We start from the raw sequence: 70,426 nt of genomic DNA, 5'->3' as shown, positions 1-70,426 counted from the left end.
TTTTTAATATAATATAAACAGATATTATCTCCGTCCGGCTCTAAGGGTCCTATTTACTTTTTACGTATTGATATTTGAATATTAATTATTATATCAAAACATAGAACAAATTAAAAAAAAATTGTAAAAATAGTGTCTTCTAATACTAATAGAAGGACATTTGTACAAAAAAAATTATACAAATATAAGAAGATTTTTAATGTTAAGTAGAATAATGCAAAAGGTAAGTGACCCTTAGAGGCGGATGGATTTGATACAATATTTTAAACTAAAAATATAGGAGTAATTTTTATACTATAATGTATTAAATAAAAATAAATATTTAATTTTAAGATTTTAAGAAAAATTCTTTCTTTTTAATGAATAATACAAAACAAAACACAAATTTTAAAGATATAGACTCTATGTGACTAAAAAATGACTTCAACATGAAGTGTGTTCGTTTTTTTTGGACAGGTGATCCCACGATGTTTTGGTTGTGTTTGAATATAGAGTTTGAATTTAAATAGTAATATTTTGCATATAAGTAAGTATCAATATGATATTTTAAATATAAAATTAATTTTAATATTATATAAAAAAATATTAAGTATTTGATTTGATATTTTTTTAATAAAAAAATTTATTAATAGTAAAAGTGCACCAAAATCTTTGAAACAACCACTGGTCGATAATTTCTTCTTTTTTTTTCCCAATACATGAAAAAGGAAATTAGCATTTGTATGGTTTTAAGTTTGGAAGTTGTGTATGAGATTTTGAATAATCAAATTGTGAATGTATATTGTTAATATAAATAAGTATTTATTTGATATTTTGATTGTAAAACTAATTTTTAGTATAATATAAAATAATATATATTTAATTTAATATGTTTTTTTAAAAATTAATAAATAGTAAATTTTAAGTTTAAAACTCACAAACAAACACAATAGAATTCGCTAAAAAACAATCCTAACAAATTCAAACTCCCTTACATAATTGTGTTAGCTTGAGCTTGAGATTAAAAACCTCGAGCCCAATTTGAAACATATATACTTGACTCGCTACACCTGTTATACTACCTTCGTCCACTATTTATTTATTTATCTTTTTATTTTGATATATCCATAATCAATCTATCAATTTCTTTTATTATACTTGTACTTTCCATTTAAATTTAAAATGGCTCGAGTTTACATAAAAATTACAAAAATGCTATATATATATATAAAAAAAAAATGGATTTAGGGGTAATTTTTTTTTTTTTTTAATCCTTCTATTATAATATTTACCTATAAAATATTTTAAAATCTACGGGTAAATAAACAGGTAGCGAATTGAAAAAATAATAACTATGCATGTATGCATGAAGTGATGCATATATTGTTTCTATGTATGTAATATTAATGTACCTTTGGCCACCAAGAACTCCAGCGTTAAGTGTGAGTTGGTCGATAAGGGCTGCCGGCCTTGCGTCAACACTTGTGGCTTTGGCGTATTGCATGCCAAGCCCCGCCCCCGACGGCACAAAGAATGCACCATTTACCATTAGGTCGCCATCCGTCCGCCAATTCCAATCCGACCACTCCCCCTCGTCGGTGTCTACGCGCTTCGTAACCTATGATGGAACCCTTAATCATATTATTAGCTCTTTATATATGAACTAATCCTATACATTACGATCTTCATTTATTAAATTTTAAGTTAATTACTCTCTCTGTCCACCTTTAAGAGTCACATTTACTTTTTGTGTCATTGTACTTAACATTAAAAATATCCTTATATTTGTATAAGTTTTTATACAAATTTTATTCTATTAGTATTATAAGATACTAAGTGAAGTATGTTTAGAATTTTTTCTTAATTTATATTACGTTTTGATATAATAATTAGTATTCAAATATCAATATGCAAAAAGTAAATGAAACCCCTTAGAGTCGTACAGAGGTAGTAAGAAATATTTGAATTTAGTATCGCACTGTTGATTATTCCTTGCAATCAAACCAGCAAATGAAAACCCTAAAATTCATATGATATGTTATACAAAAATATGTATATATATATCAAAATTTCATTCAATTAATTATATCAAATACTTATTTATATCATGTTAAATAACTTTAAAGAGATGGACAGTCTATTTTCATATGCATATTAATTAATATTGTTAGATGGTCGGAATGACCGTCTCACCTAAAACATGACCTAAGGCTATGATACCATTTAGATCATCTGAACGATTATCTCATCCAAAAGTTTAAGTTGTTAGAAATACATATTTTTAATTTATCTAAATATGGGAGTCAACCGACATGCCTCTCAGGTGCAAAGAGATATATGCGAGTCTTGCACGTGAATGTATCTTACACATGAGAGATGCATGCTAGTTGACTTCCCGTACGTAGATAAATTAATGATACGTATCCTTAACAGTTTAAACTTTTAGGTGAGACAATCTCCAATTCTCTACAAATATTAATTATTTTTCAATGTATACATACAAATTTAATATAATGAGTGGTGATAGAATATGAAAGCTATGTTTACATACCTATAAAAATTAATTTTTGATAATATTCATCTATGACATTATTTTTTAAGAATATCATATGAAATATATGTTTATCTCGCACTACATTATATACTAACTTTTTACTGTTAAAAAATTAAAACTCAAACTTTCAAAAGCCATATCTAAACAAAGTCGAAGTATTTTTCGGAATCTTGAGTACAAAGATCTTTCTTCTTTAATATTCTACTATTTATTTATTTTTCATAAAGCTACACATGCATGTTAGAGCAAAATCTAAAAACATTTATTGCATTTAGAAGAAGAGTTAAGTAAAAAACAAAAGGATATATATCAGCATCTAAAGAAATGGATCCATCGGGTCCACAATTTATACGTATACGACCATGGCTTCTATAATGTATTGCCTTGTACATACAAATATATACACATCACTCTCAACCAACAAATTAATTAATTAATTAATTAATTGACCCCTATTCCCTAGCTATTATTATTATTATTATTATTATTATTATTATTATTATTATTATTGTTGTTGTTGTTGTTGTTACAATAATGCTATATGATAATAATGTAGAGGCTACAAAAATCCATATTAATATAATACAACAAACTAGTTGCCTCTAATTTCACGTGCATTATATATGTATATATGTATATATACATATATGTATATATGTATAAAGTGCTTTCTATTCCATGACCTTCGATTTCACTTACAAAAATTTCATTAATTTATTATTATTATTATTACTTTGTCCTTCAAAACTTTTTAAATATAGAACCAAAATATAATTTATAAAAAATATATATATTATATATATAGTCACATAAAAACAAGATTAAAAATATTTTACATATAGGACCAAAATATAATTTATAAAAAATATATATTATATATATATATATAGCCACATAAAAACAAGATTAAATATACAAACTTGCATATAATATACATTAATTAGATTAATTTTGTTTTACCTCCTTAGCATTAGGATCCAGAGGAGCTATGTAGCGATTGCCCTGACTGTTAATGGTGGGGTTTGCACTTCCCCCAATTGCATACATTTCCCACTCTGTGAAATCATTGTTCACCACATGAATATATCCCCGCCGGCATCGGGGCATCCTCTGCACCAATCCCTTCCCAAAATGGTTGAATGCTATCGTCACCTATACATACACATATACATACAGATTTCATATTCATATATCTTAAATCTTCAATTTATAGATTAGATTCGATTTCTTTCATCGGACCTGCATGCCGGAGTCCGGCAAGTACTTGTCGTTGTGGCCAAGCAGCATCACCTCGTCGTGGTGGGTGAAGTAGCTGTTGGAAATGGTGATCGCCGTCGACCCCATGATGGCGTCGATCAGGCCGTCGGTGCAGTGGGAGAGGGCGCAGTGATCGATCCATATGTGGTGGGAGGAGTAGATCGATATCCCGTCGCCGTCGGACATTCCCCGCCGGCCGGCGTGGCTCGGACTCGACCGGACCATCGTGTTCCCCGACGGCAGGCAGTTGTAGATATGGACGTTGTGGATTATCACGTGACTCACGAATTGGAGCGTGATGCAGCCGTTTCCGGTGATCCGTACGTCGGCGCCGCGGCCGTCGACGGTTTTGTAGCTGTTGAATATCAGCTCGTGCTGGAGCTTGATCACCATGCTCGACTCGAATATTATCCAGAGCGGTTCGTCTTGGATCACGGCGTGCCGGAGAGTTCCCGGAACCGGGTTCGCCGCGTCCCGGTCCGACGAGTCGGTCACTACGTAGAACCGGCCGCCCTTCCCCCCGGCGGCGCCGCGGCCGAAGCCGATGGCGCAGTCGGCTAGGCGCTGGCGGCTCTCCGCCCAGTTTGGGTCGCAGCGCCAGCAGTCGTCGATGGGGTTTCCGGTCAGGCATTCAGGCTGGCCGATCACCGGCGCGGCGTAGAGGAGGTGGCGCCGCCGTGTCACTGAAGCATTGACGCTCCTGCCGTCGGAAAATTCAAAAAAAAAATTAGAAATTGGTTGCCTTAACGGGCCCAGGATGGGGAGAATTCAACGAATTAAATACAATCGACAAAAAACTCAATAGGTAGGTACAAAATAGGTCCACATTAGATATTTTTATTCAAAAAGCAAAACCGCCATGGGAGGAGCTGGAGCTGGAGCTGGAGAAGAAACCCAAATTGGAGGCAAATATATGAAATTCCGCCATTGATGAGGACCAAGGTCTGATTCCAAGCTCATTTAATTTCATTTACACACTTGACACAGTTGTCTCACCTCTGCACTTGTTGAACAACTTCTTCGGGGTAGGGGTGTTGATGCAGAAGGCTGAGATTGCCTAATAAATTGGCTGTAACAACAAAAGAAAAGATCGAGAAAAGGAAGAAGAAGAAGAAGAAGAAGGGAATGTTGGGGTAGGGAAGCATTATGGATAATGGGTGCAGGCAGAGAGACAAATAGGAAGGAATTAATTGTGTGTGGGAAGGAAGTAAAGAAGGGAAAAAGAGTATATGAAATTTTATTTTTTTAAAAATATTAAAAAAAATAAAAATTGTTTATGGTATTAATCATGTGTTTCTTGTAAGCTGGTGGTAAGCAAGGAAGCGATTTCTTCCTTGTGAGATGGAGATTAATATTGGGAACAAACAAATCACAATAAGAATATTTAGCAGCAGTAATTAAATTGTGAGGAAAGTGGGATTATTGGGAGGAGTATTGTTCTTTCTTTTCTTGGATTCAATTCAATTGACTTTCTCAGCATCAACAAGAAGAAGAAGAAGAAGATCAGGATGAAAAAGAAAGAAAGGATATGGTATATAGAGAGAGAGAGAGAAAGGAGAAAGAACAGAGAATTTTTTGCAGGGGGATCCCCTGGGGTGGGGTGGGGTGGGGTGGCTCCTCACATTCCAATCTTGCTACCTAAATATTCCATGGGGATAGGATAGCCATTTCTAGGAAGGATTAAAAATAATAATAATAATAAAGTAGGAAGTCGAAAAGGAAAAGGAAAAGGGGAAGAAGATTTGTCAAAAAGATTAAAAATAATAATAATGATTTTGTTTTTTAGTTTGGGGATAGGCTCCCTCCTTCTCTTCTCTTTCTTAATTTGTGCACAATTTCCAATAAGATTGCGCTGTGCTGCGGCGGTGGCAGCTCTGACAGTTGATTTGTACTCTTCCGTGCGGTCGAAATGGTCCATTTTATTTAGAAATACGGTATTTTATTTCAAGGTAATATAGATTAGTCGGGTAATATTCCCTCGCTCTCAAAACTATTGTCTGAATTGCGTCTGGCACGAGAGTAAAAAGTATGGATAAAAGATTTTTTTTGATTTTACGAGTGTATTAGTATAAAAAATAGTGGCAATTATATAATAATAATAAAAAAATAAGGATAATTTTATAGTGATATGATTATTTATGGAAATAAGACTATTATTTTGGAACGGATAAAATTATAAACATGACTATTGTATTAGGACGGAATGAGTAGTAGATTAAGATACTCCCTCCGTCCCGTTGGAAGGATAATGTTTGATTTTTACACGTAGATTTTTTAATATTAGTATTATATTATATTCTAGTAAAAAAGACAAAAAATATCCTTATTAATATGGTGTAATATAAGAGTAATGACATTTCTATAATATATTCTAAGTTGAAAGGGTATTTATTATGTTAAGTATGTAGTACAATTATTAAATTAAGAAATGATAACCTTGTTTTGGGACGGACGAAAATAGAAAATGGTAACCTTTCAATGGGACAGACGAAAATGAAAAATGGAAATCTTTCAATGGGACAGAAGAAAATGAAAAATGGTAACCTTTCAATGGGACGGAAGGAGTACTATTTTCATACAAGTTTAAGGTTTCATTTACTTTTTGTCTGTTAATATTTGAATATTAATTATTATATCAAAATATAGTACACATTTAAAAAATTGTAAAAAATATTTTTATTAGTTTCTTATAATACTAATGAACATTTGTAAAAAAAGAAAAGTATATAAATATTTTTAATATTAAATATAATGACGCAAAAGTTAAATGTGACCCATGCGGACGAACGAAATATTATTTTATTATTTTTTATATAAGTAATATCTTTTATATTTTAAATATTTTTAATTTTATATTTCAATAAAATATATACCGTATGAATATCAGTTTATAGAAAATAAAATTTTATACTGTCTCGGCTATTGTGTCTCATTTACCGTAGATACGATAAAGAGTAATATAATTAGTAAATGAAGTAACTAAGAATGTATTAATAAAAAATAATTATCATATAATAAAAATAATTTTAAATTAAGACTAAAATAACTAATTAGTCTAATTCAAATTAAAAAAGTTTAAATTAAAAAATTTAAAATAAGATTAAAAAGTATTTTTTTCAAAACAGAGAAAGTAGCAGAATAAGTGGGACAAACAAAAATATAAATATAAATACTGTAAGCAGGACGGAAGGAGTAATATACAAATATGAAAATTTATTTATTTATTTAAAATTAACTTAAAGCTAATTTTATATAATACAAAGATTTTTAAATATAAATAAAAAAAATATTTGTTTATTAAGAAGATAAATAGAACTAAAAAAGCTTTGAGTGAATATTATGTCTAATAGTTTAAAATTTTAATTAAATTGATTTATATTTATAAAATAAATTTAAAATAAATAAATTTACTATAAATAAAAAAAAAATCTTTTATATGATAGACAAAAAAGAAAGGAAATTGAATCATTCGGTCGAAACGGAGGAAGTAATATACTGTATTACAATAAAAATTTTACTTATTAATATCTGGTGCGATATGGATGCTGAAAAGTAGTCGCCATATTTGATTAACTCATTACCCAAATATTAAGATTGCATTAGCCATCACATCTCAAGCTTTAAATCCTTAATTTTGCAGTAATAGATTTGCATACTGCCCTGCCTCGACTCTCACTTATGTGCGTGTATATATATATATATATATATATAGTGATTTATTAGGGACGTCGACGGAGCGGGTTCGGGACGGATTCTACAGGCCTCGAGACCCGCTCCGTTAGAAAATATTAGGCTGCGAGATCCGCTCCGCTTCCACCCGGCCCCAGGATCCGCACCGCTCCGAACCCGGCAAATCCGTTTTTTTAAAAAATATATAATAATAAATATTTTTTAAAAAATTGAATACTAAAACAAATAACATTAAAAACACAAAAAAAAATCTAAAAACAATCAAATATTGATCCATAAAAATAAGATAAATAAATAAATAATATATTTTTATTATATAAATATACATATATTAGGTATAATAATTTTGAAAAATTATTTGGAGTAGACTACTAATTGAATTTTATATTTAAAATTATTTAAGTAAATAAATAATATATTTTTATTATATAAATATACATATATATTAGTTATAATAATTTGAAGAAATATCCGGGTTCGGGTCCGGGTCCGGATTGGGGCGGGTTTTTAGTAAAACCCGTAACCCGCCCCGAACCCGGCCGGGTTTAAAATTTTAAATCCACAACTCGCCCCGAAATATATTATTTAGACCCGAACCCGCCCCATTAAGAGCGGGTCTGAGGCGGGTTCGGGGCTAACCCGCCCCATTTGACATCCCTATCATTTATATACCTAATATGTATGTATATATAATACTATTACTTTTGTTCGAGTTTGCATATTGATTTTTAAATATTAATTATTATATCAAAACGGAGTAAAAATTAGAAAAAAATTGCAAAAATACTTTTATTGGTGTCTTATAATACTAATAGAAAAAAGTTTGTAAAAAAAAAATTATATAAATATAAAAATATTTTTAATGTTAAGTATAATGATGCAAAACATAGATATGATCCTTAAAGTGGACGAAAAACTATATATATTATGTATTTTATATTATATATATTGGGGAGGGCTGGACCAAACCGATGCTGTGAGAATCAGATGCCTATGTATACAGTGATTTTTACAATTAAGAAACCTTCATGGCAAATGTGATGATTCAATACATGATACAAATATTTGGGGAAAAAAAGAAAAAATAAAACTAGACAATAGTTTATTTATAATACGATGGATCAACGAACTAAATTTATCGGATTTTTTTGAATTATATATACAGGGTAAAACTGTTTTTTTTAGTTCCGTAACTGGACCCTTTATCATTTTAGTCCCGTAAGTGGAGCATATCGCAAACTAGTCCTATAAGTGAAAAATTTTCGCTGTTTTATTCCTCCGGCGCCGGAGATGCCCGCGTGGCTCGCCGGAGGTGACGTGTCACGTGGATTTTTTTATTTTGTTTTTCATTTAAAATTTTTTTTTTAAATAATTCATGTGTCTGCCAGGTGTCGCTGACCTGGCGGGACACCTGCCGGACACATCACCTCCGGCGAGCCACGCGGGCGTCTCCGGCGCCGGAGGACTAAAACAGCGAAAATTTTTCATTTATGGGACTAGTTTGCGACATGCTCCACTTACGGGACTAAAATGATAAAGGGATCCAGTTACGGAACTTAAAAAATAGTTTACCCATATATATATATATATATATATTGGATTTTGACTAAAAACTTGAATGAACTTAATAATTAAACAAACCTATTAAAGGAAATTAGTACGGAATTATTAATTAATTAGAAACTAATTTATCTCAAGTTGAAAATGCAGCACAATACACTCAAAGTATCATTGTAACCATTTTCGTCCGTCCCACTCCAAAGTATCAATTTAATACGATCAAAAGGTACCTTAACATCATGTTATATTACCGTATTTCTACAAAATTTTATTCCCTTTAAATTGCAATTTGTTAATATTCTACATAGATAGTTCCATGCAAGTTGTTGCAAACCATGTATACCCTTTACATTGCTGAATTTAGATGTAACATTTTATTTGTTTATGTCGTTCCTGAAGTGTGCGAAAAATTCTAGCAAGTATATTTATACAAATTATAAAATTTTGTGGAAAATATTTTATAACACAATCTGAAAGGCAAAAATTTAACGAAGAAAATATAATTTTCAGGTGCATTTTTCTATTATACAAGTAGACATGATTATTTTATTTCATATTCAACGTCACACATTAAACAACAATCACATATATAAGGTATTTTAGTCATTTCTTCGTATAATTAAGTAATGCAACTTTATAATCATATAACGTGTTCTAAATTTATTTTAATAAAAAAATAAGTATTAAATGTGATGGACGGAAGTAAATTTTGAAGGTGATGTTGTTTAGGATTATATAATATATTTCTTATTTTGGGACATGTTTTATATAAACAAATTTAGATGGAATTGCGCACAAATAATATTGAGTGACATGTTTATGCACAAATAAATATTTCACTGATTAACATATGTCGAATTAAATACTTTTTTTGACATGATTAGAAATTTTTTTTTTTTTTTTTCATCGTAGGAAACCTGTTTACTCAAGAAGAACTCTTCGAATTTATTGGGATATTGCAAATACCCACAAAATTTCTGTTGATGGAGTGTGGATGTACAAACTCCAGATATGGTGATACATCAGGAAAGCTGAAAATTTATTTTGATTGAAAGATAGAAATCAAAGTCATGTGTGTAACAAATTACTTGAGAGGTAATTTTCAACACAAATACATGCATTTATATAACATTTTCATATGAAATTGCGCACCAAGAGTGCACATCGACATGTTTATGACCAAACAAATATTCACTAATTAAATATATTCCGAATGAATTGTTTTTTGTTACATTATCCTGTATTTTAAAACTTTATTTTATCAAACGAAACATGTTTACTCAAGAACTCGTCGGCTTTATTGGAATATTGTAAATCGTCACAAAGTTTTGGTGATGGAGTGTGGATGTAAAAACTCTAAATATGGTGATACCTTAGTGCATCTCCAACCACACTTTAAAATTGACGTTTCAACTGCATTAATGCCGCCGCCATGCTCCAATCGAACGCCAATTTCAACACCATTTTTGGTGTTTGCTACAGTGCAACACCATTTTTGGTGTTGCACTGTAGCATACGTCATTTATGGTTTGCTTGTTTTATATATATATATATATATTAATTTTTAAAATTATAAATTTGATTTATAAATTTAATTTTTATTTTTTAGAATTTTAAAAAAATTATTTAAAATTATAAAAATAAAAAGTTGTTTAAAATTATAGGAAAAATTGAATATTTGAAAAATAATAGGGAAAAATGGAGTTATGGCTGGAGTAAAATTACCGTAGCAACTGCATATTTGGACATGGAATTGATGGGTTGGAGATAGGCTTAAGAAATCACAAAATTTACTTTGATGGAAGAATACAAAAAAAAAAAAAAAAATAAGAGTTAATTTCATTTTAAACATGTAATTTATATGTACTTTGGCTTTATGATTCTTCCACAATATAAAATTTTAACGAATAAACAATGATTTTGGAATATAACAATTGTCTTTGAAACAATGCTAAGAAGGTAATAACAAATATTTTTGGAAATATTACTCATTAGAATCAGACAAAAGAAATTGGAATTAAGAAAACATGTCCATATTACTACAAACAAAATTCATAGAAAAATAAATAGATTGAATATTAAATTTTCATGTTCAGCACGAAATCTGATCCATATAAACACTAGATCAGATGTTAATGTTAAAAAATATTAGTATATAGATTAAACAAAATTAAATTCTTAATTGTTTTATATATTTTTAATAAAATTAATTGTACGTGATCAAATATGATATAATTATTTAATTAACAATCAACTCATCAATGTGAATTTAACCAATAATAATTAATATTTTTTTGGCACAGGATATATAGTACCACATTACTTAATATATAATTATTAAAATTTTGTAATAATTTATTATATATGATTTTGTGGGCGTCAATCTTTGAATTTTAAAGACACATATAAAAGACCAATACGTTAAGCAGCTCACCGAGATAAATTTGTGCGCTACTCTTTATGCCATAAAGAGCGCAGATTCATCGTCCGCACAAGAGACGACTCTAAGAATTACCAAAGAGCGTGCGCATCTGAAAACTGGAAATGCTCGGATATACCAAACCAAGAGTGAGTGTTATAACAGTAGATTTCGTAAGATTATTTGAAATATACAACATGTGATATCTTTATTCTATTATATATTTAATCCAAATTGGATGCAAATAAATGACGCTTGATGATATTGTTTGGATTTTTGGAATAGATTATCTTATGATGCTGCTGAGGAGAGGGAAGGCCGGAAAGCCGTGTGTGATGGTTGTGACATGTGCCGGTTCGAGGATTGTAATTGCCCGGAATGCGCCAATTTCATTTTAAACATGTAATTTATATGCATTTTGTCTTTACGATTCTTATACGATAAGAAATTTTAACGAATAAATAATAACTTTTGATTGAAACAGTTGTATTTGAAATGATGTTAGAAAAAAAAAAAAAAAAAAAAGTACTAACGAACAATTTTAAAAATATTATTCAAAAGAATCAGAAAAGGATAAACTACAATTAAGAAAACATGCCCCTATTGTTACAAATAAAATTCATAGAGAATTAAATAGATTGAATATTATATTTTCATGTTAAGCACGAAATCCGATCTATATAAACACTATATTAAATGTTAATGTTAAAAAAATATTAGTAAATATTAAACAAAATTCAATTGTTAATTATTTGATATATTTTTTAAGAAAACTAATAGTGATTAAATATGAGGTAATTATTTCATTATTTAATTTACCAAATCACACCAATGTGTGAATATATTCAAAAATTAAATTTAATACACAAATAATGTGCATAGGGATAATAAATCAATTCATTGGATATGAGATTAAGAGTTTGTTTAGTTGTATTTTCTCTCATATATTTTCACTATTTATTTATAGTAATTTAATTTTTCTTCAAACAAACCGAATACTTACCAAATAAACTCTAAATATTTTGTAGCGGACGTCAATCCCCCAGATATAAATTTTTTTACTCCGGGATTAACAAATATTTTCACTTGCATAAACCTAATGAAGTTGGCCTCTTAATTCATTTGGCTTTGCCGATTTGATTACAACATAAAATACTTGAATTTGTGACAAGATGATGGTAATAATAATAATAATAGTCGTATTCATCCCGTGAGGCTTCAAGTAATAGTTGTGTGCGATTTATTGTTTTATTGACTGTTAGTTTGCCCACGGCTTCGTCCCATAAGAGAAGTACAAGCTACTATATGTGTCAAGTAATAAGATTGTCACGCTACAAGAAAAAATCATTTTTTGTACAAAACCTTTTTGTCTTTAAATCTATTTTTTCCATTGCTAATGACATTAGAGACGAAATTAGTAATAAAATTACGTTAGCTACGTGAACTTTAGGGACGAAATTCTGTTACAAATATATTATTATTTTGTAGTGCCATGTCAGCAATCGATCACTACAACAATAATATCTCTCTTTATCTTTAATACTAACTTAACAAGTTTGCTGACAATCTACTTCTCTAAATACATCTTATAAATGAATCTTTTAAGCTCATGTATCATGCACATTGATTGAACTAGAATAGTCATTTACAGAAAGTATTTTTTATTTTAGTAGGTTAATTAAATTAATTTATTAATATAATAATAAAAAATTGAAAAATAAAAAATAAAAAAGACATACATAAACACGTCCTCGATGTTTCTACTGGACTCTACCTTCACATTTTTGGTTAATAATCCTCACATCTGACTGATTGTGCTGTTTGTTTTGTCCAACTTTACTATTTTATTTTCAAATAGGTGACACTAATAATAAATTGTGTGCATTGGCTTTTTATCAATAGATATGAGTTCTAGAGACAACACGCGCTTATTTTGAGAGTTGTCCACCAAATATATTTATTACAGATTTTGTTGCAACACAGATTTTTTGTACTGCGATTTTTCGTAGCGGTCAAAATCCGTAACAAAGTCGACACAAAAATTTATTTTGCACGAAAAATGGGTTTTGGTTACAAATATTTGAACGTTACAAAAATATTTTTTTTTTGGTAGTGAAGAGAGGAGGAAAGTGATGACACTCCCGATGCAAGTGTCGATGATCTGGGCGACATGTGGAGTGAGCAGTGACGGAACCAGCTTTGCGGCTTCGGAGGGCAAAATTGTCATGTTTATTTGTTTCGTCTTTTTACCGTTTATTTTTAGTTTCAACCTATTTCGAACATGTTTTTTATTTGAAACAACCATTCGATTGTTAGTGTTTACAAAAAATAATATAAGAACTTTTTCGTCGATTCATTTCTACCAACTTAATGTCATCTTAACTTTTTCAATTTTCATTAATACTATAATATGATTGTGAAGAAGAAAAAAAATGAACAGAACAAAAAAAATTGTAGGTCATTACAAAATATAACAATATTTAAGATAAAATATTTTATTTTTTATATAATATATTTATAACTAAAAAATTAGATATTATTATAAATTAAAATAATAATAATATGAAGGTTTATGTAGAGTATTAATCCTAAATTGTCCTAGAGGCTTTCATATTTACATTATTTTTGACTTGTTGCAGGATGTCTTCAAAACTACTCACCACGAGAAAGAAATTATGGTGATGACGAAAAAGAGTGTGAACATTCTTTTATATTCAAGGATGATATTGGCGATATTTGTCACATTTATGGGATTATTAAAAGACGAATCAAATCAATTATCGAATACATACAATTTCCCCAAGCTCTGGTTTTTCATTCACTATGCAGTTAGTTTTTAGTTTCTTAGGATTCTGTTTACTTGCATTTTCGAAATTTCTTTCACGCTACTTATCCAAAAAAAAAAAAAAATTCTAAATTACGTTTTCAAAACTATTTTTACACTATTTATTGAATTTTCTTTTCAAAAAGGCATGAAATATAGGAGGAGGATGAATGTTTTTGACAAAAGAAATTGTTAGGATAGCAAGTTCATGGTTAATTTTTCGATCATGTTGGTGATTTTATTTATATATATAATGGATGATAGTACAATAAATCTAGTCCATTATTTGGAACTAGAAGACTTTAGAGTATCTAAATAGATAACGAAAGTTTATAAATGCTCGACGAGATTACATAATATATTCGTTGTATTTACTCATTATTTCAGGAGCAAAATAGATAGTACGAGGTGATTTATAATAATTATATAGAAATAAATAGTACAACTAAATATGGTTGTACTTGGAGACTGACATTAATAGATTATATGTAAGAAGATTTAAATCTAAGTATCCCTATAAAATATTATAAGTAATAATAGTTAATTACATTAGATAGTAAAAAATAGTATAAAAATAATTTTGCTTTTTTTTTTTGGTAAAAATAATAATGTAATGATACAATATGATATTTTTTGAAAAACAAATATATGATTTATAACTATTAAAAAAATGATTATTTTATAATAGGTTAATTTAAAAAAAAAAAAAAAAAGTATCCAACATTATTTAAATCAGAAGTTAAAACCTCCAAAATCAATAAAATAAATACACCCCTAGAGACACTGCGTATAAACAAACACCTTCATCAAACTTATTACCAAAGGTTCATCATGAAAGGCATCCATCCATGGCTGATGGCTCCTCCTCCTTATTCTTTCCACAAAAACAAACCAATCCTTTTCACAATTTGGAGGCCAGTGGCTCTCCTTGCCTCTCAGACAACATCAGCTCCCGCCGCAAAATCTTTCCGGCAGCCGACTTCGGCACTGCGCCGACGAACCTCACCCCTCGGATTTTCTTGTACGGCGCCACCTGCCTCGCCACAAACTCCATCACTTGATCTTCTGTAAGATCGTCATTCCCTGCGCCTTTCACGACGTACGCTATAGGTATCTGCCCTGCTTCTTCATCTTCAACTCTGCAATGCATCCACAATTGTATTTCAATGTATAGAATCGAATCGAATCAAATCAAATTTTATATGTAATGAATCGCAGCGCGCTTACGGTACAACTGCTGCGTCGACTATTCGAGGATGGCTTGTTAGCACTGCCTCCAACTCTGCCGGAGCCACCTGCATTGTTCGTCTCGATTGTTTGAAGACTATATAATATATAATTAATTAATGGTAAAATTGTTCACAACTCTCATTTGGTTTAGAAATTCAGCGTAAATCTCCTTTACTTTAAAAATTGCATGGCGCTTCCTTATATTTTCAAAAATGTTGCATGGAACGCCTATGTGGTTTCGAAATTCAGTGTAAATCCCTACTTTACTTTAAAAATTGCACGGCGCTTCTTATATTCTTAAAAATGTTTGCATAAAACTCTTATGTGGTTTTGAAACTTAGAGTAAATCTCCATTTTACTTTAAAAATTGAATGGCGCTTCCTTATATTTTCAAAAATATTGCATGAAACTCCTATATAGTTTCGAAACTCAGCCTAAATCCCCACTTTACTTTAAAAATTGCATGGCTCTCCCTTCTATTTTCAAAAATGTTGCATGAAACCTCCTGACATGCAAAAACTATAGATAGGAAATTATCTTCTCATCACACAAGGTGGTGGGGTTTCATACAACATTTTTTAAAGTACAAGGGGCGTCATGAAATTTTTAAAGTATAGAGATTGTACACTGAATTTTGAAACTACTGAGTTATGGACAATTTTACCTTAAGTAATTATGTAATTTTTTATTACTTTAAATTTTTAGGTGAGATGATCGTTTAATTTAATATTGTCATGCACCTGATAGCCATTGTATTTGATCAACTCCTTTATCCGATCGACGATGTAGACGTACCCCTCGTCATCAAAGTAACAAAGGTCGCCGGTTTTCAGCCACCCCTCTGGATCGAACGCCGCATCGTTCGCCTCCTTGTTTCCGAGGTACTCCTTCATCACGGTCGGGCTCTTTAGCCACAACTCTCCTTCCCCATACGGCGGAAGCGCCGCTCCCGTCGCGGGGTCAACCACTTTAGCGCTAAAAGACGGAAGCAACCTTGCTGACGAACCCGGCCGAGATTTCGATTCTTGATCCGTGGCGAAAAAAGTAGTCGCTCCACAGCTCTCGGTTAACCCGTAGCCAGTCCGGAGCTCGACCCACGGGAACTTCTTCCTGAATGCCTCGGCGAGCTCTTTGCTCAACGGGGCAGCCCCCGACCCCATCCGTCGCAACGACGACAAGTTGTGCGATCGGCTGTCGTGCTTAACCAGCGCGAGTATCACCGGCGGGACTGCTGGTATGTTTCTGACCTTATGCTTCTGTATAGCCTCTAACATTTCCTGGAAATCGTACCGCCGCATTACGACGGTCGTGCTGCCGGTGCAGAACAGTCCGAGCCCGAAGAACACGAGACCGTAGATATGGAACATCGGGACGAAGCATAGGAACACGTCGTCGTTAGATTTTGACTGTTCCATCGACCACTTGAACATCGTCACGACAGCAATGAAGTTCGCGTGCGTTAACACGACGCCTTTGCTTGTCCCGGTAGTCCCCGACGAGTAAAGTATTGCTGCCGTATCCGATTGCCTCGGCTTTTGCTCTGCCGGGATGTCTATCGGTTCGCAATTCTCGATCAACTCTTCTACCGAGAGGTCGTTTCGGCGATCGTCATTGACGGTAGGTCCGGTGGTCGGGAGCACGGGTAGACCGGTTTCCGACAATTTGTGCATCTCTTGGGGTGCGGCGATCGCTAACTTTGCGCCGGAGTCGCGAGCTTGCTTGGCAATCTCCGCCGCCGTGTTGAGCGGATTCGCGGTGGTTACGACCGCCCCGATGGAGAGCACGGCGAGGCACACGACGGGGTACGTCACCGAGTTGGGCGACAAGACGAGAACGACGTCGCCCTTTACGATGCCAAGGCAAAGGTGCAATCCGGCGGCGAGGGAGGCGACGGAGCGGGCGACGTGAGCATAGGTGACCCGGTGGCCGGTGGCGGAGTCGATAAGCGCGACTCGTGCTTCGGCCAGCTTCGACGATGGAAAGTGCGACAATACATGTGTAGCAGCGTCGAGGCGGGGATCGGTCGGGATTTTCGAATGGTGGTCGAAATGAACGAGGGAGGAGTAGATTCCGGTCTGCGGATCGAAGCCGCTCCTTGTGGCGGCGCCGCCGCCGGCCGGCGGAGGCGGTTTTCCTTCCGGTGGAATGGCCATTGATGAATTGTTGATTGATGTATGTGTTGCATGTTGTGTGCGGGTAATAAATAAGGTTTCAATAATTAATTGATTAATTAAGTGTAGAATTAGAAAGAGGCATACAATACACACTCATCCATGGACCATGCAATGGATGTAAATTGATTATTTTATTTAAATTGATTATTTTATTTAATTTTATTTTGGTTGGCGGCCGGCCGGCCGGGGTAGGGGTAGGGGGTAGGGGTAGGGGTAATGTAACGGGAAATGTTGGTTATGTTTTGTTGCATTTGGACAGTGAATATTTGTTTATTTGTATCTGTGGATTGTTCGAGAAGAATATTGACAATTTCTACTGAAAGTGGATCTGTCTGTTGAAAAGGTTGTTGGGCTTTGAAATCTCCGATGATGCTGTATGTTATATTACGCGATGTGGACTTGAATGGCAACGCGGTTTGGATACACTCTATACTAGATTGCAATTCAATTTATTTAACTGAAATTCGATTTTTTTTTTAATTTATTATAATTTTATATACAAATTTTGAAAGTTTCAATTTAGAAATTTCTAAAAATGTGGTTAGTGTGTGGTATTTTTGGTTTTTTTTTTTAAATTTATTTATTATTATGTTTTAATTTTTAGTTAAATTGTAAATTAAATACTATGCTTTGTAAAAGGCCGGTGTTTTTTTTTTTTTTTCACATTCTTTTACAGTCATTTTTGTTTTTCGAAAATATCAAATCAAATAATAATTTTATTTTTATATTAGAGTACTATTGTATTTTTTTACATTGAAAATATCACATTATACCTATTTACATCATATCAAATATCTATGGCGGGTTTATGAAGTCCGCGGACTATGCGCCTGCTCGGGGTTATTCAAGCATGGATTGTGACAGTATTGATCGATAGTTCGATAGTGGTGCTAGCCATAACTTTATATCATCTTCCTTAGTGGATCGATTTGCGACTACAACCCAACGTACAGGAAGATTTGGAATTCAGTTGGGGGATGGACCACTACCAGAAAATTAGGCTATAGTTGCGGTAAAAAAGTCACTGTTTTAGTACAAATTGGTGACTTTTTACTAAAAAGTCACGGAAAAATATACGGAACCATTTCCGTTGAATTTTGCTAGTGACTTTTTTTAAGTTGTGACATTTTTGTAACAATAAGTTATAGAATAATATTATGACATATCCGTGACTTTATATAACAATAGAAGCTGCAACAAAATTTCATGAATATTTTATAATTGTGACATTTTCGTGACAATAAGTTACAAAATAATACCATTACACTTCTGTGACTTTATATTAACGAAAGCTGTAACAATTTCGTGATTTTATATTTTTGAAAAAAATAATAATTATATTATAATTTTTGTTCAATGCAACCACACACGATTATTTTTTTTTAAAGACTTACACGACATGTCATGTCAACTTAGCTATCTACTCTAAAGTATTATTTTTGTTTGTTATTATATTTTAACTATATAAATATTATTGATTATAAATTTATCTTTTAAAAATATATACATATTTATTTCATATATCATCATGAATTTTTAACAAAAATTGAATAACTACGAACGATATTGAATAAAGATATTGAAGATGATTTTATTATTTTGTTATTACTTTGAATAGCTACAAACAATAATAAAAAAAATTTATAGTTATTTTCGTTACATATGCTGTGACATTTGATTTTAAAAAGTCATAAAAATTATACTATGACAATATCTGTAATAATTTAAAATGTTGGAAATATTTTGGTTATTTTTGCCGCAACTTAAAATAGTCAAGAAAAAATTTCGTGACAATTTTTGTGACGAAATAATCAAAAGACACGGAATAGAAATATCTTGGACATTTTCGTTACATAAGCCGTTATTTTAAATAGTCACAGAAAGTTGTTTGTAGTTTTTTCTACAAATATTACTTACGGAATAGTCAAAACAAAAAGTTGTGACATAAATTTGTCATGAAATTACTTTCCGTGACTTTTAATTATCATGGATTAAAATTTGCGACAAATTTCCGCAATTATCAACCTTTTTTCTAGTAGTGGACGGAGGCAGGAATCTGCAGGAGTGTGCCCGGGTATTATAGTCTCCTTATCCGAGTGCGAGGTAACCACCGATTGTTTTGTATTTTCACTGGGAGGGGTTGATATTATTTTGGTCATAGCCTGGCTGGCCACGCTAGGCGAAGTGCGAACCAATTGGGAAGCCCTAACGATGTCATTTGAGTGGAAATGGAAACGAGTGTTGCTGAAGGGTGACCAACTCTCTGAATAAGCTTGAAGATGTTAAGTCGAGTTCATGGTGCTGAATTTTGGGCAATGGTATTGGGGAACGAGCCTATGAGAGCCATAAAATCAAAGCGTGACAGCTCAAGGATATCCTGCAATAATTTACAGAGATATTTGAGGAGCCACAGGGTTTGCCACCGAGACGGCTAACTGACCATCGCATAGAGCTGACCCCCGAAACAAAGCTGGTGTCTGTTCGACCATACCGATATAGTCATATTCGGAAAGATGAGATTGAGAAATTGGTGGGCAATATGCTAATGGCAGGAAGTATTTGACCGAGCTTGAGCCCCTTCTCCAGCCCGGTTTTACTAATGAAGAAGAAAGAAGGAAGTTGGCGTTTTTGTGTTGATTACAGAGAATTAAATAAAGTAATGATTCCAGATAAATATGACGAATTGGCAAGAGCGGTCATTTTCTCGGAAATTGATTTGCGGTCAGGGTACCATCATATTAGGGTGGTGGCCTGTGACATCCACAAGACGGCATTCCGGACGCCAACGCGATAAAGATGAAATTATAATTAAATGGGTGGGACAACCAGACGATGAGACGACTTGGTTGACCGTGGCTCATTTCCCGCGTCAGTTTTCAGACTTTGACCTTAAGGACAAGGTGAATTTGAAAAAGGAATAAATTGTTAGAGAGCAACAACAAGATGAGCAAGGAATCGAGATGCAAAACGAAGAGGAGCCTCGCCCATTATTTCCTATTACTTATTTATGTGCATTTTTTTTAGATGTTACCAACATTTATGCAACATTATTTCCTATTACTTATTTATGTGCATTTTTTTTAAGATGTTACCAACATTTATGCAAGCAACCTTTACATAAAAACCATATCTTCCCCGTGAGAAAGAAAAGTATATATTTTTTTATATATAAAAATTGAAAGACACCACTCGATATGCGATGAAATTCATATATATATATATATATACATATACGTATATAACTGTTCGTTGTTCCTATACTCATAAAACTATTAGTGACCTGATATATATATATAAATAAACAGTACAAAGATATATAATACAAAAATAATCCATACAATACATTCTAAGATCATTTAACTAACTCACGGTATATAGACAAATTGTAAAAATTCCCGACAAAGAATAACAAAACATCGGAAGGAGAATGTCTGAAACTTATCATCAGAGGCAGCCACAGATAGGTACACACCAGACATACATACATAAAACGTAACATATATATATATATATATATATATAATATATATGCTTCAAGCATTACCCTCCCTATTCACAAATCATCAGCAGGCATCATTACCAGTAAATGCAAAAAAACCAAAAAAAAACACAGAACTTCACACATTGTCAAAACGCACCTTAAAACCCAATTTGGAGAAGATGAAGATGACGATGGCGATGAAGATAAAGATGAACATCAATTATCCTCTCCAGGTTTCATGAAATAACTTCCTCCACCTTCCCCTCCTCTTCCACTCGCTGTAGAAGCTCCAAAACGCTGCCGGCTTTCCTCTTCGCCCTGTCCGTACCGTTCTCCGACAACTCCTTCAACGCCTCCTCAGCCCCGAGCTCTTTCGCGACTTTCAGATACGGTAAATTTCCGACGCACAATGACCACAGTATTGCAGCCGCATTTTCCCGGTTGCGAGGCGATCCTGTCCTGATCACTTCAACCAAAATCGGGATCGGCTCAGCCTGGCCGATAGCTACCTTCCCCTCTTGATGGCTAGCGAGAATGGCCAAAATCGCGAGCGCTTCGTCAACCATGCCGCCTCCGGGATCCTTGAGCAATCTCATCAATGGTGGCACGATTCCGGCTCTGACGGCTCTCACCTTGTTTCCTTGGTAGATCGAAAGATTGAATATAGCCGTGGCAGCATCTTTCATTCCCCGGGGTGTGCCGTTGCAAAGCAGGTCGATCAGGGGAGGGATGGCTCCGGCAGCCCCGATTGCGACTTTGTTCTCGTCAACAACCGATAGGCTGAAAAGGGTCGCGGCAGCATTTTCCCTACCTTCCGAGCTTCCATTTTTCAGAACCTCTACGATGTCGGGTATTGCACCGGCATTTACAATAATGCCCTTGTTCGCCTCGTTTATTGAGAGGTTGAGAAGCGCCGTCACGGCGTGCTCTTGAGTCCTCGGATCAGGGGAGGACAGCAATTCAACTAATAGAGGAATGGCGCCAGCTTCGGCAATGCATACTCTGTTGTCGGCATTTCGTTTGGCCAGCAGACGGAGCTCGCCAGCAGTTGCTCGTTGCTGTTCGGGATTTCCGTTCGCCAGCCTCTGCAGCAAGGCTTCGATGGCAGCACGATCGCAGTCCGAACTGCCAGTTCCCGATTTTTTGTTTCGACTAGTTCCTTGGCTCCGTGGCAACTCGACTCCGTTGCTCTCACACCACATAGTGATAAGACTTTTCAAAACGTAGTTGGGCGTTAACGCAGTGTGCAGTAACGTCTGCTGAGTCTTGGGGCACGTCTTGTGTCCGGAATCTAACCATTTCTGAATGCAGAATCGTTCGTAAGTCTGCACGGGAAGCAAGCCAGAGAGATGATCGATATGAGCTCAAGAATACAAATATTTGTAAAATGAAGGTTAAATATACGAACAAAAACTCAAACCTGTCCGGTTGACACAATTACGGGGTCCTTCATTAATTCGAGTGATATGGGACAACGGAAGTCATCAGGGATGATAGGAGATCTGTGTTTAAGAGAACTCTTGTCCACATCAATCATATCCTCGTCTGGATTATTCGATATCACACAGTCCTTCAGCTTTCTGAGAATATACGACATAGTCTCCAAATACTCTGCAGAAAACCCTTCGGGAGTGCCATCAGATGATATGACCATTTCGTGAATGGCGAGTGACTCTTTCTTTATATCATTTATGGTTCGGAGATGCAGCTTCTCCGAAAGCCTTTGGAAAACTGCAGGGTCGGGATCGTCTTCCATTTGTGCAGCAGCTAAGTCCATTGCAAACTGCAAGTCCGGCGACTCCAGCCGACCTGTAGCTCTTTTAAATTGCGAATGTAGGAGTTCAATCTATACAACGACCAGGAAAAATTTGTAGTAATCAGTGAAAAATCCCTAGAAAAAAATCATAATAATAAATAACAACTAGCCGTGTTGAATCAGCCATAAAGTTCATCAGTTTGCACCTGTTCTCGAACCTCCTCGGGTATATCAAGATTGTTATACGGAACTTGATCTAATGCTTCTTCAATTTGTTTAGTCACAACTTCAAACTTTGCAGCAATTTTGTCAATTTGCAAAGCCTGTAACAAGAAACCGATTCGAGCACGCTGATGAATGATCAAAGCCATTATGTAACACACCATAATTGCAAAACAAAGATAACTATCGAATATTGCTTAGTCCTAGTAAAAACATAACTATTTATCAAAAGATTTCCAATCGATGTTAGAGCTTAACATTGTTTCCAAAATCATCATCATCGTCTTTAACCATCGAATGATCTCAAAATGGCTAGAATGTTGCCTTATTTCTTGATGATCGTATAGGAAATCATTGGTTTTGTCAGTAACTCAGGTTCGTAATCCATTCTAGTTATAGAAGCTAAGATCAATAAAACTCATTAACTTTCATACAAGCAATATAGTATGATGATATCAATTATAAATTTACATTATGATGGTTTTGTTTCGATCTTTGAAGCTCATTCATATGAGTTAACTTATCAAATTCCATTTTCTATAACATCATTTCAGGCAGTTTTCTAACCATAAATGATTTTTGCAACAAACGATTCTATGGCACAAAAATACTCTGTCTGCATTCAAAACCTTCGCAACTATATGATTATGAATGTATCCTCGAGCCTCAATCCATCTGATCAATGAACTGGGATGATCAACACCTTTCCCTGTTCTTTCAAGAATCAGAATGCAACTGCTCATCTCGTTTTAATCATTTTCCATTTCTGCTAAGTTCATCCCCAATTTTCACATTTCGCGATTTTTAAAACAGAAACTAAGAAACTTCTATATGCCAAACGACTTCAATAACAAAGAACTTCGTAATTAATCATCAAAAATACAACACAAAAATCGAAAAAAATAAAAATACCTGGAATATCTTGCTGCCTTCAAGGAGAGATTTGAGAAGCTCAAAAGCGGAATCGAGAGCGATTCTGAGAGACTCGAGGCCCTTAACGACGTCGTCCGGCAGCTCGTTCTCTCCTCCAGCTCCACCGTCTTTCAATTCCTCAAAGAGAGGGCTCAATAGCTTCACCCTTCTGACCAGATTGCAGAACATCTTCTTGGAGACGGCTCTGCAATCAGGCAACGCGGAGATAGTCGCAACTACATCACAGAGTTGACCCAGCAAACCCTCCTCCTTCTCCTCCGCCATCATCATCTCTCGAGAAAACGCGTGAGAGGCGCGCGCGGACGAATTAAGCCCCAAAAGTAGCTGATTTGGAGCGGAATATTGGTGGGGTGGGTGGGTGTAGACTGACTACAGGAAGTCGAGGAATTTCTGAAGTGAATTTATTGCGTTTGAAAGTTGGGGATGCGTTTTGTGAATTGGAGGAAGACAAAATCAATGGCTGCCTGCGGAAGGAAATGATAAATCTAATAAATGGAATAATAAATATGACTGGGAAGGAAGGAAGGAAGCTGTGGAGAAGGTCAAGTCGCTTTTGAACTTCTAAATTATATTACAGGTAAATAAGTCTTGAACAAATCATAAGCCCATCTCAATCTATTGTTTTATTTTAATTCAATAATAAATTTTGATTTTTATTCAAAAATTAAAGATATAATGTGCACACAAGCAATCATCATAGCATAATTTTAGAACAAGGATGCCCATTCTAAAATATTAATGTCATTATCGGCTATTTTCATTACAAAATATGCATGTTATATCTAAAGATTATAATCATCTACAATTTTAAGAATAATAACTGGAGTCTCACTACGATTTACATAGTTAATTGTGAAAGCCGTATGATAGTTTTTTTCATTTTCAATATATGCAACTTAAAATACTTAACATATTTCGAAAATCACGATATTCTCCAATATAAAGCAACATTTCAATATCATTAACATTAAGATGTTAAAGATATTAAGTTGAAAATATTTCAACGACTGCACGACAAAATCTCTTAATACTTTCCGTATGAAGATTATTATTTCATCCTCTTGAATGAAGAGTTACTCATATTGAAAAAATAATATTTGGTGAATATATGCTTGATGAATAAATATTGATTGGATGAATGCTCACTAATTTATAGAATGAAAAGTTTAGACAAAATTTAAATATATGATAATTATTTGAATAATATTGAATAAATCCAACAGAAATGAAGATAAATCCAATCCATCGGTTAAGATTGTTTTGACATGGATGAGTGGATTTTTATAATATATAATACCCCCTCTGTTCCATAATTATTATGCATCTGTTTGCTTTTTGCACGAAATTTTAAAAATATTAGTATTATATTTGGATGTAGTAGGAATAAAATAGAAACGACTAAAATAGTCTTATTAGTATTGTGTAATATAAAGATAATGATATTTGTGTAATATATTATAAATTGTAAGAGTATTTGTAATGTTAGATAGATAGTACAGTTACTAAAAAAACGAAATAGATACTTTGTTATAGAACATATTAAAATAGAAAAATGGATACTTTGTTATGGAACGGAGGGAGTACTATATAATAACTATTTAAATAATATAGATATTTATCCAACGTATGAAATAAAGATGAAATCTAAACGAACGGTTATGATTGCTTTGATATGAATAAGTACATTTTTATAATATATAATAATTATTTGAATAATATAGATATACAGATGAAATGAAGATGAAATTCAAACGAACAATACGGATTAGTCAAAGTTGGATGGTTACATTCATGACAAGAATTGATTGATTAGAATTTTTTTAAGAAAAAACAACAAAAAACCTCCCTGTGGTTTACCGAATCTACTAAAAACCCCCGTAGTCCTAAAATTTCAAAAAATCAACTCGTTGTTTGTAAAACGTTGCACACTCGCCCCCCCCTTTTAAATCACACTGACGGCGTTAAATTTTACTCTCATCAGACCGTTATGCCCTTGTGGTTCTCTCTCTTCTCTTCTGTTCTTTCTTCATCTCTTTTCCACAACCTCTTTCTTCCATTTCTTTTCTTCTCCAAATTCTTTTTCACACATCTTCTTCCTCAATTTTTCTCTTCTTCTTCTCCAATTATTTCTCTCTCTTCTTCTGTTCTTTCTTGTTCGTTTCATTCTTCTTCTCTTCTTCCCAACTTCTTTCTTCCATCTTCTTTTCTTCTTCAAATTCTTCTTCACACATCTTTTTCCTCAATTTCTTTTTTCTTCTTCTTCATCTCCAATTCTTCTTTGAAGAATAAAGAATTGGAAAAGAATAAAAATAGAAAGAAGATGATGGGTAGAAACGGCTGGAGTAAGGAAAAAGGAAGGAAGAAAAGAAAGAGAAGAAGGAAGAGAAGGAAAAGAAGGAGAGGAGAAAGAAGGGCTAGATACCGGTTTTTTTTTTTTTTTCTCCAGTTTTTTTTTCTTTTTCTTTTTCTATTTCCTTTTCCCCAATTTTCTTTCTTCTTTATTTTTTCTCTCCAATTCTTCCGTACGCCGTTGCAACCAGAAGCAAACAGGTTTTTCGTTCTTCTTTCTCTATCTCTTTTTCCCCAATTTTCTTTTTTTATTTTATTTTTTCTCCCTAATTCTTCCGTACGCCGTTTCTTTCTTTCTTTCTTCTTAGATTGATTTCAAATCTTGATGTCAAATTGATTTTTTAAATTTTTGGGTTTGCTATTTCTGGGTTTTGTAAAACACAAGAAGAAATATTTCTGGGTTTGGTAAAATAGAAGAAGATCCATGTCCGGTCGATTAATTGTGATAAATTTGGGATCAGTGTCGAATTTGGTTGTATTTAACGGATTTTAAATAAAAAAAATAAATTGAGAGTAAATTCTGAAAGTATGGATAACAATAAGAAAAAAGAAGAATGAGGGAGAAGAAGAATAAGGAAGAAGAATTCATTAGAGTATTTCAGTAATTTTACACATAAATATATCACTTTATGGACAAAAAACCGCATTTCAGGCGCGTGGTATACAACCTCCGTTAAATCCTAACGGATGAGGGATTTTTTGCAACGTTTTACAAACCACGAGTAGGTTTTTTGGAGTTTTAGGACTACGGGGGGTTTTTCAGCAGATTTGGTAAACCACAGGGGTTTTTTTTGCTGTTTTGCCTTTTTTTTAAATATATATATGTATATATGTGTCAAATATAAAATAAATAATTGAGATTAGTCAAAAAAGTGTTCGATCCAATTACACGGTATTGTGAAATATAAATCAACATTTGAAATTAAGTTTTTCAATGGATAAGATTTGATATCTTTCCAAATTTTTTTTGTCTATAAATATAACTTTTCATCTTTTAAGTAATTGCACCACAACATCTCATTTCTCATTCTAATATAATAAAAGTTTATTAGAACAATTTTACAAAATGTCCATCCAAGGTGGTGGATATAGTTGTGATAAAGATGTGTTGCTATGCAACATTATTTAAATATCTCGCAAGATACAATTACCGAAAGGCAATATTCGAAAGATCAATTTTGGAATCAACCATACTAAAAATTCTAATTGGGAGATACCAGTGCAAGATCGGTACAAAATTGGATCCAAACTATAGAGAAAGCTATTCGAAAGTTACTTACTTATATCAAGAAAGTGGAAACCTTAAAATCTAATGAAGCTTTAGAGATAGATATTGTAAGTCTTTTATTAAATTTATTGTGTTTATATATATATATAAAGTTATATTTATAATCCTAAAGTATTGTTTGCAGTTAAATCAAACAAATGAGATACTAATGAAGGAAGATGAAGTTTCAAGAAAATTTTTAAATTTGATCATGTTTGAAACTTGTTAAAGAGTTTGAAAATTTTAATGATCACAATAAAGTTGAAACTCATATAAAATATTTTCTTCTTCATGTGATTCATGGATAAAGAAAGGTCGGGCATGGCCAACTTTTCATCGTCATCAACTATTCTAAAAACAATCAACATGGGAAGTGTTGTCTGTAAACAATCTTATACATGATCCAAAATTTTGATGAAAAAATGGTTTCCGTCATTTTTTTGCTTTTTGACATTCTTGATAATTTATTATCGCTCCAATCATCACTCACAAATAATTGTCTCAATTCATTCTTGTGTTTGTTCAAACTCTACAAAGTGATAAATACGGTAGCAAACTAAGTAGCCGCCAGCCTCACAAGATCTCTGCCACAAGTCTTTTCCCTCATTGCACTAAAAAGTTTCCCATGTCGATAAATAAAAGTGGTGATACCCCTAGCCCTTTGAATGTAGGGTTTAAATTCATTCATTTTTCCAATATCCTCTAGCATGAGCGCAATGCAACGGGCTAGACAAGGTGTCTAAAACAAACTACGAATGCGTTGTTTTAATAGTCTTCTTGCCAACTTATACTTTTCCCCATTATCAGTCATAATTTGCACAACATGTTCATTTCATTCAACTTTTTTGTCAAGCAAATCTGCCTACATTCTTGCATCATGTGACTCAACTGATGTATTAATAGTCTCCAATAAAAAAAGTCTCATTTAGACTATTGACAAGAAAATTTATCAAGTGTCATCCTCTTTTGTCTGTCGACTTATTTGATATAAGGGAACACCTATATTGCTTTCAAGCTTCCATTTGTCTTTATTTCAACTTGTTTATTTCATTTACGGCATCCTCAAGAAATGGTTTCTGCAACTTATGATAACTAATAGGTTTTAAACTAAAACCATATTGTCCGATGACCTCAATCATAATCTCGTAACTTCTTGATTTGGAAGCATTGAATGGAATGCCATTTTTGTAGAAAAAATCAGCAATCCGCTTTTTCACTTCTCTCATTTCTTCTTTTCCTTTTGTAGAAGCTTCGATGGTTTTTTGAACATAACCCCTCACGTGTCTTTCTTCAACAACCTCTTCACGAGTCGTTCGAACTATTGTAACAATTGACTTACTTTGTTTTCCAACTCTTAAAGGTTCATAAAACTTCAAAGTTGATTGAGACATTTTTTTTTTTTTTTTTGCTGCTTGTTTCTGAAGTTGGATGCACAGAATACTTGGAAGATGAATTCGTAGCACTCATAGATTGATTTTCTTCTAACTCCTCATTGTCTTAAGTATCCTTACAATAATCAAATTCAGTAGCACCTCATCATGCCTTATCCATCACGTTTTTGCTCATAAATTAATGTATTATTTGCGAATTTCTTCAATGGTGTTAGGGCACTTAAAAACATCGTCGTAACTCCCAAGTAAATGTTGGTTTAACCTCTTGACTCCAGAATGTATTTTTCTATGACAAATAGGGCATTCAATCGAATCTTTGTTATTCAAATCCGGCCAAAATTCATACTTTCATCATGGATTAGATGATTTGGCCTTTCTTTCCGGATCCCTTGATAAATCTTGGACATTTTCATTATCGGCCATTAAATTAGAACTAGTACAAATATATATATATCTACTCTTTCCGTCCCAATACAATAGTCTTGTTTACCATTTTTGTTTATCTCAAAACAATAATCTTATTTCCATAAATAACCATATCACTATAAAATTATCCCTACTTTTTCATTATTATTACACAATTGTCACTACTTTTTACACTAATATACTCACAAGGGCAAAAAAGTCATTTATCCTTACTTTTTATCAACTACTAATATAATATCAATATTTCTTAAATTCCGTGTCCAACACAATAAGACTATACTTTTGGAACGGATGGAGTATAATTTAATGAATATGTAACAAGTCAACCACTAAAGAACATGAATATAATTAGTATAAAAATAAAATATACTTAAAAATAAAATCAATAATATAAAATAAGTTAAATTAAAAATTATAAAACACAAAAACAAAAAAGAATTGTCGTACCTTGTCTCTATTATCCACTACATATAATACATATATATTATATATAGCACTTATCCTCTTAAATATGTAACTATATATATAATTAGCTACAAAAACACACAACTAATATATTACATATACTCACCGACAACAGCAGGACATTATATATATATTCACAGCTACAGTGCTGCACTTTGTACTAGTATTTAATTATATAACTTAGCAATGCAGTACAATATACATAATAAATAAACAATATGCAGGATCTGCACTAGTATTTATAGATATATATATATATATTATCTACTATTGTCATTATATTTTACATAAAACATGAGAAGTTCTTTTTACCTAATGCACAACGATGGAAGATGATAGTAAAGACTTAAATAATTGAACATTCATTTATTGAAAAATAATATCAACAATCTATAATTAAAAAGTTAATAATATAAAATAACAATTGAATATTCTTATAAAATGAAACAAATTTAAGTACTTGTAAAAATATGTTAACATGAAAATGGTAGACATAAGTCTTCTCTTTTCTATCCAATGTTCTTCGTCTGTATAACATCATTCATATTTGACACAAAAATCTCATTTTTAAAACAAAACACGGTAGCTTTGTTCATCAACTCTTTCCAACCATAAATTCCCTCAATTCATGTTTCAATGATTATATCAATCGCACAACAAAAGATATGTTTGATTTTTATGTTATACAATTTGTGACAAAATATTTGTCATTCCTAATAAGCGCTTTACCAAATGATCTGTCAATATACATTCAGAACTCTCTATCTTATCAATCAAACTAACTGCAACAGATAGACTCTTCGGATCATCAGCATCTTCAAATATTGCTCGACTAATTTCTTTCACTACATCCCACACTTGAAAAGTCGAAGAATTATCTAAAAGTGAGAACCCATATGAGTATCACCATCTCTTGATTCTTTCATTTTATTTTTTTTTTCCGTCAAGACACCATCTTCCTCTGTATGTTTGACAAAAGCAACATATGGTTGTTGTCTCAAATTATCTCTCATTTTACATAAAGTTCCGACAACATTCACAATCATAGAAAGATATTCAAAAAAATTATCATATACTCATTTTTACTCACGCTAGCAACAACCACTAATTGAATTTGATGATAAACACAATAAATATAGTGTGCATGTCCATTTTCCTTTAAAATAAGTACTTTGAGTCCATTGAACTTGCGATGCACTATCATAGCCTTGATCTCTTACTATTGAAAATGACAATCTATTCTTTGAAAAAACTCATCCATAGCAAATTCTTGTTGAAATATATTTAGAAAATATATATTATATATATATATATGATAGTTATCTTATTTAAGAGATTTGTATGATTCTTGCATTGTTTAGAAGATTTATATGATTCTTACATAGACGATTTGTGTATCACTATAAATATGTAAATATTTTAATATGGAAATAGAAAATTTCAGTTTCATATTCCAACATTCTTCACAGATTGTGAACAAGTATCACTAACATATACCACACCGTTCAATCACTTCTCCATCGTCATTCATAAATTTCAAAATCATCAAACTATCTCGATTTTCATCAATTAAAAGAGAAAAATATTTAACTCCAATTTCATTCTAAATCACATTTCTTACATTTGTAGAACATGCGTTGATAATTTATTTTTTAATATTTGGAGAAATCAGTTGATTATTGATGGGAGCATCTTAATTTATAATGTTGTTTACTTCTTCGTTTCTCCAATACCATATGACGAGTTCAAGAAAATTACTTTGATGCATAGATTATGATAACTCATCATGTCTAATCAAATTTATGAAAATTCATTTAAATTAATGATTAAAATTCTAACAAAACTCTATATAGATTTAGTGAATTTTCTAAATCATATCAATTTATAAATTTTTTAAATTAAAAAAAAAATTAATAAAATTTGAAATAAATATATCCCTAAATTTAGTGAAGTGTCCTAACTATTACCCGCTTGAATCATTCAATAAACACACAAGGTGTGCTTGTTTTGTGTTTTGATTTTTTTTTTTTATGTATAAAAATAATGAATATGTATAATATATTAAATTTTTTGAAAAAAATGTTTTAAAACATTTTGGTTAAAAAAACAAAACCACAATAGCTTATTTAAATCAAATGACAAAATACTTTTAAGAGGTAGATATCATATGAAATTGACATGCATCCTGGCTCCCCGTAGCAACAGATTACTTCTCCAAGTGGTGGGTGGAAGCAATTCCTATATTTCTTTTAAAAAAAGTTCTTTAATAAAATACTGTATAGATAGATTCTAAATTCTTGCCCATGGTTTTTTCTTTTTTTTTTAATCAAAACTATTGTAGTAGTATTTATTTTTTGAGACTCTCTTGAAAAAAGCAGCTTAGACTGTAGAGGGGAAGTCATCTATATAATTATCATTACCGTTCAGTTGAAAAGAAGCAGAAGCAGAACCACAGGCATCCATCCATGCCTATACCTTCGCACTGAAGAAGATAAGGAACCGCTACGAACTCTGCTCTTCTCAATTCCAAACACATCAATGGCGTCGCCGTCGCCGTCGCCCGACTATGGAGCCTTCACCGAACGATTTACTCTTCACCCGCCCCATCCTTCGACCGGCCTCACCTTCGCGGTTAAGGACATGTAACTCCAACTCTCTCTCTCTCTCTACATTCATTCTCTAAATAGGATTGTTCCGATTTAGATTTCAATTTTCGATTGCAATTGCAACCAGATTCGACATGGAAGGGTATGTGACTGGTTTCGGGAATCCTGACTGGGCCAATACCCACGCCGCCGCTACAGTCACCGCGCCGACCGTTCTGTCTCTGCTCGACGCAGGCGGCGCCGCCTGCGTCGGAAGAACTGTCATGGATGAAATGGCTTACAGGTTCCATCCAATCCAATCCAATCCAATTTCAACAAAACAATTTCACCACCAAAACTGCTCTACTTCTGCTTCTGCACTCACTTTTCCCCATCCAATTGATTCTGCCCTGTTTCTTAATCGACACACACTTCACTCCGCAGCATAAATGGAGAGAATGCGCATTACGGCACACCTAGGAACCCCTGCGCCGAGGATCGAGTGCCCGGAGGATCATCCAGCGGCTCCGCCGTAGCCGTCGCCGCAATGCTGGCCGACTTTGCCTTAGGTGGATTGAGCTTTCTTATAACTTGCGGCCATGCTTTCATGTTGATCAAATCCGATTTTTCGGTTTGTATTTGCCAGGAACCGACACCGGAGGAAGTGTTCGAGTTCCAGCATCCTACTGTGGGATATTCGGTATCCGGCCTTCTCATGGGATCGTTTCAACCTCTGGAGTTATCCCGATGGCGCAGAGCTTCGACACTGTTGGTGAGGAAACCGATCTTCAATGACTGTTTGTTAGTATGAACTGCTGTTGTAGGGTGACGGAATTAATGGTTTTGGTATCAGGATGGTTCGCTAGAGATCCAGCGATCTTGAATGGTGTTGGCAAGATTCTGTTGCCATCGAAAGAGGATGACAATGGCCCGGAGAAACTCGATCGCTTTATCATTGCGGAAGATTGTTTCGAGCTTCTGCAGATCCCTTCCCATCTACTGACAGATAACGTCGTTGGCGCCGTACAGAAGCTGTATGGAAGTAAGATAGTTAGAAAACATCTATATTGTTGACTTATTTTAGATATTTAGTTTTAGATTTCAGACAGCGGACATATGGCAGATATGAGATGACACGCAGACAACGGACAACCAGCAGACATATGGCAGATCACAGACAAATTTCAGATCGCACGTACCAAGCAGCAAATCGCAGCAAAATCACAAGACCTCCGGGTACAATCCAGGTTGAATGTACCCGGAAGTATTGTGATTTTGAGATCATGCTGCCTGCGTGCAATCTGAAATCTATCTGTAAATATGCTAAATTTAAAACTGAATATCTAAGATATCTCAACATACAAAATTGGACGAGGTTTACGCAAAAGTGTATGCGTGCAGGTCTGGCTGTACAAAGATTACGGATTGGGGAATTCATCGAGGCGAATGTTCCAAGTTTGGAACAATTCATCGACAAAAGTATTACGAAACAAGAGGGAAGTATCCCGCGGTCATTGGTGGCGCTTTCGCACTCCATGAGGCTACTACAAAGGTGAGAATTTTGGGTAGCTATCGATGATCGATCCAATCTTATCTTTTACGACATTGGATCAACATCATCTATCAGGTACGAGTTCAAGAAGAATCACGGTGGATGGATTCGTGCAGTCAATCCCAAGTTTGGGCCGGGACTGAAGGAACGAATATGGGAAGCCCTTGAGGCAACGGATGAAGGCATAGACCTATGCTATTCGGTGATGAGGGAACTTCGAGCAGCTTTAAGTGATCTGCTCGGGGTATATTCTATCCCTCGTGTTCTCGATTCAATTCATTCGAACTGAAAGAAACACGCAAGGCCTAATGAACTGAATCGACACTCATGTGAAATTTATGATTACAGGAATTCGGAATCCTGGCAATGCCAACGGTTCCAGGGCCGCCACCGAAGCTACAGACAGAACCGAAGGAACTGGAAGCCTTCCGGGCAAAGGCCTTCAGCCTGCTGTCTGTTGCAGGGGTGTCCGGATGTTGCCAGGTACCTTATTACATTCTTAACTAACTTATGCAAAGTTTAGGATGATCATGAGATACTAAACTAGATTAAACGGTGGCTGTTACAGTAGTACTGAATGTTAAACACACAATATAAACCGACAACACATATATAATAATTCAAGCAACATATGGTTTATAGCAAAGTAATTTAAATACTGTCAAACGAACTAACAACACATGATAATAGTACAAATGTGCATATGCTTTCAACTAACACAAATGTTCTTTGTTAGCGTATGTCTACCTTTTATGTGCTGATAGAGCTGTTAAACGAACCGAGCCGGTCGTCAACTTGGCTTGATTTGTTTCGATTCGGCTCGGTTAAAGCTCGTTTGCGAATGTTACTGAACCGAGCCGAACAACATAAACAAGCTCGTTTAATTAACAAACGAGCCCGAGCTTTGTTCGCGAACGTTCGTTTAAATAATATATTTATTATAAATATTACATATACATATAAAATTATAATTAATAAATAAATAAAATATTAATTTTAAATATATAAATAAAATAATTTTAAATTTTCTTTTTAAATTAAATATAAATTTTAAAAAATGTGACAAACAAGCTCGAACGAGCTTAATCGAGCCGAACACAAATACGAGATCAAACAACAAAAATTATTAACGAGCCGAGCTCGAACACTACGAACGAGCTCGAAAGCTTAACGAACGAACACAAGACTTGTTCGTGAACTTTAACGAACACTTAAAATTTAGCTCGGTTCGACTCGGTTCGTTAACAGCTCTATGTGCTGATTAAGACTAGTCATCAAAGTAGTATTGATTAACCCTAATTAGCACCTTAACCCTTTCGAAATTAAATTGAGCAGGTGAGCATACCGTTAGGGAAGTACGAGGATCTCCCGATTGCAGTTTCCTTATTGGCAAAACATGGTTCTGATGGATTCTTGCTCAACTTTGTGGAAACTCTTCACAAAGCACTTCAGGGCCATCACTCTTCCTCATCCAGTTTGTAACTGGTCCTGATCTGTATCTGAAACTAGTTATTCGAACCAATACTATGAATAGAATCTTGGCATGATTCTTGGACCAAGTTAGTTCTATTGTACTAAAATCTCCAACTGAGTCTGTGTTTTCCTTATCCAAGAAACTTAAAGCTACACGATTCGCATACATGGATGTTGACAAGATCAAACCTTTCTGGTAATCCAACATAATATCTGAGCTTTTGAACTCTGCAGAAATAGGCGAGGTTTGTGCTACCTCGATGACTCGCTTTTTGTGATCACGCAGGTTGTCTTCATCGTCCTCGAGTATGATGATCCGCTTACTACAGCTTCATAGGCCTCAGTCATTTACTGTTTTACTACCACAGCAATCTGTTCTTCAAGTCGCTACGAAGGAAAGAATATTTCCGGTCATGGCGCCTGGAGTTCGATTACCTGAGGCGTATAGTCAGAATCTTTCGAGTTAGCAGCCAACTGCTTCAACAGTCGATATATCTCATCACAACGCGGATGATTTACGTCGCGCGACACAAAACAGCTCGAATGTCCCGGAACATTAATCCAACTGCAACCGATCTCCTTGGTCAGCCCCCTTTCCAACATTTCTTTCCTTACATTCTTAACATATTCCCAGTTTCCCTCCTCTGCGTGTATGTTCGAAAGAAGAACTCGATAACCTGCAATCCTCCCCGCACCTTCCATTTCAAGCAACTTATCCGCGACAACTTTTCCCAATTCAAACTCATTATGAGTTTTGCACGCAGAAAGCAACGAGCCCCAGATGCGGTAGGCATTGCCATTATCACCCAACTTTCGAGCAACGTTGTATGCTTCATCTACCCTCCCGACTCTCCCTAACAAGTCGACAATGCAGGCGTAGTGTTCTGTCGAGGGCCTTATCCCGAAATCCCTCTCCATGGATTCAAAAAATTCAAGGCCTTCGTCAACCAAGCCCGTGTAACTACAAGCCGATAACAAGGCTACAAAAGTGATAGCATCGGGATTAATACCTCGTTCCCTCATCGAACGAAATAACACAAAAGCTTTCCCGCTCATGCCATGCTGAGCATATCCCAATATCATGTTAGTGAAAGTGACCGAATTCTTTTCTATCGACTCCTCAAAAACTCTTTCGGCATAAATGATCGAACCGGATTTTGAGTACATGTCGATGAGAGCAGAACTCACGAAAACATTCCTTTCCAAGAAGTTACGGATGGAAAAACCATGGAGTTGCTTTCCGAGAGAAATATTTCCTAACTGACTGCAAGCTGGAAGAATCGAAGCTAAGGTCACGGCATTCGGCTGCACATTCTCATCCACCATCTGCCGAAAGATGACCAAGGATTCTTCGACTAAACCATTTTGGGTACTCCCCGAAATCATTGCATTCCACACAGCCACATCATTGTTGTCTTTGCAACTTCTGGTAAAGATTGTTTCAGCACACAGCATTGAACCCGATTTCGAGTACATATCTATTAGGTAGCTCTCCATCCCGTCAAACCTGATTTCGTGCCTGATCATGTAAGCATGGATCTGCTTGCCAATTTCCTGGTTTCTAAGATTCGATGCAGCAGAAAGTAGAGCAGTGATCGTGACGTCGTCAATTTTAAATCCCGATTTCTGCATCTCATGAACAAGTAGTAGCCCTTCATCATCCAATCCATTCTGTACAAGGGAGCATATCATGGTATTCCAAGACACAACATCCCTTTCCGACATTTCACTAAAAACATTAAACGCTTCGCTAACAGAATTGCACTTTGAGTACAGGGATACGATCGCATTGAGCAGGATTACAGACGAAACCAAAGAACACTTCACCATATACGAATGTAGTTGCCGAGCAACATCCAGATCGTGCAACTCTGAAGCTGCACTTATTGCCAAAAGGAAAGTTACATCATCTATACCTCCAGTACCATCTTGGGCTTCAAGTGCCTCACGGAATAGCTCAAGTGCATCGATCAGACAATTATTCTGAACGTAACCTCCAATCATAGTGTTCCATACATGCGCATTCTTGTCGAAACAATTGTCAAAAATCTTCCTAGCAACATCTAGGCAACCAAGCTCCGAAAACATGGTGATAGCAGAGCTCACAACAAATTTTTCGCGAACATACTCGTCACCTAATTTTATTACCATTCCATAAAGAGCACCGGCAATCTCCATAGCCCCTAAACCAGATACGGCAGGAAAAACATTTACAAAACTAACGACAGTTGGTCTTAAACTCCTTTTCATCATCATCAACCAATGTCTTAATGCCTCCGAGAATCGGCCCGATTTTGTGTACCAAGAAATCATTGTGTTATAAGAAACAACATTTCGCTTAGGCATAGTCCTAAACACCCTCTCCACAAAATCAGATTTGGTATCAATCGGTGAGCTTGGAAGACAAGCGGTATACAAATTCAACAAAGAATTGTAAACAATCTTGCTGGAATGCACAGAGGAACGCAGAACATGGCAATGGAGAACTTTACCTATCAAAAATTGCTTTGTCTCCGCGCATGCTTTCAGAATGGAAGAATAAGTGTAGGCATCGCAGTTGAGCGAGCAGTACCTTAGGGAATACAGAGACAGAGCCTCGTGTGGCATGCCATTGCAGATGTAGCCGATGATAATGGTGTTCCAAAGTACGGTGCTCGGATTGGGAATTTCGTCGAACAGTTGGCGGGCAAGGTGGACATGGCCTTGTATGCAGAGCTGATTCAAACGGAACCGTATCGTTTTGGGTTTGGAAGTTGGCCTTTTTTGGTCGAGGTCGGATGATGAAGTGCATGTTTCTTGGCGACTGATGGGCGGCGGATGAGCGGAACACTGGTGGCGGTGGCGGTGGCGGTGGGCGGAGGAGGCGGAGAAGGAGAAGGGCAGCGGAGTGCAAGACATGGACCGCATTCTGTTCTTTTATCTCTATATTTTGTCGTCTTATATTTCACATTTCAGCTCATTGCCTTTTAATTCTGTGCATGTATACGAGAGAGAATTCTATACATTATAAGGAAAAATAAAAAAATCGAAAACAGCTGCGTGCTGAATTGGAAAAATTAAATTAGCACACTCGTAATATATAATTACAAGTAATGTTGCTTTATAATTATAACGGGTTGTATAACCTATGTGATATGTCGTGTGTGTTGTGAGTTGATGTGTTGTATCTGTGTTGTTGATTCATAATTACAAGTATGTTGTATAATAACATGTAGTAGGCTGAAATCAAGTATTGATTATACCGTATAAAACTATAGCATATGTTGTATTTGTATTATACGAATGCAGACGCTGTAAAATCAATACAGTTCCAATATGTAAAATGTATCAATTTTAATTCCAATATAAAAAAAAACCCATTAATTTTAGTTTTATTATAAATAATTTTAATCAATTTTTATTTTACAGTTAAAAAAAAAAAAAAAACTAACAGATATTGTTTATGTAGCGTAATGAATGAATTTGACGTGGCAGCGGGAAACTATACAATTGTATTCCACATTTTGTCACACGGCCGTGTACAATGATACATGTCTTATACATGCTCATATTGTCACGCGGCATTGTAGAGTGATACATGTCCATATCATGCCACTTTGTTTAATTACACATTGTCGTGTATTCTAATTATGTTTTTTTTTTAAAAAAAATAGAATAATTGATATATTTAAAATGACAGTAATTCTAATATAATTAAAATGTATCAATTTTGGTTTTAAAATAAAAAATTTATGTTCTTTTGAAAAATTTTGTCTAGAATTTCATTATTCACCAAAATTTCTCCCACAAACATCCAATTAAACACCTATTTTTTTTTCTTTATTATATTAAAAATTAGTTATACTATCATACGATTATTTCAAATCAAAATTTTACCATTCAAAGATGAAACTCTCAAACAAACATGTTCATCAATTTTAGTCTCATGGTAAATAATTTCAATCAATTTTGGTCATACAGTTCAAATAGTAATGAAAATTGATGTCATTGACAAAAAGACAGCTGACCTGGACACAATCCGGTGACTTAACATTCTCAAATTGGTACTATAAATTTTTCTACTATATGAACTATTCTACATTCAATATATATTTTTTGTCAACAAAAATTATAATCAACTTTGTTCAATTAAACACGACTATGTGACAATATGGGCATATATAATTGTACGCGATCGTATTACTTTTAGGTCTGTTGTCACGTCAATCTTGTTATGTTTACATCAGCAATTTTTATTATTTTTTAAAAATAAGACCAAAATTGATTTAAATTTTTTAAAATATAATTAAAATTAATGAGTTATATATATATATATATTATTACCAAAATTGATATATTTAAATTATATTAAAAATACTATTGGTATTTTCTCATTATTATATATTCCCTCCGTTCGTCAAATTTATTCTTATTAAATTTATTATATTACTAATTTTGGCAAAATTAACAAATTAGTATTTAATTATTACCCTTTATTCAACATTTATTTACAACAAATATCAATTCTCTCTTCATTTACTTTCGGTTCTAACTAAATTTTCAAAAATACCTTCAATTACCTATCACTTTTTTAATAAAATATTTATTTTTTGTAAATTTCTGTCGGGCCCAAATAGACTATTTTTAGTGGACGGAGAGTATATATATATATATATTTAGTCATATAAGTCAAATTTGAAACTTTGAGAAATAAATTATTTATATATATATATATTTAGTCATATAAGTCAAATTTGAAACTTTGACAAATAAAATATTTTTATCCTTCTATTTTTATTTATTTCATATAATGAGCTTTTATATATATATATATATATATTATTACCATACATTTAAATTATATTAAAAATACTATTGATATTTTTCCTTTTTTTATTTTTTTTTTTATTTCTTTCATATATCATGAAAATAAATAAAAATTAAAAAATAATTTATTTAATATTTTTTGTTATTTGATTTTTATTAGTATTATTTTGTTTTAAAATTATACTACTATGATTTTTAAAATATTGTATTTAATTTATTATTCTGTTTAATTTTTACAAATTTTAAAATTATATTAATTTGATTTTACAAAATATGCATCATTTGTTCGTTCAATTTTTATATCGTTTTCGATAAATATTAATAAAAATATGATATATATACTCATATTCATATAATATAAATGGTATATATTATATATATTTTTTTTATTTTTTATAAAAAAAAATTAACTATTTAATCCAAAATTTAATTTTTCATACCTTACATCACACCAAATTTAAACACTAAAATAAATAATGACATTTAGTTTTGTTAAATAAAGATATCTATTTTGTATCTTTATTCCCGTTTTACATTGATATATTTTTTGAAAAGCCGTTCAAAATTACTCTAACATATATTGAATTTGCTCAAATGATTTGAACTCAATTTTTTTTGTCTTATACAGACATTCGTACTGATAATGCCCTTCAGTACAGATATTCTACCTTATTAAGTTTTCTCTCTACTTAAGGTATATTGATTCAGGGTTTATGTGCATACACCTCTCAACAGAATAGTTGCGGTGAGCGCAAACATCGTCACATTCTAGATACTGTTTGTCCATCCCCTTTGTTTGTCTCTTGTCCTGATAGGTTATGGGGGGAAGCCGCCCTCACTGCTGTATATACCATAAATCGTATTTCATTATCTGTTCTCCATAATAGCACCCCTTTCGAGTGTCTATATGGTCAGCCGTCCAATTATAGTACACTCCGTCTCTTCGGTTGTGTCGATTTTTTCGTTATCCCTCCGCATGAACGTTCCAAATTGAAACCTCGTGCGCGTGTATGTTGTCTTCTTTGTTATTGAGTAGAACATAAATGTTATAAGCTTTGGGATTCAGTTTCTAAACGGTTGCGTATATCTCATCATGTTACTTTTTGGGAGAGTGTAATATTTTACACCATGTCTAAATTTCATGTCTCATCTATTTCTGGTTCATCCTCCTTCGTGTTGGCATGTCCTCCCTTGTTTCTTGATCCTGATCCTACGGCTCCATCACCGCCTCCGGATCCTGTTCCAATTTAGGCTTCTGATCCACCTCCAGTTGAGGCTTCTGATCCACATCCGACATTTTCTCCAGACGTTGATCCGTCTGTGGTCTCTGGACCTGTCATACCTCGTCGATCACATAGAGTGTGTCACCCTCCTTCTCAATTGCGTGATTATCATTTTTACAGTGTCATATTATCTCATCATGAGCCTAGGTCATTTCGTTAGGTGAGTACTGATCCATTATGACAACAAGCTATGCCTGGGGATTGGAGTGCGAGTCCGAGTATCGTACCCTTGCTGACTCTACGTCAAAATTTTTATGACTTCGTCGATTACTGACTGATCTTAGTGTTCCTCAGTCCTCTTCTACGACTCTTCACTGCGAGAGTCATATTACTGTGAAGATGGCCCACAATGATACATTTCACGAGAGCACCAAGGATATTGAACTTGACTGTCACTTCATTCGACAACATGTCATCGGTGGTGCTGTCTATTTCGTTCCGATCTCCTCAGTAGATCAGGGAACCGATATTTTTACTAAGTCTCTTCTTCCCGGCCGCTTCCAATTGCTCTTGGACAAACTCAAGTTGGTTTTTACAGCACCTACTTGAGTTTGAGGGGTGTTAAATATAGATATCTATTTTGTATCTTTATTATTTTAATTTAGCCCCAAGCCCACTGGTATATATATTTTTGTACTCCTACTTCCGTAATAATATAATTTCATAATTTCCCCAAATTCTAACAAATTATTACTAAAAAAAATCCATCAAAAGTAATCCTACATAAATTCTAATTCATTGAAATTCTTTCTTACCAACTTATTATTTCCTCTTGAACGATCAATTGCTCTTTCATTTTTTCTATATTTTTAATTGAATTATTTATTTTACCAAATAAATAAATAATTTTTATTATCCACTCTCTCCAATTTTATCATCTACATATAATTATATTTTATAATTATATTTTTCTACAATTTAATTTTCATTTTTAAAGATATTTTTAACTTAGTTTTTTATATAAAATTATGTGTTTGGTTTGACCGGTTTTGAGTAAATAATAGTGGTGTAATGCAGAAAAAAACAAAAACAAAAAACAAAAAAATGAGAATATGATAAATTCAAACCAAACACATAGTATTAAACCACTATTTTAATTTATATATATATATATATATATTGGAGATATAAATTCAAACACAAAACACACTATATAAAGACATATATTCTATATGAGTTATGTCAATATAATAGAATATATAATACATCATATAAATACACATAGGATATCTTAAAAAGATAGATATGAGATAAATTATATGTGATATAGACACACAAAATACATAATATAGAAATAAACAATACATAAATTATATTAATATAATAGAAAAATAGTACATAACATAATCTCAAACTTGAAATCAACACAATAAATATATCAATACAACACATTGTATCAATTTATTCAACAAAATCTTGTTGTATTACAAAAAAGAATGTATTCTTTTATTGTTTTATAACTCGACAAATCAATATGCTGATTTGCCTAAATAATATCATAACTAATCTCATATATATGCATTTAAAAAATTAATATGTAAAACTAATATGAGGATATTGATATAAATAAGTATAAGTATGAAGATATTTTCAATATATAGTAGATCATACATACGCAAAGAAAAATGAATATTTTGCATTTGAATATAATAAAATGACAAAATATATACTTATTAAGTAAATAGAGAAAATATAATATCTTTTTTAAAAATAAATTTTTTTAATAAAGAATTGTAAGAATTAGGTAATAAAGAAAACCAAAATATAATTCTTAAAAAGAATAAAACTTTCAGAGTATGCACAATATCTACAGAAAAAGTCTCGATTTGTTCTCCAGTTATTTTATTCTGATTTAACCATTTTAAACTAAGAGCAACTGCAATAGCTTTTCTATCGAAAGCTCTGTTATAATTTTTTTTTTTCCGCAACAAATCTAAGAAGTATTTATACAATGACTCTTGTTGAAAGGGAAAAATATTAAAATACTTTGGATTGACTTGGTGCATATAAAACTTTGTAAAAGCCTCTCACTTTTTTATTTTTTTTTCTCTGCATTTTTTTTATTGTTTCTCTCTATCTTTTTTATTGAAAAGAAAAATAGAAATAAACAAATAACTTGAATATTCTTATTCTCTCATTTCTTCTTGTTCATGCAGTCGTATTCTCTTTCTTTCTCTTCCTCTGTTCTCTTTCTACTTCTATCACGCATATGTTTTTGTTGTTGTTTTGCTCAAAAAAATAAAAAGTACAGTTCATTTAAAAATTTTAGACAATTTGAAATTAAAAAACTTGGACACATTAAATTTTATATATATATGGTGATTTTTTGAAAAACAATTGTCGTAGTTGCTCTAACTAAATACACAATGACTTATAAAAAATAATATGTTCTCTCATAGATTTTCTTAGCCGTTAACTACGTGAGGCAAAAGCCAAGTGTCTATATATATTTTATGGTTTTAGCAAAAAAAAAAAAAAAAAAAAAAGCTGAATTGATAGAGACGAAGCCATTACTATTGCTCTTATGAATCAGGATAAAGGGGTGTGTTTGTTTGGGTGTTTGGATTTTGAGTTGGGATTTGAATAGTAAAAATTTTGAATTTAAATAGTTGTATGATGTGATATAAATAAGTGTTGATGTGATGTTTTGAATGTAAAATTGATTTTTAATATAATATAAAAAATAAAAAATAGGTGTTTGATTTGATATTTTCGGGGGAAAAAATTGGATGAACAGTGTAAATCCAATCCAATCTCCCAAACAAACACACTGAACTAACACTTACACATGTTTTCATATAAGATTTTTTTTTGTATTTTTTTTCAATAAATAAATATTTTTTTATCTACATTCAAAGTTTTAATTTTTTTTTTATAAAATTATTTTATGTTAAATATAAATAAATAAATATATTTTTATTTATATTATATATATCTTATTGTGATGTAATATTTAAAATACTTAAACATACTATATTCTATTTTTTTTAACAATTTTATTTTAAAAATATCAACAATATCATATGACAAAAAAAAAAAATTATAACATACTATCATTAATTTACTAAATTCTACTCCCTCCGTCCCATGTATTATGGACCTATTACTGTAGATACGGAAATTTAGGTAAAGTATGGTTAGTAAGTAATTAAGAAGTGTATTAGTAAAAATGGATTAAGATTAAGATAACTAAATAGTTTAATTAATATTAAAAAAATTATAAAATTTAAAATTTAAAATGAGATTAAAGTGTATAATTATATTTCCAAAAAAGGAATTGACAAATTATGTGGAATGGACGAAAATAAAAAATAGGGACAAATTATGTAGGATTGAGGGAGTGCTTTTTAAAATATTGTATTATCAACAAAATGCGCTACTTTTAAATATTGTTAGGTAAAATTTAAAAGGCATAAAAATATATATATATATATATAAATAATTTTGAACTAACTCGAGTTATTCCATTTTACATATGGGTGTGTTTGTTTGGTGGTTTGAATTTGAATTGAGATTTGAATAGTAAAAATTTTGAATTTGAATAGTTGCATGATGTGACGTAAGTAGGCGTTGATACAATATTTTGAATGTAAAATTGATTTTTAGTATAATATAAAAAATAAAAAATAGGTATTTGATTTGATTTTTTTAATGAAAAAAAATGAGATAAATAATGTATTTAAAATCCAATCTCCAATCAAACACATCCATAGCCCAAACTTGGATGATACAAATGATAGGAGTGGAGGTCCCCTTAATAACTCACTCCCGTCAGCTACTAAGGCAGGCTTTCCGACTCGGCCAAGTACCACAAAAGCCAAAGACTTTCTAGAGAGAGAAACTACTTGAGAGAGAAAATGTGGAAATGAATACTTTGCTTGCCAAAATTTGGATGATACAAATGATAGGAGTGGAGGTCCCCTTAGTAACTCACTCCCGTCAGCTACTAAGAGGCTTTACGACTCGGCCAAGTACCACAAAAGCCAAAGACTTTCTAGGGTGAGAAACCACTAGAGAGAGAAAGTGCGGAAATGAATACTTTGCTTGCCAAAATTTGGATGATACAAATGATAGGAGTAGAGGTCCCCTTAGTAACTCACTCCCGTCACCTACTAAGGCAGACTTTCCGACTCGGGCAAGTATCACAAAAGCCAAAGACTTTCTAAAGAAAAAAACTACCAGAGAGAGAAAGTGTAGAGATGAATGCTTTACTTGTCAAAACTTGGATGATACAAATGATAGGAGTGAAGGTCCCCTTAGCAACTCACTCTCCTCGGCCACTAAAGCAGGCTTTCCGACTTGGCCAAGTATCACAAAAGCCAAAAGCCAAAAGACTTTCTAGAGAGAGAAACTATCATAGAGAGAAAGTGTGGATAAGAATGCTTTGCTTGTCAAAATTTGGATGGTACAAATGATAGGAGTGAAGGTCCCCTTAGCAACTCACTCCCCTCGGCTACTAAGACAAGCTTTCCGACTCGGCCAAATACCACAAAAGCCAAAGGCTTTCTAGAGAGAGAAACTACTAGAGAGAGAAAATGCAGAAATAAATTCTTTACTTGTCAAAACTTGGATGATACAAATGATATGAGTAAAGGTCCTTTCATAGGCCAAAGACTCCAAAAGACAACCCTAGATAATTCAAAAGTGTAAAACCTTCAAATCCAAAAGTACAACGATCTATAATGTTCTACCAACTACCAATGTGAGCCCAAAGATCTCACCAAGATCCATCACCTTCCGGAAGGATTCCGGAATATTCCGGGTTTAGAACACTATTCTAGTGAGCTTGAATGAAGTGTTTTGCATAATAAAAAGTACTAAGTATAAAAAAACCACCGCACCACGACCGCTCGAAAGTCCGACCGTGACATCTATGTATCATACTCCAACCATGTTTATATATACACCGGTTGTTACTAAATTCAGCACATTATTGATAGTCCATCTTATATTTGAGGACACATATTATAATAGAAGGTACTGTTATTCTAACACAATATTCTTGCACATCACAACTATAAGTACAAATACATAATTTTATTTCACATAACATAGTATGTATTTGAGGAAAAATAATGTAGGTTCTTATAACCGTTATATTCATTAAAATTAAAACAAAATAATTAAACTTGCACAAGAAATGAGAAAGAGCATAAAATGAATGGCAATCAAGAACCCTATCACTTGACACAAAATGTATAATCGAGCAGGACACAACACAACCCAAGTAGAGCTTCCACCACAAAAATGGTGGAGTCATGTGCATTGCATTGCTGCTGACAGAATGAATACAAATCAATCCAGCAAGTATATTCAGAATTATCCCCCACCCCCACTAACCATCCTACCCTGCTGAGTAACAAAAACTCTTATCAAATCTAAAGAAAGAGCCACCAATTGCAAGGCTTCAACAAAGTTAGAAAATCAGGCCAAAACATGATACCATCTCCAACATTCTCCAGAAACAGATTCAACAAGGCATCAATCTGATTATCAGTAAGTAGCAGATGACATGATTCACCCTGTCAGTAAAAAAAGTCTATTAAGCTACAAAGCAGTCAGATCGTGGAGATAATCCAACTTTTCATCAATGGTACACACCAGACTAAAGACAAACAGACAAACAGAAAGCAAGGGGAGGGATATAAATAATTAATTTACCGGGGATCGAATTCCAACTCGCACACTTCTTGAATTCACTAGGCCATTCCAACTACCATAATCCACAAGTCTTCTTTACTCTTCAAGACTTCCACAACACATTATGCACAGGTTTATCTAATGCACAGTGGATGACATGTTTTCATGCAGGGGAGTTTACACAATGCCCTGTTTTCCTTCTATGCCGACTGAAATCCGATACAAATCTGAAAGTTAGGCCACAACCCTCAACTTTGCAGACATATGGCCTTTCCCCAGTGTGGACCCGCAAATGTTCAGTCCTTGCCCAAGCCCACTTAAAAGACATAGTACAACCCTCCCATGGACATTTCAAAGGCCGGTCGTCATCATGAACCCGCTGGTGTTGAATTGCATATTTGTGGGAGTTGAATTTCTTCCTGCACCCATCAACTGGACATCGGTTTGCTTTGTGCAGGAGTAGCTCTGCCTTTGTCTGAAAACTCATACTGCAACCTTCCAGATCACATTTATGACATCCCTTCTGCTGCTCTTTCTTAACCTTGTGCTTAATAGAATGATCTCCTAACTTTTTTGGCTTCTTCATTACGTGTTTCTCCTTAATAGGTGTTTCACTGTCCTTAATAGGTGTTTCACTGTCAGTTATGGAGATGGATGCATATTTTCCAGCCCTAGACCTTAATCCTTCACACGGACTTCGGATAAAACTACTCATACCAAAGTTGTTGTCTGACTGCACACATATTTCTCTAGACCTTTTGACTCCTTTCTTTGAAACTGGTTTAGGTTGTGCCATGGTGAAATTGGAATCATCTGAGACTTTCTCGTTGGATAAAGTGTTGTCACTCTTGACCACATCATTTTGATCTACCTTGGGCACAGGGATGGCATCCCCAGCAATTTTTTCTTTAATCATGGAGGAAGTTGATTCTTTTACTGGTATAGTATTTCCGGAAACAACTTCCTCTTGATGGTCACTATCAGTTCGAACATGTTGATTATCTTCAGTGCCCAGGGCTTTTGATACCTCACTATCAATAACAAGTTGATCAAAAGCCCCTTCCATTTTCTCATCGCATCTTGTGGTAGAATCATCAACCAAAGAGTTTGGTGAGCCATCTTGTCTAGAAGCTTCTTTAATGATGTCACCTCCATCTGACGTAACCCGGACTTCACAATCATGTTCTATCATCCGATTACAATCTACATTAGATTCATCCATCGGATCTTGCTTTCTCAATTTTTCATTATCTGTAGCACTGCCTGCCTTGTTGTCATGCACCTGAGAATCTTGACACAGGCCACCCGCTGTGTCAGTTATTATTACTTCACCCACTGCACAAGTTGATGCTTCAGCCTCAACATTCTCCACTAATGTTGCAGAAGCAGTAAATGAAGTTTCAAGACTAGACTGAAATGAATTCTCCATGCCTATCCTGCTTGATGAAAGCAGTTGTTGACAGTTCTCCAAATTTCCATCAGAAGGTAAGGCACTTGGCCGTGATAAACTTTTTCCATCATGTTCAACTCCAAGAAAAGTTCCAGCTTTGTTTTTGCCTTCATTATCAAGATCTTCAGGGTCTGTAGCCTGAGTATCTGGTACAGAAATGCTACTTGCATCAATAGGAGCCTGTACTTCTGCAGATGCACGGGTCTTGTACTTTTTCCTGGAATATTGAATGACTTTAACATCATCCTTAGCCACTTGCAGATCTTTATTTGTTTTCATATTCTCCTTCATGATTTGATTGCTCGCAGATGATTTCCTCCTTGTACGTTTTAGATGGCGCTTTGAGCGTAATTTTCTGGATTGCCACTTTACGCTGGATGCATCAGGAATTGGAGTTGCACCACCAAACAATGCACCCAAACCTAACAAATGCTGTAGAGTCTGAGATGGGGAACTCTTTTTAACCTTTACACAATGCTGTAAATTGATATTTAACTTTGAGGTCCAATCTTCAGCTGAGCCAACTTCTTCATTTCGGTCAACAGCAATGTCAATCACTTTCAGATCCTCAAGAGAAGCCTCACCTAATGGTATCTCAGTGTAACAATAAGGAATAGAAACTTCCTCTGCAATGATGGCCGCATGAGTCTTTATTTTCTGAAAATCTAATCAAATGACAAAGGCATAGGGACATAATCAGTGCAACACCTTGCTTCATGAATCAGTGAGGTTTCAAGAAGCTCACGAGTTAAACATAATCTTTACATGAAATAAGTGAGAAGATTTTGCATCAGCACTTCTTGCATTACTTTTCAGATTACTTGAGACTAGAAAACAGATAGTCATAATATCTTTTAAGGCCTTGTAGACATATAAAAGAATGGGGAGATAGTGGTTCCTTGGATTAACATGATAATGATGCAAAATAAGGTTCAGGGGAAAAAGGGTTTTAAATTTCCAAAGATAACTAACTGCCTTTACATGCTAAAGAAAATACACTTCTGTTATCTATCATAATTCTGGTGCACAAATTTTATCCTAGATTTACCTGAATGACAGATCACGAGAATATTGGCACCACCTTTAGAGCTCAACAGTTTTTCAATTTCAATTGCATGCTCTAGGCAAAATATTCGTGGCCTTAGAGATACATTAGAAATGTTCCATCCCTTGGAGTTCTCAACTGTTGAAGAATCAAGTTTGTGTCTCAACATTGTGGCTGAATCTGCTGATTGACTAGTTTGGGCCACTGACGATTGCCCATTTCCATCATGGAGAGGTCTGTTGGATGTAGCCTTGTCATCTGCATCAGTAAAAGAATGATTTCTAATTACTGGTGTTGACATAATATCATATTTCTAGGATTCTAGCTGGAAAGTTATGAGCATGCCCAATACTCAATAAGTGAGGAAAAACAACCCTTAGTTTCACGTAAAAGAGAAGGCTAAATGAAGTAGGCAATAACAGTGGATTTATAACATTATGTATTGGAAAATTTTGCATGAGGAAACACAAGGAAAAAGATATTATATAGTTCTATTGAAGACATCTAACTTCATCAACCAGGAAACGCTATGCTGTGAACTGTTGGCAATGAGGCCATTAGTTTTATTCCCTTGTTTGTCTAAAGTTCTATTTATAGAACTATGGTGAATCAATATTTTAACATCATACTGATATTTAAATTTGGATGTAGACCTAGTAGCCAGCCTTTACATGTCAAGATATTTCCTGCTGCATTATTCAGAGTTAGCCACAATGTTAACCTAAACCTAAAGCCCATGACATAATGCACAACAAATGTGTTTCATATGCACAATTGTACATGATACCAACTTTGGTTGATCTGAAGTTTCCTAATAACTAGGAATGTGTGAATGATTTATAGTAAATAATAATAATAAAATAAAAAATAAAAAATAAAAAGAACAAAGATCGACATAAAATGAGATCATTGATCATACCTTTAGTGGAACCCACAGCTACATGAGTGACATCAGAAAGGGTACTAGATTCCAGAGAAATAGAAAGAGGATCCATAAGCATAAGCTCCCGGGATGCATCTTCGGATGGTTGCACAACAGCCATAAATGGAAAACCCAGGATACCACAAGCTACACAAGGTAATGTACCAGATTCTATTTGAAAATCATAGGCCAAATCATCATCATTAAGGTCAAAACCAACTGCACCAATATACTTGCAAAGCTCACTAAGATCATCCACACTATTTTTATTCTCAGTAGATCCTTTGTTTGTTGATGCTGATTGGATAGCATCAGCATCCTGGCATAATTCAGATTCTTTATTTGAAGATGGAAGTGAATCAACATCCCATAATATTGCATGATATAAGGAATTTCTTTCAAGGAGCGAAGTCAACAGACTGTTTTCATGCATCATGTCTTCTATGAATGCCTTCTTTACCAACAATTCCCTTTCTTCCTTCTGTCGATCCCTCAAACGAGAGCTTCGTACTCCTGGTAGTAAGGATCTAGGTATTCTGCCATTAGGTCAGCTAAACATTAATTTTTATTTCATTCTTTTTTTAAAAATAAATTAAATATATATATATATATATATTCAATTGAAGCACCTTATATCTAGTATGGGAATCTTAAATGCAGAAAACAGAAATAACAAGGATGATTGAACAAACAGGTTAGGATCTTGAAAGTGTTCGAGTTTCAGAATAGCTCTGCTGACTTGTTAAGACATCAAATGGCTTACCATAACCAAATTCTTAGTCAGTGGTCCAATGTAAATAGATGTGGTGCCTTTATTCCTCATCATTATTAGGCATTTCAGAAACAGTCTGATTGCTAGCACATGAGAAATCAGAAACAGTTTGATTCCGGACTTCTAAACATTAATTAGTCTCCTAAGTCTAATAGTACCAAAAATAGAAAAAATGTCAGCCCAGTTATTTTTGACAAAAAGTGTTTGATTTTCATTACTAGGCCCAAGTTGCATAAGGGTTGTACAGTATCACCTATATCTTTTCTTTGGACTTGGAGGCCAGGTTAATACATGCAAATTACTTGTACTTATTAGGTGTCAAGCAACGGTCAACATTCAACAGACTCAGAGAGTGTAAACAATGCCAATGGTATTTTTGAACAAAAGGAGAAAGCTATATATACACACAAACACAAACACACACAACAAACTGTAATCGCCTGTTGCTTGTCATTATGAACAAAATAACAAAAGTATGCTGTATTACAATTAACACTGTCCTGATGGCTGACCTGGAAATGAAAGACATGGTCAACAAGTATAGTAATTGCTGATGTGAAAGCATGGGAAGATAGTTCATTGCAGATCTGCGAACAGCAGCCTCCTTAGCTATTGCAAGCCACTTTGGTGTTCCAAAATTAGCTGCTTCCCCACAGTTAAAACCTATTTTGAATTACCAAGGCAAATTATAAATGGACAATATAGAAAATAAATAAATAAATCATAGGACACTTATAATGAATAATAAGGATTGTCACTTATAATTACAAGTTGATACAAAATTAAAAGGACGCATACTAACAACTAATTTTTTGCGTGCAAGTAAATTTATTCAATTATTAAACCCTTTCTAAGTCGATGTCCATTATATATATTATATATATTATCTATAAGAGTTATTCAACAACAGTGATGCTCAGACTCCCCGGAGTTCATTTTGTCAAAGGACCATGGGTTAAGAAAGATTTGAACTTAAACATTGTGTAGTGAGAACAAACAAAAACATGCATTTAATATAACATAATCCAGTAAGAAAATAAGCACATGAAGCAAAAGCTACTACCATGGCTGAAACCTATGTGATATGCTCTCGGAAAAGTCACCACAAATTCACCAGGGTTTTGCACCAACCTAAAATTATAAATTTTGGCAGATTAGCAAATTTTGCTCCATACCCATCCAAGGGAGTGTAGCCAAAACATGAAAAATATGGTGAGACAACCAACCTGCAACACGGGATGCCTGATTTAACAATAACTTCAGGAGACAAAACAGTGGTCTTTTCCCCCAGCATAGATAAAGCAACTGCATCAGAACAAAATTTCAGATAATTAACACCACATCAGAAGCAGCTACTGATGATGCTACTTTTTGCTATTGCGCTTGAAAGAAGATTTATGATTAAGTAATATGTACAAATTAGAGTTTGTTTAGATACTATTTGAAAGTGTTTTGGTGTTCTGAGTTGTTTTGGGAATAGTAACATTTTGAATGGGAAGTAAGTATAGGATATGGTTTTGAATAGAAAATAGATTTTTGATGTAATATTTTAAATGAAAATTAGGTTTCGGATGTGTGTTTTAGGGGGGAATTATTTATAAATAGTGCAAAAATGAAATTGAAAACGCAAGTAAACAATTCCTAACACCCCCTAACTCATATACCACCTCGATATCAGTTACGCATTGAGGGTTTGAGTACAAAGCACAATAATTTAGGGCGTGTGTACATGATGTTTCTTTACATTTTCTTTTTTTCACTATTTAATTTCTCTATAATCTCATAATGTTAGTGCATTGGAATTATACAAGGAAATCTATTACTTAACAAAAGGACTGCTAAAAAAGAAATGATGTCTTGAAGTTTCCTTCAGTGAATGTATGTAGAGTCCATTTTGAGGATTAGCCACAACGAGTTCAATGAAATTCTTCTCTATTCTAACCATTAGAAAATGCTAGAGACACATTAATGCACAGCATAATCGTTAGCTTCTCTGATATCCTGCAGTGGAGATTCTCTATACCATAATCAATCAGATAACTGTATTTAGATGTAGATAAACATACTTCAGAAGGTGAAAGTGGGATTTATAATAGAACAACATACTGGCAACGCTAACTAAATAATCTCATTCAAAATGCTTAGTCAAAGCATGGTAAAATAAAATCAGGATTACCAAGCCAATCAGCATTTCCTCCATAAGCATGCACACGGATGGCTTCTTCAAAGCTGAAAGCATACTCCCCTGGAACGGCGTACCAAGTCTTTGGAGAACCCATGTGCAGGAAATTCAAGCTGTGAAGCTCATGATCTTCCACATGCCAAGCAAACCAGCTGAACAGCATTCCAACATATACCATCGGAGAAGTAACCCCAGGGATATCATCAGGCATAAAGCGTGTCAATGATCCTGGTGATCGAGCTATTACTTGTAAATTCCAAGGACTGTTTGATAGCTTCCAACCAGAGGTACCCTCCATATCACTGCGAACCTGATAAGCTTTCTGTCCAGATAATGAAGCACTGTGATGCATATCTCCTGATGGTAGATGATTTGATGTTTCTGTACAAAATTGATAACTATTTGGGCCATCTGAATCTTTATTATCGCTGATACTATTCAATCTAACTACTTGATCGTTCTTGCTACCAGTGTCAGGTAGACAATTTCTATCAAATGAGTTCCTCTTCCTCCGCCTCCTTCTCCTATATCTATGAAGGTAAGGTACCAATCCTTCTGGTTCACTAAATCCCGAACCAGGCACATCATTCGCGTATTCCACATATATAGGCTTCTCCAAAGCTGCCTTCCAGAACATGGCCTCAACAACTAAAGGATTAACATCCTTCACCACACCTAGATAATTCTTGGCAAAATTCTTCGACTTCGCCTCAAATTGCTCCAGTGTGTAAACCTCCCCACTTTGCCAAACTTGCTTCTGAGCTCCAAATACCCTTTTTCCCTTTTCGCAGCCTAATTCTTGGTGCCTTGTCGTGAAAACTGCCCTGCTCTCCCCTTTATCAAAAGCTGTTCTATCACAGTTGTCCCTCGCATTGCTATCTTTCTTCGGCGGCACCGCAAGGTTTACATCCGAACCCAATTCCGGACACTTGGAAAGTGATTTATTTAAATGATGAAGCACATATTTCCTGGAAGGCTTTGGTAGAGGCGGAATTATTTTACATATACCAAAAGCACCAGCCTCTTTCTCTATTTTGGATATGTAAGCAATTGGGTCTGCAAACTCTGTCTCCGTAGGGCGGAATTCAGGCGCCAAAGGCAACCCCACAAGCCATTGCGGTATTTCCACATTCTTCATTGTCATACCGGTCAAAAACTCATAATAAAACCATAACCACGGGAGAATGGACTCTAACTTTGAAGCTTAAACAGAGCATAAGCTAATGCATTACCGCTTACAGCCAGAAAACACCTAACAACACAATTTCGAGCGAAAAATACAAGTCGATGGGTTTACATTCAGTTGAAACGAACTGCATTCACACCTACATCATTCTTTTAACCGAAATTGAACAAATTTCTCGAAGCGCTGAGATTATGAATGAATGAATTAATAAACGACGGAAAAACCTTCACCTTTAATTGCTGGGGGTCGAATCCAATAGGGCATCAAATTGTAAGCACGGATTGGGAATGGGGGGAGGGTTTTTGAGTTGGGGGAAATTCAATGGCGCGCAGGTTAGTAAACGTGACTGTATGATGCGTAGCCTACGCCGGGGGGCGTATGTAGCGTAGAATGGGATATCTCTGTTCATGGACCGTTGGCTTTTTGTGGGCCACAGGGAAAATTAGCATCGGACGGACAGCGTATTTTCAAATATTATTTGATTAATTAATTATTTTTATTTTATTTCCAGTTCATCCTTAAATATAAATTTACAGTTCACGAGGATACATAAACAAAAATCAATAATTTAATTGAAACGCTACTGAGTCACTCAGTGAGCGAGTCCCCGCCGCGCTCCCTTCTTCTGCTACTCCGCCGATCGACAAACGCCATTTTCGTTTGCTCGCCAGGCGTTCGATAACCGTCGACCACTGGTGGCGCCGTCCGGACGGCGATGGCGATAGGGCAACGATGCTGGACTGAGGACGGATTCGCACAAGATGATAGCTCAGCTCCCTGAATTTGAAGAGTGAGGTTGCGATCCAACCGATTTCCGGCGAATTCTCGGACTCCGGCCATTGAATTAGGCCAAACAAGGGAAGTCTGATTGCTGTACTGCAGACAGAATATGGGAATGTACAGTCTCCCTAAAACCGCTAGTCGCCTACGTCGCCTTCGCACTGTTTTTCTCTCTGCGGCGGATACCTATTTCCAGACCTGTAGTTGTAGGACTGTCATTCATTCTGGTGGACATGTGAATCATCTCCTTGACTTGTCGAACAGATTTTACTCCAAGGCTTACTTGTCCAAATTCAGCTATTTAGTGCGGCCCGTTGGCAATGTGTATCATGAATTTCTTCAGAACTCGTCCTATTCCACTGTAAAATCCAAGGAAGAACGAGAGGAATCGAAAACGCTGAATCGCAATGAAGGTGGTCGTTCGTGGATTGATATTTACTTGCCGGAAAGTATAAGGCCTTATGCCCACCTAGCCCGACTTGACAAGCCTATCGGTACATGGCTTCTTGCTTGGCCATGCATGTGGTGAGCTTATTACTTATTTACTTGAGCTTTATCAACCGTATTGCTATGGTAGTAAATGATTTTTGTGCATTTCATTCTGAGTGAACTGATAGTATTAATTGGTGAACATTGTGTGTGTGTGTGTTTTGATTTGACTTTCTGGGCTGCTATATCAGAAGCAAATATAGCAAATATGGAGGTGCTCGCCTGTGGCAATTTCTCTGAGGTTCCATTTCCTTTCCACAGATTAGTATCCAAAAAAGTATGTAAGATGTAATTAATCATATTAAAAATTTCAGTAGTGTTGCACCGGCATTTGGTTTGAACCTATTCAAAAAAAACTGCCTTCCTTCATAAAAACAAGGTTAAGATGGGGCATTAATAAAGTATTGTCAGAACTTAATCTTGATAACTGTCATACTCACCCTATGCCTTTTGGTCTAGGTCAATTACACTGGCAGCTGCACCAGGGAGCCTTCCAGATATTCGGATGATGTTGCTTTTTGGTACAGGGGCATTGCTTTTGCGTGGAGCAGGTTGCACCATCAATGATCTGCTTGATCAGGATATTGATACAAAGGTAGTTACATTAACCTCTGCAAGCTATAGGTCTTTAGGGCATTCACTATTCACATCAATACCCGTGACATGATTATGTCTTGATACACCAAGCTAATTTATCACCAATTTGATCTTGTTGTTTCACTTCAGAGTTTTGTTTGGTTATTTACTCAGGCCTTGGCCTTGGGTTCCGTGGAGCATCACCTTATGCTGTATGTTATAATGTACATATCCTTCCTCACAATGATTGTTTTGCCTGGCACTATATGGTGTAGGTGGAAAGGACAAGGTTGAGGCCAATTGCTAGTGGTGTCCTCACACCATTTCAAGGACTTAGCTTTCTAGCATTTCAATTGCTTTTGGGTTTAGGGATTTTACTCCAACTCAACAATTTTAGGTTCGTCCTCACATTTCATTATGATAATTTTTTGAACTGTTTTTTCATGAGTTACTCTTTGTTCACACATTATCTATTTCTTTCACAGCACAATTTTTATCGTTCAGTTCTTTTAAATATCGTCAACTTTCAAGATTTTGCTTGATCTGTACCATCTGGTTCAAAGAACATGGGAGTTTCATATGTCCAAAGTAGGTGAAAGCTTACAGTAGACCTGCATGAAGTGAACTTTCTTCCAGTGGAGCTAATCTTAGATGGCAATGCTCTTTTGTAGTGTATGACAAAAATAAACCTGCATTTCCACTTGAGAAAAATGAAGAAAATTAGTGGAAATGAAGGAGAACAAACCAGATCTGCATTTTGCAGCTTGTACTATATGCTATGATGTTATTTCCGACAAGTCAAATAAGGGTCGTCTTCGCAGTGGGAGGAACTCCAATTAGCTGGATTTCTAAACTTCAGAAAATTGTGGCTCTCTTGACGACAAAAGCTGGGTATATGGGAGTTGCTGAGGCTAGCAAAGAATTAATTTAGTCAAAGAATTTTCTTCTAGAGTTGGATAAAAAAACAAGTAAATTATTCAATACACTGTGATAATGAGAGTGCGGTTAAACTTGTCTAAGAATTAGTCTGTCATAGAAAACGAAGCACATTGGGATGAGATATAACTTTATCAGATGATTGCTCAGTGAAGTAATGATGAATTTAAATAATAACATCTCAGATGTTATGAATCCAACAGATATGTTCACAAAGACTGTGACGCTCGGAAAATTGAAGTTATGTATGACTTCAGCTGAACTTCACGATAAATGATGAGAAGTTTGGGGCAACCAAGTGAAGGTAAGGATTTTACAACAGTACAGTGGAGCGTATATGTTTCGAAGCCTCCAAGTGAGATTGGTGAGGTGTAGGCTTCTATAGTGGTAGCTAGCTCTAATAGGCTATTGATTTGAACCCAATTATGCTTAACCCTAATCAAGTCTATAAGTATTATCTTTTGTCCAAGTGAGATTGTTGAGGTGTAGGCTTCTTTAGTGGTAGTTAGCCCTAATAGGCTATTGATTTGAACCCAATTATGCTTAACCCTAGTCAAGTCTATAAATATTATCTTTTGTAATTGTAATAGGTGTGCCTTCTCCTACTTTCAGTCAATAACATAGATCATTGGTTTCCCCATGCAGAGTAAGTCGATAATCCTTATTGGCCAAACCACTTAATTCGTTTGTGTTCTATTTTCTTGTTTGTGTGAGTGTATGCCAATCAAATCCTAACACTTTTCCAATGCCATAGTGGAGTTAGGCTCAAATTCAGATCCATTGGAAACTCTAAATTTTCTGGTAACTCCGAATTCATCGTTATAGGCAATTTTCTTGGAATTGTCACCTTATTAGCTCTCTGTAATCGATGCAATATGTTTGAATGTACAATCAATTAGAAGTCTACTTTACAACCTACGGTTGCACTTTCGACGACTGAGGCGGAATACCTGTCAATGACGGAAGGTATTAAGGAGGGTATTTAGTTACATGGAATGGTGCAGAGTTTGGGTCTGAAGGTGGAGAAAACGGTGTTATTCTGTGATAGTTAGAGTACTTTGGGTTTGGCTAAAGATGTGGTATATCACAAGAGAACCAAACATATTGATATAAGGTTGAGTTTTATCCATGATGATGTTCTAGAAGAAGACAGGTTTTCTATTCAGAAAATAGCTACATAACAATCTAACTGATATGTTGACAAAGACGCTACCAACGGAGAAGTTCGAGCACTATTTGAACTTGGTGAATATTCGCAAGAGGTAAAGTCCATCGGGGCATCTGGCAGGAAGGAGATGACTGAGAGAGATACTGAGGAACTTTTGGCGGTTGGAGAAACTCCAAGTCAATGTGGAGATTGTTGAAACGTGACTTGAATTTAGCTGTCTACCTGACCCGGAACCAAAGCAAAAAGGCTGTTTCAATTGGCAGGGATTTTTTTTGGCCCATCTTAATTAATAAGAAATGTGCTTAGGCTCTAAGGTGTTTTGGGGGTGCTTATAAATAAATAGCTATAGTATGATTGTAACCCTCTGAATTAATATAATAAAATCTCTGGTTTCCACTCGTGGACGTAGGTTGATACACTGTCACCAAACTACGTAAACCTCTGTGTTCTTTATTTATTTTTTTTCTCATTTTCTCATAACAAGGGACCTATATATAGGCAACATAAAGCAGACTCGACAGACTTAAATCTAAATAATCTAATACATGGATAAAATCAAATCTTAATCTAAATCTACTAAGTTTAAAACTGAATATCTAAAATATCTCGACATCCTCCTCAAACTCAAGTGGTGTAACAAAAATCAACTTAAGTTTGCGAGAAGAGTTCGAAGATAATGTGGCCATAATCGTCTATCATTCAAGAGTCAGAAGCAGTACCCTCAACTTAATTAGAATCAGAAATATGAAACTCTCACCAGAGCCGAAATATACGGAACTAAAAAATACGGAACTATCACCAGAGCCGGAAAATACAAAACTGGAAAACAGAGCCGGAAAAACACAGATCCAAAAAATATAGAACTCTCACCTGAGTCGGAAAACACGGAACTGGAAAACGACAGAACTCTCACCGAGCTGGAAAACGACGGGCTCTCAACAATTAAAGGCCGAACTTAGACGCAAAATTGAAGAAAAAACTTGAAAGACGATCAATTGCAAACGAATCTCAAAATTGGAAGACCTCCGCTGACGCCATAAAATCATAAACAAAAATTTCAAAATTGGAGACCTTCAGGTATATTTCAGGTTAAATGTACCCGGAAAAATACGGGTTGGTATATTATATTTATTCTAGGAGAAAAAATAGGCTTTGATACTATATAAAAATAAATGATGAAAACTGGAAAATTGCATTATATTGATCATCAAAATAAGGAGCTTATATATATATATGCAACATAAAACAGACTCGATAGACTCAAATCTAAATAATCTAATATATGGATAAAATCAAATTTAAATCTAAATTTACTAAATCAAAAACTGAATATATAAAATATCTTAACAACATATATGTACATAGTGGTAGATGAGGAGGAAGAAAGTGATGTAGATGATGATATACATGATATTTGGGTGATTTGACAGGTTTTTTGCTTTTTGATGTTTTGAAGTACTTTATTTTGATGGTGGTGTTTAATATTTTGTTATTTTAATGTCATATTAAAAATTTGATCAAATTTAGTGATTTAAAGCTATAGTTTTAAATTATGTAATTAAATATTAGAAATTTATAATAGGTAGGTCGCCATGGCGGGTGCCGTGTTGCTTAGGCGATATGGCAGTTCGAGGGCTCTATGTAATTTAAAATTGATATTCAGTATAATATAAAAAATAAAAAATAATTATTTTATTTGATATTTTTTTGAAGAAAAAAAAAATTGAATAGTAAAAATCTTGCAAGAAATCCTCCGAAGAATACAATCCAAGATCTCTACTAGTTAAGAGTTGTGTGCCTTTAGATTCTCATTTTTCTCGGCCTAATCGGCCTCAAGTTTATCCTATCGTTCTTATTTCAATTGTGTTGTCTCCATGACAACGAATTTGGGATCCGACAAGTCGGACCAATTGATAGGAACGGGATGAATAAGAGCAATCAAATGGAATATATACCGTTTGATAGCCTCCTGACTCATTTATTAAAAAATGAAGTTATTATCTTCCTAACCCTAATGGCTCATCTTTAACTATCCTTGCTAAATCTTACTTACTAAAAAGAAAATAAACCCACTCAAGTTAAAGATATAACAAAAGACGAGTAAAGATGATTAATGAGAGTTTAAACCCGCAAACAGCAGGACTAAACTCATCCCCATCATCTGTATACAAATGACGGCCAAAATCCCCTCCCTTTTTTATTTCAACCTCGTGCTCTGTTCGCTCCTACTCTCTATCGTTGAATGTAATATTTTGAATGAAGAATAGGGTCTTAATGTAATATTTTAAATTAAATTTAGGTTTTGAATTTGACGTTTTCCAGAGAGAATTTTTTTGTAAATAGTTTGAAAATATGAGTGAATAGAGTGTAATTTTTATTTTAAATAAAAAATATAAATTATCATCTCAAATTTGAAAGTAACACTTCCATAAATAATTAGATAGTCCTGTTTTCTATCGTACAGATTATGCATAGCTAATGCTCACTGTTTCAGCACTGATTGTTTCTTACCGTATCAACTAATATATGAGAATATGAGATTCCATAAACTTCAGTTTTCTAAAATTTTAGGGTTTTCAAAAGTTTTAAACAGAACATAAAACTGAAATAAATCAGTCATAGTTAAGTGTAACTTTACTAACTTCACATTAGCACTTTGGCTTGTACTTAAATATCCACCAAGAAAATGTTTTTTTGTGGAAACTCTAGAGGGTGTTCCTTTGTGTCTTAGGGTGTTTTGGTTATTTTGAGGATAGTAAAAATTTTGAATTGAAATAAGTTACAATGCAATGTTTTTAATGGAATAAATGTGATGTTTTGTAGGGGTTGAATTTTATTTATTTTTTTAACTGTCTCATAGTGCAAAACAAGTGTGCAAACACTAGAAACACACCCCTAATCTGTACTAAAGATACTCAACTATTGAGATTTGTCCTTCTCTGGTTTCATTCACTTATTGAACTGCTTTTAATTGGATCCTTTTCATAAATTTGATTGTTACCTGCTTTATATAGTTCCCATTATTTCCCAAGGTGTATGTAATTCTTTAAGTCACTTTTTAAGAAACATGCAACTGTTTTAGAAATTGTATATAATATTAACCTAGAAATTTCAATGCTTGCACTCACTATAAATTATCAGTTGCTGAGTGAAGAGTGATAGATGCATTCCAGAAATGATACTAAAAAGAACATTGAATAAAATGACATTAGGGCTTAATATAAAACTGGTTTGGGTGAGGAATTGAGTTTGAATTGGTTGGTGGACAGGGTTTGACTGAAACTCATCATGAATTAGGGAATAGACAATGGCATTTTTATTTTTCATTTTTTTTGAAATTTTTGGACAAAGTTCTTCAATCTTTTTATTGTAGAAGTATATACTGCAATGTCTTGACAAGTAATATATTTGCAGCCGTGTTTTGGGAGCTTCATCTTTGCTGCTTGTCTTTTCATACCCTCTCATGAAGAGGCTGACGTTTTGGGTATGAATTTTAAACTGTACTCCTAGCTACATTCATTCCCTTATTGCCCTCTTTTATTTTTATATTCCCTTCCTGAGGCACTTCAGAGACAGGGATGCACACGCAGCAAAAAGGTTTCTGTTTGTGTTCCTCGACATTTGCAACATCTGCGCTACATCTGCAACTTTATTCTATGTTGTTGCAGCCACAGGCCTACCTTGGCTTGACATTTAACTGGGGTGCTTTATTGGGTTGGGCTGCTGTTAAAGGAAGTCTTGATCCTGCTATTGTACTCCCCCTATATGCTTCCGGTGTATTTTGGACACTGGTGTATGATACAATATATGCACATCAGGTACAAATGGCTTCTCTTTATTATTATTATTATTATTGTAGTATTAATATCCTACATTGGTCTTTATACATTGACCTTGCAAAGGTATTCCAGAGTAAGCCTTACCCACCAACCCTTACCCACCAGCATAGTTTGATGGAGACCTAACCAGGCACCTATGTAACTTTTGATTTACATGAAATATAAACTTGGCTCTGCAGAAATTCAACCAAAAGCATTTCATGTAGACTTCCAGCCTTGAAACTCAACTTGGATCTAATTTTTAAGAATTGGTCTTCTGTCCTTGTTTGTGAACACACTTTCAGACAAAAGAAAATGGACATAACTGTCTTTACCCCTATGCCACTTGGCTATAGTCAAGTGGTGGCATCCTCCCTTAGGGAGGCTTGAGACCCGGGTTCGAACCCGGGCAGTCGTGTATGTGAAAAAAAAAGACCTGTCTTTACCCCCCATAAATAACTCATTGGGCCATTTTCCATGGGTTATTATTTTTCTTTTTCTTTTCAACATGCATCGCATGAAACTATGGGCATGAGACACTTTTCTGGTAGCACAAATATAGATTCCAAGGCCATTGAAAGATGTGACTATTGTTGGATTCAGGACAAAGAGGATGACCTAAAAGTGGGTGTCAAATCTACAGCCTTGAGATTTGGAGATTCAACCAAAGAATGGATTGGGGGATTTGGAGTGGCTTGTATTAGTAGCCTTGCTCTTTGTGGATTCAATGCTGGTCTTGGTATGTCTTATTTTTTCACTCCCACCATCTTCTTTCTGAATTTTGTGATGTCTTTTAAACTCCCATATATTATTTTGATATAACTTATATGGTTGAACAGGATGGCCATTTTACATGTTCCTATCAGCTGCTTCTCTTCACTTAACTTGGCAGATTGTGACAGTTGACCTTTCAAATCGTGCTGATTGCAATAGAAAGTAAGTAACATATTGCGTACTTTGTTCCAATCATCTTATATCTGGGGTGTTAAATTTTGTGGGTGTAGGCAGGGATTAGATTGTGGATGCGTAATATATGTATATATATATATATATAATCCAGTGAAACCAATGGTAAAGTTGCAAACTACAAAAGTAGCTGGTTATGGATTTGGGCTAGTGGATACTCAAAGAGCATCAAACACATGTTAGGTATCAATGATAGGAAAACTAACCAAGGGGAGGAAACGAGGAATCACAATCAACAGTGTGTCTACACTTGGTTTTCAATATTTTGTTAAAACAAATAGGGACCAATCTAACAGTGGGTGACTGACTGGCTAGTAAAACTTGCTAGCAGTGTAGTTCACTGTCAATCTCCTTGTTTGCGACTCGCTTGTAAGGGTGTGTTTGTTTGGGGGATTGGATTTTAAATACACTATTCATCCCATTTTTCCCCCCCAAAAACATCAAATCAAACACCTATTTTTCATTTTTTATATTATACTAAAAATCAATTTTACATTCAAAACATCACATCAACACCTATTTATATCACATCATACCACTATTCAAATTCAAAATTTTTACTATTCAAATCTCAACTCAAAATCTAAACCCCCAAACAAATTAGAACATAAACTTGTCAGTTTCTCACTAGTCTTCCTACATTGAATATTATTCCAAAACTGGACTTCTAGCGTAAGTTCACTGCAAATTATTGTGAAATCTGGGACAATATATATGCCATGCACATAGGCTTATTCAGTTTGCTGTGATTATTAGGCTGGAATGCTGCTGTCATTCATATTAACATACAAAATATAGTGCAGGAATGTTTGCTCTCTGTTTCTTCTCAAACTAATGAAATCACTTTGTGTTTTCTCATCTTCAGATTTGTATCCAATGAGTGGTTTGGTGCTATTGTCTGTGGTGGGGTTCTTTTTGGAAGACTCATGACCTGATGGTATAGATAACTAATTCTATGTACTTTTTTTCGATTGCAACAAAAAATACCTCTCGCAACTCTATCAGATATACGTTGAAAGATGAACTTCTTTTTGGATTATCAGATATATTGGGTTGATTGGTATATATTCCTTGGTGAAATAAGATTCGATGCACGAATATTAATCAAAATAATCATGAGAATGTTCAATAAGAATTGCGCTCGAAGTATTGCAGATTTGGAAAAACATTACGAAGGCAGCTGCACTCTTTTACTGCTTTTTGATGATATTATACTGAAAAATGCACATTATTAGATTTGCACATATCTTTATTAGCTGATAATTTTAGGGAATACATATTTGGCTCATCCTGACTTACAGAGTTTCTTTTCTCTCTTTTCAGAAAACCTAAATCGAATTACACGAAGAAATGTTAGATAAACGTCACTGTTGTCAAAAGCATCAGATGTATTACAGGTATATGCACACAAAAGGAAAATATCAGGATTTGCATCATACTGCTCATGTAGGCTATCCGGAAACAAGCAGGACTTTTCCTTGTTCCATTTTGCTCGGAGTTTGTAATTTGCTGCGAGAGCATGACGTTATAAGCTTAACTTCCTCACCTTTTAACTATATTGTTCGGTGAAAATTTTGTTGAGTGCACCTATAGGCCATAAAGAAATATATGGCATATGGTATCCGTTGTGAATTTGTACTCTGATCGATGGGCAGCCACAACACAAGAAATTAAAATTCCAGAAAAATATTGCCAAAGATGTAACTGAATGCTTGTAAGTAGGGGTGAGTAGAGTTTGATTTTATTGTACATTTTCTCCGAGAGCATTTAAGACAATTAATTTAATCTTCATTACATTTTTTCGAAGCTAATAGTTACCAATAAACCATCAATCTATACATAGGCTGTAAACGAAGTCCGACAAAACAAGTCACATTAGGCGAACTATGTGTCAGACAAGACTTGAAAGCGAAAGTTTGAACTCATGGTCACAATTTTTATAAATATAGTAAAATTAAATGGCCTAAGTTAACATTTGTACAATATAGTGACTAGGAACTAAAATATATTTCCTCCCTAGTAAGAATTTTGACTCCGACTTTGTGTTGATTAAAAAAATTGAGTTTAGTTTTAAAATTGTGTCAACTTTTAATATTTAGTTTCATTATAATATATATATATATATTCACAAAATATTTCATCCAAATTACCATTCATACAAAATAAATCAACCAAAGACACTAGTATTGAGTAATATATGCATGTATACATAAGTGAGATGGCTTATTAGGTTTCAACTTCAATTTGGTTTATTCACTTCGTGCGTGCGTGTTCATATATATGTGCTTCCATTTTGTATACTTTTTAAGTGAAATCATTATTTGACATAATATTTTTAAGATTTTCTTTACAGAAAAAATTAATTAGTAAAAAATTAAAAACAAAAATGCAAAGAAAACAAAACACTTAAATGCTCTAACTTACATAACCAAAGGCAAAACAAATCTTATTTCATACTCGCAAATCTTTAAAAAATGTAAATCATATATATATATATAGAGAGAGAGAGAGAGAGATCTTTCTGTCGTCGAATTAGTGAGATTTCCATCCCGGATGGAGCTTGTCATGAACTTGGCGGCAATATTGATAGCAAGCCGGCGAACACTCGGGCATAGTTGCATCCTTGATCATCATACAAATTTCCATGCAAAAATCTTGGCACGATCCCGGTGCACCTGTGGGAGCGCCACTACACGAATTCAAATGCCCGCCAAGAATGATGGCCACCGCTATTGCGCACAACAATAACATCCGATCGCCAAATCTTGTCGTCGTCATTCCTTCTCCTTTTAGTTTTATCTTTTATATTTCTTATTCTTGATCTAGTTTTTGTTTTGTATGAAAAATATTGTGTATTTTGTGTGATGAATAATGGACAGAGAGTGATGCACCATTTTTGTAGTAACTAAATATAAAGCTTTTGATTAATGGCATGGAGAATTGTATGGATCTAGGTTGTTATTTTTGTTCACTACAAAATATATATATATATATATATATATTTAAAATGTGGTTGGTGATGCTGGCTATTAGTAAAATTTTAAGTTTAGAACAAGCATATAATAATTGTAGTTCATTGTAATTGTATAAAGTATTAATTCAATTATAGAATACCTATTTTATGACAATTATATACTCTATAATATAGATGAATTATAGATGAATTATGTTATAAATTTTATCTATAATAATTTATATATTTGTATTTATACTAAAATGTAAATATTATACTCCCTCCCTTCATAAGTAGATATTCATTAGCTTTTTGCACGTAGTTTTAGAAATATTAGTATTATATTTGGATGTAGTAGGAATAAAGTATAAATGACTAAAATAACGTGTGATATAAGCGTATTTATAAGTATTGTAAGTTGTAAGGGTATTTGTAATGTTAGGTAAATAGTAAAAAAAAAAAAAATGAATACTTGCTATGGGACGGACTAAAATGAAAAAATTAATATTTTGTTATTGGACGGAGAGAGTATATTATTTACTTTAAATGTAATAACTTTTTTATCCATTCATTGTTTGTTTAATATTTTTAGTTCAAGGCAATTTTATGTAAAGTATAAGAAAACATAATATTAAAATAATATATTAGATTGATTAATTGTTTATTTTTGTAAGCATATAAAATACATCATCCGTCCGCATGTAAGGATCATAATTACATTTGGATCATTGTACTTAACATTAAAAATATTCTTTACAATTTTTTTGTACAAATGTTTTTTTATTAGTATTATAAAACACTAATAGAAATATTTTTGTAATTTTTTTTTTCATAATTTGTACCACATTTGATATAATAATTAATATTAAAAAATCAATATGCAAAAATAAATAATACCACGGACGGACAAAGGCAGTATATATTATGTGAGCGTATATTATTATTTCAATATAAAAAGTTTGTCAATTTAAATTTTATTATAAATAATTTTAATTAATTTTAGTTTCATTGTTAAAAATCACTAATATGGTCACTGATTTAGTTCTTGACCAAACACAACTGGTAAGTGTTTTATCATAAATAATTTTGCATAAAAAAAAAAAAAAAATCTTGGAGAATTTGTTCACTTTGTAATTTTTATAAATATATTTTTTATGTTAAATATATTATATTGATATGTATATATTATATTTTTTTTATTAATGTTTATGAAAAATCATTTCACTTAAAAACACTTAACCCTGTATTAAATTGCATAAAACTAAATTCCATATGATCGAAGTTATAGTTGGATTATTTTGTTTTAGCGTAGACAATTACAAGCCCAAATTAGGTTATTGGGCTTCCGTAGGCCCACTTTATAGGGTCGGGCCCACGTTCGCCTTGGCCTGGTTCAGTCTTGAACCAGTTGACTGTGGCGTCGTCACTCATTTCATTTCATTGCAGTGTGCAGACACAGCTTGGGAGATGGCAGCGGCATTTTTCCCTGTCTTGGTCGTCTCCATCTTGTTGCTTCTCAAGACCTCTTTTTCATCGCCTCCTTCTGACCTCCAGATCCTCCACGCTGAGCGCCAGGTTAATTATCTTTTCCCTTCTGTTTGTGGCTTTTATTATGGGTTTCGATGTTGTTGCGGAAATGTTGATGCCGTTTTTCCCACGTTGTTCGCTTCAATTTTGTCATGATTATTTGCTTTGTGATGATGAAGATGTGATCCGTCGTCTTTGATTCAATTTGGTGCAGATTGATTTGACTTCGCACATCGTTAGAGTTTACTTGACATTGAAGGTAATTTTCGATTCACATCTGTTTTGATTCGACTGAATATGGGCAATTTATCGTGCTTATTTTTTTAAACGTTGTGCACTGTGTGTTTGGGCAATTTACTTGCTTCTTGCCCTTGTCTGAAACCTAGATAAATGCTTCTTGATTTCTATTATTCGTATATTTTTCATTGAATTGATGCAATTTAAATTGGTAATTTTATAAAGAATTAAAGTTACAGGCGTTAATTCACTCAAGTGCAATGTAGTTAGGCAAATTTCAAATGGCAAATCTGTTTCTCATTAAAATTCACGGGTGATGTTATTCAACTTTTCTGTACTTTGGAGAAGAATAGAGTGGATGAACACCATTTTCTTAGCAATGGACTATGTTATTTGTAATAAATTGGCTTGTGTTCGTTTGGAGTTTGGTTTTGGTTTTAATAGTGGTTTGGATATGATATTGTTTGTAGAAATAATGCCCTTTTATAGAGAATAGCAATGGTTGCATGGTAAACCAACAAAATTAAAAATAGAAGTAAAATACTGAAACCAACTAAAACACAATTGGTTTTGGTTTTCCAGTTTTGCAATCTTAGCACAAAGCTCCGAAATTCATGGGTTTGTTTTCACATGCTCAATTGTGTTAGTGTAGGTAGAAAATATCAACGATGCTCCAGCTTCAGAAGTTTTGCTTGCATTTCCACCTGCACAGTTTAACCATCTGGCACTGGTTAAAGCTGCTGTAGCTGTTGGAAAGAGGAAGAAGAAATCATACGTTCCCCTTCAAGTCAATCCAGCAGAGCAACCTGATGCACCTAACGGAACCAAATACTATGCTGTATCATTAGCCACCCAATTAGGAAAGGGTGATTCTACCACTCTAGAAATATTTTACATCTTAACGCATTCTCTTGAACCCTTTCCTGCAGAGATAAGCCAGTCAGATTCCCAGTTGGTTTATTACCACGACAGTGCAATTATTCTGTCACCATATCATATCAAACATCAGGCAACAGTGGTTAAAGTTCCGAGTAACAAGGTTGAATCATTCACACAAGTTGAACCCTCCCACCAGAGTGGTACTGAGCTAAGATATGGGCCATATGAAGACCGCAAACCTTATTCATACTCCCCAATAATCATACATTCTGAAAACAATCACCCATTTGCTGTTGTGGAAGAACTAGAACGTGAAATTGAAATATCCCACTGGGGAAGTGTTCAAGTCACTGAGCATTATACGTTAGCTCATGCTGGTGCAAAGCATAAAGGTATTTTCTCAAGGTGAGGCTTACAAATATTGTAACAGAATTTGTTTTCAGAATATTTTCAATGACCATACATTTCTCTAGACTGTCTCATCACATATGGTAATATGTGATTTTTGTTGCTGTTGTTTTTTTAATTTCTGTTTTATTTAATATATGGACCAAAGGATATTTAAGAATAGTGACAAAATACATTTGTGGGTAGTGATTTTACTTTTATCTGTATCATCTTCCATTTTTGAACTGAAAATGGCTGTTGTCTACCTGTCTGTTCTTTCAACTCTATGTTATCTATTTTTCACAGGGTTGACTATCAATCCAGACCTATAGCTGGTGGATCTTCTTTCAAGCATCTTCTTGCTGAGCTACCCCCACGTGTTCATTCTGTGTACTACAGGGATGATATTGGTAATATATCATCATCACGGTTACGCACTAGTTCCAAGAAGGTAAGCTGTATTCTCCCTTTTGTAGTTTTGTTATTACCTGTGCAGGACAAGCTGGTTTAAGGCTGTTGAATTCACAGTGCTAAGTCTTGGGAACGCGATTCTCATTCTAGAAGGATTAGTTTTTTTATTACCATCTCATTCATAATCTTTTTCATGTGTACTTAAAATTCTTTTGAATTGTCGAACTTTAAGTAATTTGTAACCAATATTACGTCACTCTACTCCAAAATTTGACTAGTAACTATAATGCGGCAGAACTGATATAACACGGTTCTTTTGTGGGTACAAATTGATATCATTCTGCATTATAGTTGCTTGGGGCTGGGGTTTGTTTCATTTCATTATCATGTGCCTTTTTTCTTAAATATCTATATGGAGAATTACTA

At 34.0% G+C, this 70,426-nt stretch overlaps 8 protein-coding genes across 11 annotated transcripts in view; 3 read left to right on the top strand and 5 right to left on the bottom strand.

Annotated features, from left to right (window-relative positions):
* The window catches only part of LOC127245091 (probable pectate lyase 18), a 9,830-nt gene extending 4,895 nt beyond the window's left edge, over positions 1–4,935 (bottom strand). Inside the window, exons 1-4 of the mRNA XM_051265740.1 lie at positions 4,787–4,935; positions 3,773–4,490; positions 3,494–3,685; positions 1,392–1,597 (exon numbers count right to left, since the gene is read on the bottom strand). Of these exons, the coding sequence (XP_051121697.1) occupies positions 1,392–1,597; positions 3,494–3,685; positions 3,773–4,490; positions 4,787–4,935 (1,265 nt within the window). The remainder of the gene's footprint in view (positions 1–1,391; positions 1,598–3,493; positions 3,686–3,772; positions 4,491–4,786) is intronic.
* Positions 4,936–15,076: 10,141 nt separating this feature from the next.
* On the bottom strand, positions 15,077–17,666 carry LOC127245033 (probable CoA ligase CCL5). Its single transcript, XM_051265677.1, has 3 exons — positions 16,254–17,666; positions 15,511–15,578; positions 15,077–15,422 (listed from the first exon to the last, which is right to left on the bottom strand). Exons 1-3 carry the CDS (start codon positions 17,664–17,666, stop codon positions 15,185–15,187), a joined length of 1,719 nt encoding a protein of 572 aa, XP_051121634.1. The 3' UTR covers positions 15,077–15,184.
* Positions 17,667–20,975: 3,309 nt separating this feature from the next.
* LOC127244924 (U-box domain-containing protein 14) lies at positions 20,976–24,565 on the bottom strand. Its single transcript, XM_051265521.1, has 4 exons — positions 24,059–24,565; positions 23,131–23,247; positions 22,589–23,014; positions 20,976–22,493 (listed from the first exon to the last, which is right to left on the bottom strand). The coding sequence occupies exons 1-4, from the start codon at positions 24,347–24,349 to the stop codon at positions 21,405–21,407; spliced, it is 1,923 nt and encodes a 640-aa protein (XP_051121478.1). The 5' UTR covers positions 24,350–24,565; the 3' UTR covers positions 20,976–21,404.
* A 7,786-nt stretch (positions 24,566–32,351) lies between these two features.
* Positions 32,352–35,753, top strand: LOC127244948 (amidase 1). The gene is made up of 9 exons (XM_051265558.1): positions 32,352–32,619; positions 32,711–32,866; positions 33,007–33,131; positions 33,209–33,334; positions 33,416–33,604; positions 33,964–34,114; positions 34,190–34,358; positions 34,463–34,597; positions 35,450–35,753. The coding sequence occupies exons 1-9, from the start codon at positions 32,516–32,518 to the stop codon at positions 35,594–35,596; spliced, it is 1,302 nt and encodes a 433-aa protein (XP_051121515.1). The 5' UTR covers positions 32,352–32,515; the 3' UTR covers positions 35,597–35,753.
* Positions 35,754–35,821: 68 nt separating this feature from the next.
* LOC127244947 (pentatricopeptide repeat-containing protein At3g22150, chloroplastic) lies at positions 35,822–38,651 on the bottom strand. Its single transcript, XM_051265557.1, has one exon. It carries the CDS (start codon positions 38,492–38,494, stop codon positions 35,999–36,001), a length of 2,496 nt encoding a protein of 831 aa, XP_051121514.1. The 5' UTR covers positions 38,495–38,651; the 3' UTR covers positions 35,822–35,998.
* An 8,147-nt stretch (positions 38,652–46,798) lies between these two features.
* LOC127244855 (lysine-specific demethylase ELF6) lies at positions 46,799–55,207 on the bottom strand. 3 transcript variants are annotated; one of them, XR_007837343.1, is made up of 8 exons: positions 53,682–55,165; positions 52,732–52,810; positions 52,569–52,636; positions 52,018–52,168; positions 50,731–51,269; positions 49,815–50,069; positions 47,338–49,431; positions 46,799–47,198 (listed from the first exon to the last, which is right to left on the bottom strand). XR_007837343.1 is itself a non-coding variant. In XM_051265397.1 (8 exons), the coding sequence occupies exons 2-8, from the start codon at positions 54,829–54,831 to the stop codon at positions 47,480–47,482; spliced, it is 4,194 nt and encodes a 1,397-aa protein (XP_051121354.1). In that variant the 5' UTR covers positions 54,832–54,939; positions 55,104–55,207; the 3' UTR covers positions 46,799–47,479. The 3 variants fall into 3 exon arrangements, 2 of the variants coding, with proteins under 2 accessions (XP_051121354.1, XP_051121353.1); XM_051265397.1 differs by having other exon boundaries at positions 46,799–49,431; positions 53,682–54,939; positions 55,104–55,207; XM_051265396.1 differs by having other exon boundaries at positions 46,799–49,431.
* A 226-nt stretch (positions 55,208–55,433) lies between these two features.
* Positions 55,434–65,357, top strand: LOC127245025 (4-hydroxybenzoate polyprenyltransferase, mitochondrial). The gene is made up of 9 exons (XM_051265670.1): positions 55,434–56,178; positions 56,602–56,737; positions 56,994–57,115; positions 62,237–62,306; positions 62,491–62,640; positions 63,244–63,379; positions 63,480–63,576; positions 64,472–64,543; positions 64,930–65,357. Exons 1-8 carry the CDS (start codon positions 55,763–55,765, stop codon positions 64,539–64,541), a joined length of 1,197 nt encoding a protein of 398 aa, XP_051121627.1. The 5' UTR covers positions 55,434–55,762; the 3' UTR covers positions 64,542–64,543; positions 64,930–65,357.
* A 2,634-nt stretch (positions 65,358–67,991) lies between these two features.
* LOC127245043 (dolichyl-diphosphooligosaccharide--protein glycosyltransferase subunit 1B) overlaps positions 67,992–70,426 on the top strand; it is a 4,421-nt gene continuing 1,986 nt past the window's right edge. For both annotated transcript variants that reach the window (XM_051265687.1, XM_051265686.1), the window contains exons 1-4: positions 67,992–68,134; positions 68,301–68,345; positions 68,976–69,607; positions 69,896–70,040. In XM_051265687.1, coding sequence (XP_051121644.1) covers positions 68,027–68,134; positions 68,301–68,345; positions 68,976–69,607; positions 69,896–70,040 — 930 coding nt within the window. In that variant the 5' untranslated portion in view covers positions 67,992–68,026. The remainder of the gene's footprint in view (positions 68,135–68,300; positions 68,346–68,975; positions 69,608–69,895; positions 70,041–70,426) is intronic.

This window comes from Andrographis paniculata, unplaced genomic scaffold (genome assembly GCF_009805555.1).
Source record: "Andrographis paniculata isolate CXL003 unplaced genomic scaffold, ASM980555v1 Contig21END, whole genome shotgun sequence".
Classification (NCBI taxonomy): Eukaryota; Viridiplantae; Streptophyta; class Magnoliopsida; order Lamiales; family Acanthaceae; genus Andrographis; species Andrographis paniculata.
Note: the sequence above shows the minus strand (reverse complement) of the source record. Positions and strands in the feature narration are given on the sequence as shown.

Bases quoted from the DNA above. Each gene is read 5' to 3' on its own strand.
- LOC127245033 (XM_051265677.1), bottom strand. From the start codon at position 17,666: ATGGCCATTCCACCGGAAGGAAAACCGCCTCCGCCGGCCGGCGGCGGC. The intron at 15,579-16,253 runs GTGCATGACAAT...CGAACAATGCAG, and splicing joins TCAAATACAATGGCTATCAG to GTGGCTCCGGCAGAGTTGGA. The intron at 15,423-15,510 runs GTAAGCGCGCTG...GATGCATTGCAG, and splicing joins GTCGACGCAGCAGTTGTACC to AGTTGAAGATGAAGAAGCAG.
- LOC127244924 (XM_051265521.1), bottom strand. From the start codon at position 24,349: ATGATGATGGCGGAGGAGAAGGAGGAGGGTTTGCTGGGTCAACTCTGT. The intron at 23,248-24,058 runs GTATTTTTATTT...TTCTTGTTACAG, and splicing joins AAGGCAGCAAGATATTCCAG to GCTTTGCAAATTGACAAAAT. The intron at 23,015-23,130 runs GTGCAAACTGAT...GTCGTTGTATAG, and splicing joins CCGAGGAGGTTCGAGAACAG to ATTGAACTCCTACATTCGCA.
- LOC127244948 (XM_051265558.1), top strand. From the start codon at position 32,516: ATGGCGTCGCCGTCGCCGTCGCCCGACTATGGAGCCTTCACCGAACGA. The intron at 32,620-32,710 runs GTAACTCCAACT...AATTGCAACCAG, and splicing joins ACCTTCGCGGTTAAGGACAT to ATTCGACATGGAAGGGTATG. The intron at 33,335-33,415 runs GTGAGGAAACCG...TTTTGGTATCAG, and splicing joins GCAGAGCTTCGACACTGTTG to GATGGTTCGCTAGAGATCCA.
- LOC127244947 (XM_051265557.1), bottom strand. From the start codon at position 38,494: ATGCGGTCCATGTCTTGCACTCCGCTGCCCTTCTCCTTCTCCGCCTCC.
- LOC127244855 (XM_051265397.1), bottom strand. From the start codon at position 54,831: ATGACAATGAAGAATGTGGAAATACCGCAATGGCTTGTGGGGTTGCCT. The intron at 52,637-52,731 runs GTTGGTTGTCTC...TTATAATTTTAG, and splicing joins TCAGGCATCCCGTGTTGCAG to GTTGGTGCAAAACCCTGGTG. The intron at 51,270-52,017 runs GTCAGCCATCAG...ACCTAATGGCAG, and splicing joins ACCATGTCTTTCATTTCCAG to AATACCTAGATCCTTACTAC.
- LOC127245025 (XM_051265670.1), top strand. From the start codon at position 55,763: ATGGGAATGTACAGTCTCCCTAAAACCGCTAGTCGCCTACGTCGCCTT. The intron at 57,116-62,236 runs GTTCGTCCTCAC...ATATATTTGCAG, and splicing joins CTCCAACTCAACAATTTTAG to CCGTGTTTTGGGAGCTTCAT. The intron at 62,641-63,243 runs GTACAAATGGCT...TGTTGGATTCAG, and splicing joins ATACAATATATGCACATCAG to GACAAAGAGGATGACCTAAA.